Below are 70,592 nucleotides of genomic sequence, written 5' to 3' on the forward strand. Positions count from 1 at the left end.
CTTCAATATAGTTTAATTTCTTTTGCATTATTGATGATTTTTAGAGTCAGCTGGGTAATTTTTACAAAATGACTTTTGGATTTTGGCTTAATTACATTGAATCTGCAGACCCAGATATTGTGGAATATTGTGGTATTAACAAAATCAAACTTTTAGTCATTGAATATTAGCAGTTTTCACATTTTGTTTCCATGATCTTTTTTGCATTTTACTTTTAACTTTACTTTTTACTTTTCAGTGAACAGTTCTTTTGTTAATACTTTCATTTAGATTATTTTTCCTATATTTGTGAATGGATTTTTGCCTCAATTTTAACACTGCTCATTGCTACTGTATATAATTTAAATGATTTAATTTAACCCATGAATTATTGAACTAATTCTTTGGTTTCATTAGCGCATGGAAATTGCTTAGAAACATTATAGAAATAATAGTATCATCTGAAAATGCTATTTGATTTTTGATGGGTAAAATCTGGTTTAATTTTCGCAAACAATATTTAGAAGTCAGAAAATCATGCATTTTTTTTCTTTTTCTAAAAATAAATTGAGAAACACTTCAGTTCACACAATTAAGTATTAAAACAGTTCATAGCTGCCCTTAAGTGGATTGAAAAAAATTGTCCTCCAGTCATAATTGGCCATAGGTTATACAGTAATTTGGTAAGTGATTTGCCAAAAGCTTTGCTCTATCAAAATAATTTTTGGAAACTTTTCATATGACAATGTCACTCTTGGTCATGAAGTCCAATCATTCTTTTTGTTGTTGTTCTAGAGGTTTTGAATATTTTGGTCAACATCTATAAAAAGATGGTCTTCAGTTTCTATTCTCATGCTGTGTTATCTGGTATTTCTGGCCTTACAGAAAGAATTAGTCTATTTTCTTCTTCTACATTTAGACGTGATCATGAATTATTGTTACTGATTTATTATTACATGTTTTGTAAAAATCACCTGTGAGGGCACCTTTTTAAAAAATGATTACTGTTTGGTTTTTTTCAGAGCTGAGTTTTTGCCAGGTTGGCCTCAAATTCCTTAGCCTAATCATCCTCCTGCTTTGGCCTCAAGGTAGTCAATACTAGTGGCATGTGCTCCCATATTAGTTCAACAGCAAGTATTTTTATGAGCAGCTGTAAAGTTAAATGTTGATGTGTAGGTCTATTTTATATTTCTTCACATCTGGGTCTACTAATGTATTCTATTGATTTCTGAAGTAATTTTCAAAGTTGATGATTATCTAGCAATTTATCTATATTTTGTTGTTTTCCAGGCTCAAGACTTTCTTGGCAATTAAGATGGAATAATGAAGAAGCATAATGTGGGAAAATAAGAACCTGGCATTTTGCTAATTGATCTCAAGATGCCCTGTGAAGGATGGAGAGTGTGCACCCATAATTCTGTGGGACAAATGAAGCAGAAAAGCTAAATTATCATTTTATGTAGCCTAATACATGATCTTGAGTAACTTTCATATGTCTTTAAACACTTGTTTAATTTTTAAGGCAGAATCTAAGTATTTTACCATATTTAAAATAGGGTATGAAGGTTTTTTATTAAATTTTGGTGAGTTGTGTAAGTTTCATACATTTTGGGTGTTGAGCTTTTATGAGACATGGGGCTAGAAATGATTTTTTAACCCACAGTCTACTTTTACATTTCATTGATTGATTCCTTTGTTGAATAGAAGCATTTTTAGCTTTATATAGTCTAAGCTGTTTTTTCTTGAACATTTTTAGCATGTTCTATCTAAAACCATTGCCAACACCAATGGCAAAAAAAAAAAAAATCTCATTTTCTTCTGGAATTTTTATGCTTTCAGATTATATCACAATGAGATATAACCACACACTTGTCGGCTCAATCCTCAAAATGTTGGTAGGTAACACATACTGCAGAGGATATGCAGAAAAGGAAACACTTTGGACATCCATGCCAGGAATATAAATTTGAATAGACATTAAAAAAACTAAGGGGGGTTTTCAAAAATTAGAACTAGAGATGGCATATGACCCAGACATTGAGAATATGCCTGTATTTTTAGGGTTCTTAAAAAAAAAAATAGAATACATAAAAAATGTACGTGTTATACAGAGGGGAGCTTATTATATTTACTCACAGAATCATGGGAGGAATAGTCACCAAATGTTTGCCTACAGGACGGCAACACTGGGAAACTGATAACAGCTCAGTCCAAGAAGCTGGAAGCTTCACAATATGAGGAAGTAAAATTTGAAAGCCAGCCTTAGTAGTTTGGTAACATTCTTTCTTAAAACTAAAGAAGAAAATGATTGTGAATCTCTCTCACTGATAAGGCAATCCTGGGTCCAAACCCCAGAATCAAAAGAATATTATCCAATATTACAGACAACCTGGAGGATTTTAGGCTAAGTGAGATGATCCAGATGCAGAAATACATTGCACACTTTATGTTCAGAACCTGGAAGAAAATAGAATGGATGCGTCAGGAGAGCCTGGTGGTTATCAGGGAACCTCATCAATAATATTGCATCCTATACTGGAAATTCCAAAAGACAGCAGGATTCTGTCCTTAGTGCAGAATTTGGTAATCATGAGAGATTATGGGGTTTATCATCACATAGCAATTGCACATACTAATGGGATTCAGTGTGATGTTTATATATATATGCATATACATGTATTCATAATATCCAAATACCCAGTTTTGCCCTTATGCCCCCTCACACACTCCTCAGCCATACTAATCACTATTGTACTTGCACATGATATTATATTAGCTAACATATGAAATGTGACACTTTTGTGTATTTCTTCACTTGGCATGACATCATCCAATTCCATCTATTTTGCTGACCATTAGTGGAGTTTCTACTGATGACTGAGTAATACACCATGGTGAATATATAATATAATTTATGATGGATATGTTCAATTGCTTACCTACATCACTGGCTTTTCTCTATATCTGGATTGTTAAACATACTGTTATTCAACTTGAATTTATGTAACAAAAGAAAGCAACAACTACAAAAGAATGAAGAAACTGGAAGTGGGGGCACATACCTGCAATCGCAGTGGCTTGGGAGGCTGAGGCAGGAAATTCACGAGTTCTAAGACAGCCAAAACAAATTAATAGTGACCTATACAGCTCATTGAGACCCTGTTTCTAAAAAAAAAAAATTAAACATGACTGGGGAACTGGCTTTGAGGTTGAGTGATACTGAGACCAATCACTTGTATACCCACATGCAAAAAAATTAAAAAAAATTAAAAAAAATAAAAAAAATAAACCAGAAAACTATGTTCCTATCCTGATTTTATCAACTGAAAAGAAGCCAAGGCATAAGAAAAATCATATCCTTTAAGTTTGTTAATATAACAATAATAAGCTATCTCTTTGAATTTTTTACAAAGTACAATAATTTGAGAGCATTCAGTAGGTTATATTATACGAAAAATCTGCTCTTGTGCAAATAATAAAATAAAACATTAGCAAGGTGTGTGGGTGCATGACTGTAATCCCAGTGCCTCTGGAGGCTGATAAAGCCATCCTCAACAGTTTAGGAATGGACTAAGGAATTCAGTGAAACCCTGTCTCTAACACAATACAAAAAAAGATCAGGAATATTGCTGAGAGTTTGAGTGCCCCTGAGCTCAATGCACATGACCAAAAACAAAAAGAGAGATGAAAAAGAAATAAGGCACTAGGCTGCTGAACATTATATCTTCAGTGTTCCAAATATTTGGCCCAATACTCCCAAGTTCACTTAATCCATCAATTTATAATTGAAATCTCTTTTGTTTGTGAGAGAAGAGACAGAGATATTCCTGATCTCTGCCATTCCTTTGATAGCTTCTGCCATAAGCTAGGCAAAGATCTGCCCATTGTGATCCACAGGGTACTATGGCTCAGTCCTTTCTCTTCATGCAAGGATGCACCTTGAGGAGTGGAGGTGGCTTCACTGCTAAAGTGGGGAAGAGGTAAAAGGGAAGTAATGTGTGTGGGTGTGTGGGTGGGGTGTGATAATGATGACTTCTGACCAAGTCTGACCCATGATCATCTTTTTAAAATGTAACCAGCAAATGGTTTATTTTCTTATATATCTTCTGTGAACCTACAGATTAATGTGAGGGACCCTATTCTCCATACCCAGCTAGCTTAGCATTGTTTTTCTCAGTCTGCTGCCTCACAATTTGAAATACCTAGTCCCCCTTCCTCAGAGCCTTGACCTCATGTCTCTTTTGCTTATATTTTTTAATATCTGGGAAATCCTCAAATACTAAGTTGCAGGTGAATCTACATTTGTTGTTCCACTTCCAAGGATAAGGATAGACATTTCCTCTTATTGTTGCCTCTATCTTCTACTTGCAAAATGGGGGCATTATACATGTTTGCAAACCTAGGTATTATCTTGAGTCAACCTGTAATATAAAAGTCAAGAATGTAATCCCTGGGGCTGGGGCTCAGGGGTAGAACACCTGCCTAGCACATGTGAGGCACTGAGTTCAATCCTCAGCACCACATAAAAATAAATATATAAAATAAAGGTACTGTGTCCATCTACAACTAAAGAAAACAAAAAAGACTGCAATCCCTGCCAGGGGGATTGTGATGGCACATGCAGGTAACCCCAGCTGCTTTGGAAGCTGAGCATCGAGGGTCACAACTTTGAGTCTAGCCTCACTAACTTGGCAAGACCATATCTCAAAGAAAAATAAAAATGGGATGATGACAGAGCTCACTGGTAGACCATATCTATGTCCTGTCCTCAGGATCACGGGGAAAAGTTTTAAATTCCTATCTTCTTTCTATGAGCTAAAGTCACCAAAAAAATATGGTGGCTTAGGGATAATGTTATATTTTCTAAAAAGAAGCCATGTTAAAAGTTCAAGTGTTTACATTTTTTTTGTAAATATTCCCAAGTATTTTGCTTTTGATATTATGGCCATTAGAACTGTCTTTAATTTTATGTTTGCTACTTATTTTCTTATGCACATAAATAACTGATTATATTAAATTTTGTTACTGTTGCTTCCAACTTGAGACACCTTTGTTGCCATCTTTAGTAAGGGCAACTCCTAGCTTGGGACACAGGGTAGGGCCTAGAAGCAATATCAAAGTACCTATAGTCCCCAAATCTCCCCTATGCCCAGCAGCTTCTAACCCGGTACAGTGTTCCCAGCCACATGGCCGGACCATAGCTTGCAGAGCCTGGCCCTGGTCTGCTCAACATCTCTCCACAACAGGTGTGCAGCCCCCAGAGCACAGCCCACAAAATCTCTGGGGAGAATAGATTCTGATTGAGAAGTAGAAATGGGTGAATAAAAAAGAGTTCAGAGTCTAAATTAGAGGCCAGGAATTGTGAGGTCTCCAGCTTGGCCCTATATGAGATCCTTGGGGTGCAGTCTCCCTTGGGAACAGGCAAGTGCTACACAGTATTTCCAGGAACTCCACCCCCAAGACAAACCCTCCCACCCTAATAACCTTCACCATCCTGATTGTGGAGACGCAGCAAACAACAGACAACATCAACTAGTAGAAGAGAAAAGAAGCAGGAAAGATACTGAACTCCAAGAAAAACAATCCTGTATCTTCCTTTGAGATTTTTTCCCTCTTTTCTCTCTTCTCCTGCCCTCACATCCCCAACATTTGTAAAACCAAGAACTTTTCATAGATTAGTCTACTGAGGTATGGGAGGTCTGAATAGTATATTACAGTTGTGTTGTACTCTTTTATCTCCTATTTCTACATTTTTCATTTCTTAATTATTATGTTTGTGTTTTGTATTCCCTCTACTGACTTCTCACTAACATGTCTCCCCATAAACACTTCCTCTTTCCTCATGCTACTTTTTTTTCATTACTCTTTCACTCTTCCTAAGATCTAATAATTCTATATTCTCACCTCTCCTTTCCTTAACATCTCATTCTATACCTTACTCTTGGTTCTTTGTCCACCACCAGAAACTATAGACTTATTTGTAAACCTATTGTTTATGTTGTAGATAATGATTGAACTCTCCATTTCTGTATATTGTGACAAAGCCAGAAACATCTTAATAGCAGCTATTTGGTTTAAGGCTGCATATTGTTTGTATTTGGATCTTTGAATATTGATCCCCCCTTAAAGGAGAGGTATAGGAGCCCATTAGGGACACTACAAGCCTCCAGGGTAAAAAATGTAACACCTTGAAAACACAAAGCTGGAAAGGAAGATGAACATGAGAAACCAAGGGAAAAAATATGCCCCCCAAAAGATGCTACATTATTGGAATACATGGCCAGAACAGCAGGATAAATGATAGAGAAGGAGTTGAGGAGGTACATAATTAGATATTTTCTTAATTAAAGGATTATATAAGAGAGTAAATACAGGCAGCAAAAGATTTTTTGACAAAGAACTACATAAGAAAATACAGGAAGCAAAAGAGGACTTCAATAAAGAGATAGAAGATCTGGAAAAAACAAACAGAAATCATTGAAATGAAGAAAATGATAAACCAAATTAAAACTCAATAGGAAGCATCTCCAACAGAATAGGCTTCCATCTTGGAAGACTGAACCTCAGACAATGAAGAGAAAATATATAATCCTGAAAATAAAGTTGATCACAGTGAAGATGGTAAGAATCCATGAGCAGAACATTCAAGAATTATGGGATGACATGAAAAGACCAAATTTAACAATTATTGGGATAGAGGAAGGCATAGAGGTACAAACCAAAGGAATGAACAAACTATTCATTGAAATAATATCAGAAAAATTTCCAAAGTTGACCACATTGAAGATGATAAGAAATCATAAGCATAACATTCAAGAATTATGGGAGAACAAAAAAGACCAAACAATCATTGAGATAGAGGAAGGCGTAGAGGTCCAAATCAAAGGAATGAATAAACTATTCATTGAAACGATATCAGAAAAATTTATAAACATTAAGAGTGTTCATAGCAGCACAATTCACAATAGCTAGACTGTGGAACCAACCCAGATGCCCTTCAATAGTTGAATGGATAAAAAAAAATGTGGCATCTATACACAATGGAGTACTATGCAGCAATAAAAAAATGACAAAATCATAGAATTTGCAGGGAAATGGATGGCACTAGAGCAGATTATGCTTAGTGAAGCTAGCCAATCCCTTAAAAACAAATACCAAATGTCTTCTTTGATATAATGAGAGCAACTATGAACAGAGCAGGGAGGAAGAGCAGGAAGAAAAGATTAACATTAAACAGAGACATGAGATGGGAGGGAAAGGGAGAGAAAAGGGAAATTGCGTGGAAATGAAGAGAGACCCTCATTGCTATACAAAATTACATATAAGAGGTTGAGAGGGGAATGGGAAAATAAACAAGGAGAGAAATGAATTACAGTAGATGGGGTAGAGAGAGAAGATGTGAGGGAAGGGGAGAGGGGATAGTAGGGGAAAGGAAAGGTAGCAGAATACAACAATTACTAATAGGGCATTATGTAAAATTGTGGATGTGTAACTGACGTGATTCTGTAATCTGCATTTGGGGTAAAATTGGGAGTTCATAACCCACTTCAGTCTAATGTATGAAATATGATATGTCAAGAGCTTTGTAAGGTTGTGAACAACCAATAAAAAAAAATAAAATTTTTAAAAAAACACCTTTTTTTCTGGGTGTTAATAAAAAAAAGATGAATTGAGAAAAAAAAGAGTCAATTGGCCTCATTGTTACACAAAATTACATATAAGAGATTGTGAGGGGAAAGGGGGAAAAACAACAAGGGAGAGAATCGAATAACAGCAGTAGGGGTAGATAGAGAAGATGGGAGGGGAGGGGAGGGTGGATAGTAGGGGATAGGAAAGATAGCAGAATACAACCGTCACTAATATGGCATTATGTAAAAACGTGGATGTGTAACCGATGTGATTCTGCAATTTGTATTTGGGGGAAAAATGGGAGTTAATAACCCATGTGAATCATATGTATGCAAGATGATATGCCATGAGCTTTGTAATGTTTTGAACAACCAATAAAAAAAAGTCAATTGGACAATTGGAAAATCAAATACAAGGGGCTTACAGAATGCCAAAGGTACAAAATCACAACAGACCCACACCAAGGCACATTATAATGAAAATGCCAAACATACAGAATCAGGAGAGATTTTTAAAAGCCACAGGAAAAAAAAAATCAGATTACATATAGGGGGAAACCAATTAGGATCTCTGCTGATTTCTCAACCCAGACCCTGAAAGGTACAAGATCCTGCAACAACATATACCATGCTCTATAAGAAAATAGATGCCAATCAAGAATCATATCCAGCAAATTAAACTTTAGATTTATTGGTTATTTTTATGACAAAAATAAAAACCTTCCATGGTAATCAAATTTAAAAGAATTTACAGCTAGAAAGCCTGAACAACAGAAAATTCTTGGCAAAATATTCCATGAGGAGGAAATGAAAGACAGCATGTGTCAGAAAAGGGAGATATCACTAAATGAAAAACCTAACAAAGAGAAACCAAGTCAAGTTAACTATCAAAAATAAACAAAAATAACTGGGAATTCAAATCATGTTTCAATAATAATCCTGAATGTTAATTTCCAAAACTCAGAAATCAAAAGGCATAGACTGGCAGATTGGATTAAAAAAGACCGTAAAATACGCTGCCTTCCAGAGACCCATGTTACAGGAAAATACAACCACAGAGTGAAGGTGACAGGTTGGAATAAAACATATCACTCAGGGCCGGGGGTTGTGGCTCAGTGGGAGTGAACTAGACTAGCATGTGCAAGGCCCTGGGTTAGATTCTAAGCACTGAATAAAAATAAGTAAACAAAATAAAGGTAATGTGTCCAACTAAAAAATAAATATTTAAAAAACCATATTGCTTGGGTTGGGGATGGGCCTCAGGGGTAGAACACTTGCCTGGCATGTGTGAAGCCCTGGATTCGATCCTCAGTATCATATAAAAATAAGTAAAAAAGGTATTGTGTCCATGTACAACTAAAAAAAATAAATATTAAAAAATACTACTCACATGGATTGTGGAAGCAAGCAGGGGTTTCCATCCTTATATCAAATAATGTGGACTTCAAGTGAAAATTAATCAGAAGGGACAAACAATAATATTTCATACTGCTCAAGGGAACCATATACCAACAAGAGACAACAATTATAAATATTTATTCCCCAAACAATAAAGCATCTATGTTCATCATAAAAAATCTTTGCAATTTCAAGAGTCAAACAAATCACAACACAATAATTCTGGGTGACTTTAACACATATTTTTTACCCCTGGATAGATCTTCCAAACAAAAGAGAAACAGAAATTATAGAACTCAATAAGACAATCAATGACTTAGATTTAAAATATAAAGAATATTTCATCCTTCAACAAGCGAATACACTTTCTTCTCAGCAGCACATGGATCCTACACAAAAATAGACCATATACTATACCACAGGGCTACTCTTAGCAAATAACAAGGAGTAGAGATGCTACATTGCATTCTATCAGATCATAATGAAATGAAATTAGAAGTCAGTGATAAGATAAAAGCTACTCCAACACCTGGAGACTAAAAAAAATATGCTAGTGAATTAACAGTGGATTGCAGAAGACATCAAGGAGGAGATTTAAAAATTCTTAGAGGTTAGTTAGAACACTGATAGAACATATCAAAATCTCTGGGACACTATGCAGGTGGTACTAAGAGGAAAGTTCATTGCATGGAGTTCATTCCTTAAAAAAAGATAAAGTCAACAGATAAATGACCTAAAATTACATCTCAAAGCCCTAAAAAAGGACAAATGAACACCAAAAGCAGTAAAAGACAGGAAATAATTAAAACCAGAGCTGAAATCAATGAATTTGAAACAAAAGAATCAATTAAAAAGTTGACAAAATGAAAAGTTGGCTCTTTGAAAAATTTTATAAATAAAAATCAATAAACCTTTATGCATGCTAATGTAGAAAAGGAGAGAAAAACTCAAATTACTAAAATCCAAGATAAAAAAGGAAATACCATCATGAACACTACAGAAATACAGAAGACAATTAGAAATTATTTTGAAAATTTGTACTCCAATAAAACAGAAAATGTTGAAGACATCAACAAGTGTCTAGAATCATAAAATTACCCAAACTGAGTCAGGATTATATACACAAGTTACACTGGTCATTTTCAAGCAATGAAATCGAAGACACCATCAAAATCCTACCAACCAAAAAAAATCCCAGGACTGGATGGATACACAGATGAGTTTTACAAGACCATCAAAGAAGAACTAACACCAATACTCCTGAAATCTTTCTATGAAATAAAAAAACGAAGGAATACTTCCAAACTCTGTGAGGCCAAAATCATCCTGATTCTAAAATCAGACAAAGACACATCAAACAAAGAAAGCTTCAGAGCAATATCTTTAATGACCATAGATGCAAAAATTCTGAATAAAGTTTTGGAAAATTGAATACTAAAACATGTTAAAAATATTGTGCACCATGATCAGGTGGAGTTCATACTAGGGATGCAAGTTTGGTTCAACATACAGAGATCAATAAATATAAATCATTACATCAATAGACTGAAAGATAAGAATCATGATCATCTCAATAGATGCAGAAAAAGCATCTGATAAAATACAGCACCGCTTCATGTTCAAAACACTAGAAAAACTAGGGATAACAGGAACATATCAACATCATAAAGGCTATCTACACTAAGCCCCAGGTCAACATAATTCTAAATGGAGAAAAATTAAAGCCATTCCCTCTAAATCTGGGACAAGACAGGATGCCCTCTCTCATCACTTCTATCCAACATAGTTCTTGAAACACTGGCTATAGCAATTAGATGAAATAATTTAAAGGGATACACATAGGAAAAGAAGAATTAGAATTGGCATTATTTGCTGATGATATTATTCTATACCTTGAATATCCAAAAATTCCAACGGAAAACTCCTAGAACTAGTAATTGAATTCCTCAAAGTATCAGCATATAATATCAACACCCATAAATCAAAGGAAATCTGTATATCAATGAGAAGTCCTCTGAAAGGGAAACTAGGAAAACTACCCCATTTACAATAGTCTCAAATAACCCCCACAAAACCAAATACTTAGGAATCAACATAATGAAAGAGGTGAAAGACTTCTACAATGAAAACTACAAAACACTAAAGAGAAATTAAAGAAGACCTTAGAAGATGGAAAGATCTCCATTGTTCCTAGTTAGGCAGAATTAATATCATCAAAATGACCATACTACTGAAAGTAGTATACAGATTTTATGCAATTCCAATCAAAATTAGAATAGCATTCTTCATATAAATAGAAAAAGAAATCATGAAATTAATCCCGAAAAATAAAGAGACCCAGAATAGCCAAAGCAATCCTTAGCAGGAAGACTGAAGCAGGTGGCATCACTATACCAGACCTTAAACTATATTATAGAGCCACAGTAACAAAAACGGCATAGTACTGGCACCAAAATAGAAATGTAGACCTATGGTAGAGAATAGAGGACACAGAGAGTAACCCACATGCTAGGCAAAGGCACCAAGAACATACATTGGAGAAAAGATAGTATCTTCAACAAATGGTGCTGGGAAAACTGAAAAATCATATGCATCAAAATGAAATTAAATCCCTCTCTCTTAGAGTGCACAAAACTCATTCAAAGTGGATCAAGGACCTAGGAATTAAGCCAGAGACCCCGCACCTAAGAGAAATAAAAGCAGGCCAAAATCTTCATCATGTTTGGTGAGGTCCCAACTTCCTTAATAAGACTCCTAGAGCACAAGAATTAAAATCAAGAATCAATAAATGGATGGATTCAAACTGAACAGCTTCTCAGCAAAAGAAATAATCAGTGAGGTGAAGAGACAGTCTACATCCTGGGAGCAAATTCTTACCACACATACATCAGATACATCACTCATTTCTAGGATATTTAAAAAAACTCAATCTTAACACCAAACACACCCTGCCCAAATAAACCAATCAATAAATGGGCCAAGGAACTCAATAAGCACTTCTCAAAATATGTTATACAATCGAGCAACAAATATATATGAAAAAGTTCAACATAACAATTAGCAAAATGCAAATAAAAATTAAGATACCATCTCACTCCAGTCAGAATGGCAGCTATTATGAACACAAACAACAAGTGCTGGCAAGGATATGGGAGAAAAGATTCACCTGCTGTGTATGAGTGTGACTGCAAATTGGTGCAGCCAATATGAAAAGCAGTATGGAGATCCCTTGGAAATCTGGGAATGTAACCACCATGTGAACCAGCTATTACTTTTCTCGGACTTTACCCAAAGTAAAACAGCACACTACAGGGACACAGCCACGTTAATGTTTATAGCAGCACAATTCACAACAGCTAGACTGTGAAGCCAATCTAGATGCCCTTCAATGGATGAATAGATTTTTAAAATGTGACATTTATACACAATGGAATGTTACTCAGCACTAAAAAATAATATCACAGCATTTGCAGGGAAATGGATGGAATTAGAACAGATTATGCTAAGTGAAGTTAGCCAATCAAAAAAAAATCTGAATGTCTTCTCTGATATAAGGGGTTGACACAAAATGGGGTAGAGAGGTAGCGCATGGGAAGAAGATTATCTCAGATAGGGAAGAGGGGTGGGAGGGAAAGGGAAGGAGAAGGGGAATTTGCATGGATGGTGGAAAGAGACCCTCATCATTATACAAAATACATGTGTAAAGATGTGAATTTGGTGTAAACATATCTTGCATACAGAGAGATGATAAATTGTGGTATAATAGTGTATTAAAAATTGTAATTCAAAAATAAATAGATTAATTTTAAAAAGAAAAAATCAAAAATCTAGAAAAAAAATCTAGAAAAACTAGAGATAATAGAAAGACATCTCAATATTTTAAACCTATCTATGCTAAGCCAATGGCCAAAATCATTCTAAAATAAAATTTAAAAAAACTTGAAAACATTCCATCTGAAAACTAGAACAAGACAGGGATGCCCTCTTTCACCACTTCTATTTAATATAGTTCTTGGAATTTTAGCCAGATCAATTAGAGAGACAAAATGAACTAAAACACCACATGGACAGGAAAGGAGAACTGTGACTGGATTTAATTATACTGGTTACAGTGGACAACTAAGTATATATTGGTCCCATGATAAGCATGCTGGCTATCTCGGGGTATCTTTTGAAGAAAAGACAGCATATGGGGGTCTAGATTGGCCAATCGTACTGGACCCTGTGACTCTAAGCAATATGTCTAAACTGTTATTAAAATGGGACTTTCTCATAACAAGCCAGTCATTGCCACAGAACGTCTGCCAATACCTTACTGTCCTAATCATTCTGCAATAGAATTTGGCAACTTTCCTAAATGGATAAACTGTGCAAATGTCTTGCCAGTACAACAAAAAAGTTCTAGAAATAGTGGACATATTCTAGACTGGTCTCCAGGAATTGACAAAAGACAATCACATAAGGATGTCATGATCCCTGGAGGTTTTGTTGGTAATATTCTAACCTTAAGTGAAGGTGGTATCCAGATAGGTGTTCGGAGCTTAATTGCAGACTGAGATTTCCTATATCACACTGACAACCCTATGCCTGGCTTTATAGGCAGGAGTGTAAAGAGGGTTCCTGGTATGGCCTGCAGGCCTGTGTTCAATCTCCTTATGCTTTAATTACTGGAAATGTGAGAGTTAAGAGAAAGGAGGATAAATATCTTGTAGCCTGTAAAAAGTGCAATTTACCAAATTGCATCTCTAGATATGCCATCTGACTACGAAGGTCTGTGTTACTGCAGCCAAATATAAGCCTTCCCAATGGGATTTGGAGAAGGTTAAATCATCTAATGGGCATTTTGCATAGAAAATAATAATAGCCTGGATCTTACGGAGTTACATCACAACATCCAGAATATTCAAAAAGGCAAAATCGATCTATTGGATCCTACTTCTCTAACTGGAAATATTTCAAGAATGGAATGGCTTTAACCCTGGAAACACACTGAAACACTCTGCATGGAATATTATTGGAATGAGGTGCTTGCTACTAGTTCTTTTCTGTATTGTGATAATAGGTGGCTGGCACACCCTTAGAACAAGAATGTGGGAACTAAAAATAATGGCTCATCATTTTCTATTGCATAATAAACAGGGGGAATATTCAGAGTGCCATCCGTGAATTACTTGAGGGTCTTCTCTGGGTATGGAGCCATGGAGATTTAGGTCTAACCTTGAGAACTATCTGCAGCTCCCCAGAGTGCACTAGATTAACCAAGGCACATGACCCTATCTCTGCTCTACCAGGAAGACCCCTCTTCTAGCTCTGAATTTGGGCATAACCCATTGGAACTGCAAAGCCCACCTTCTACCTTATTTGGTAAAGAACATTCCAATGAAAACCTTTGATATTCCCTGATATAAATAAAGCAAATATGGGCTCCATTTTGCTCTTTTGAGTGTGGAAGCTTCATCTCTAAGATCGGCTAGCCCATCCCACCCCCGCTTTTAAAATTACTTTCTGTATCATGTGCATTTTTCCCCTGCTTTCCCTTTCTTAGATTTTATTTTGCAGCCAGACCATTAAACCAAGAGGAACTCTATTTTACCACCTGCAGTTTTGAAATCATGATCCTCTTGCCTCAGCCTCCCAAGTCACTGAACCACTGTGGTAGGCTATTGATTGCTACTTTTATATTTTTATATTTATTTTTATTCTCATCCTGTATTTGTTTTGGAATCTAAAGTGAATCTGATGTAGACAGCAGAATAATTTTGTTGGATTCTAGGTCTTATAACCAAGGGTGTAACACTGAGCTACATCCCCAGCCACTTTTTAATATTATTATGTTTTATTTTCAGATAGTGTTATGCTAAGTTGCTGAAGCCAGCATCTAACTTGTGATACCCTAACCTCAGTCTCACAAGTAGGTTAGTGACAGCATTGCACCACTGTGCCCAGATGATGATGACTTAGAGAGGCTCTCCATAAGTCACTGAATTTGCCCTCCAACTTGCAATCCTCTTACTTCAGCCTCCTGAGTTTCTAGAGTCACAGATGTGTGCTGCATGCCCAACTTGAACAATATATTTTCTAAAATTGGAACAGATTGGATCTATATGCAGTAATAGTAATGAAAAAAAGTAATAGTAATGAAGCAAATGCTTCTTCTATGTTGCCACTTGTTTTCTACCTATATATTTTTGGTTCATCAATTTTCCCATTATGGCCTATTAATGATTAATTTTTCTTCTGTACCATTTTTATTTTATTTTCTCCTTTTGGCACATGTTTTAGTTTTTCCTTAGTGTTTGTTCTGTGAACCTGTCGCGAGCAGCTCCCGAGGCTGGAGGGGCCTTGGTTTTGGAGGTCAACCGCAGGCGGGTCCCCGGCCGTGTCCTACCCGAACCAGAATCCCGGCGACACGAACACACCGACTCTCGGAGATGTCTTTCAATGCCTCGTTTATTCAGGATCCTCACACAGCAGGCAGCAGAGCAGAGACTGGACGGACCATCAGGCGGGCATGGCCTGAATGGTACTGCCTGTCCTCCGGGCCCAATATTTATATCCAATTTACAGCATTACCTCATTCTTTTACTCGTTTACACCCACCGGGGTTTTCCCCTTACATCATCCTTATCCATACCTAACACACTTCGCACTTGTCACTACCTTATCTATATCTAACACACTTGTCACATCAGCCTGTTTACAGCAGCAAAATATGTTTACTTAAAGTTCTAACATCAAAATATATTTGCCTAAAGTACAATACCTAATACTTATTTAACTAATATTCACTCCATACAATACCTAATACTTATTTAACTAATATTCACTCCATACAATACCTAATACTTATTTAAGTAATATTCACTCCATACAGTCCACCCCCTTGACACTGAGGGTGTCAAAGCACCCCAGAGTATCAATTAGGAAGCATACAATGTCTTGACATATCACAACAAAATCCAATCATAGCAAGCTTCAGATAATGATGTATTTCAGTCCAAAGTTCACGCAAACAGGATATGGCACGACAGGAGACACCAGTGAGCAATGTTGCAACCTAAGTTGTACATCACTCGGCAATTCTCTGATGTCCACAACGGCTCCGTGTATGATGACACATTCCACTGGAACAATTGCGGATTGGTACAGGTGTATTCGTATCCTGTCGTCCACTCTGCCAAAAGGGTTTATCTTCATCTCTCCCCAGGACATATTGCCCTAGAAAATGCTAAAGAACATTCCTCTGTTAGAGGTTACTTTAACATTACATCTTGGTAGACGAGGAAGGTGCACATGTTCCATGGTCAGAGTCCATGCATATCTAAACATAGTTTCAACTAATTGTCTTAAAGCAATGTCCTGCAAGGACCTTGGTTGGAACGGCGGTTGGTTTCACAATGCTCGTCTACAAAAGGTTTTCATATATAATCCATGTGGTTTGGATTCTAAAGCAAGAGCTGTGTAAAGATACCATGTCCAGGCATATGTTTCTCTAACATAGTTAGGGTTTTGTGTATGGTTGGCCGAATAATTTGGATAATGTGAGTAATGTGACCGAATTTGATCATGGTTAGTTCTCAAAATTTCAGTGAAAAATCCCAGAAGAACCTTATTATGTTCTGGGTATTTCTGTAATTTGGATACATTGACAGCATGTACAGGCATATAATAAGTATGGTTCCATACGTGATTCAGGAAGCAAATCAAATCAGGTAAAATACAAGGTGCATTAATAGGGACATGCATTGAACAGCTGGGTCCGGCCCAAACCTTCACCAGGTGTCGTAGCATGTAAAAATTGTCAGGTCCCAATGAGTTATATCCCACATAACTCCAAAAGTCTCGCACATGGTACTGCAGACATAGGCGACAGCAGGAGAAATGCTTCTCCTCGGTGGAGTGTCCACGTCTTCGATGTCTACGCCGCCTCATAGTCCTTGTACGCATGGCGCTTAGTTTCTCCTATCACAATCTGTTTTATTGAGGAACTGTGGAGTCTGAAACAGATTTTGATACCTATGAAGAGTAACACAATTATACAAAGATAAAATAGTAATTCCTTAAACCAATGGAAAGGATTCCAACGCATAACACAGGCAAAATCTGCGTGTATAAGTTTCCTAAAGAATCCCACAAAAGAACAATCATACGTATACTTAAAATCTCTCGGTTGCAAATAGCCAGAGTCTACCAACATCTTAATTTTATGCGTTTCGCCCTCAAATTTTTGAATTAACTCCCTAATTTGATTGTGTACATTGTCAATGATTTTACCATGAGTTTCATAGTAAGTTTTTAAAGCATCAGTTGTCTTAAGCATCTGTTCATAAAGCCTGCCCTCAGGGGGCATTTGCACAAAGACATTTAACCCAAAGGTATGGTTACTAATATAAGAAACTTGAGTCATTTTCCTTCTAGAATAGTCCACTTCGTAGAGACTCCTATTTTTACTACTGTATTTATGCCTTAATGTACTCAAATTGTGATGTTCTACCATCATCACATTGGAATGTATATGGCATCCAGCTTCCAAGGTGGCATTGTTACTATATGTTAAATTCTTCCATCGCTGGACCACATACTCCACAGGGTGACAGGTAACAATCCTATAGTTACTAAGTCCATCAATAAGCTCTGAGGGGTAGCAATGGTAATTTCAGAAGTTAATGGTTCATCAGAAAGCATATTATATGCCAGAAAAGTTTGCTTCCCTATCTGCATCACATTGTCTTCAGAAACATAAAATGAAGCGTTATGCCAGGTAAGCCAATAAAATCTTTCATACGGAAAAACCCATTGTCCATCGTCCAACCTCTGCAGGAAAGCTTTAGTTGGATATCCGATGACAGGTTGATCAGTAGAAATTTGCCATAGGTGTAACACACAAGTACCTGAGTCACAATAAGAATCGGCAGAGGGGTCCAGTATAGTTAAGTAGGATGAGGATTCTTTACTCATTCCAGTTTGAAAGAGAAGCTTGATGTTGTCAATTCCAGCTTTTATCATATCTTCCACATGATCACATTCCTGTGTTTTTTGGAGAGATTCCATTTGTTTGGAAAGAAACCTATCTCTTGCTTCATGTAAGACTTCAACAGCTTGGATGTGTTCCTTCAACAAGTTTTGTTCTAATGTTAATCTATCCATTAGCAGACTCGCTGAGTGTAAATTCTTTGATATGCCAGAAATTACATCTTGTTGTCTACCTTGCAATGCCCGCAATGAGGAGATTTCCACCCGAAGTTCTTCGGTCATCGCTCCAGCAATCGCTGCTCCCAGCGTTGCTCCTGCCAAGAACGCTCCTAACGCGGCTAGCTGGAGAGGTCTTCGTCCCGCCACGTTCCTCTGTAACGAGAAGAACATGTCCGGAACTACCGTCTTCCAGCTGCCGGTTCCACATGATGGATTGTCTTGTAACGCATTTCCCTTGCCAACGTCAGTTTCACTGGCTGTATTACAGGCTCTACAAGGAAGCGTCTTGGTTGGGAGACCAGCGGCATGAATCTTCCAGTTGTCCTCGTGACCGGCATCTGTTTTGGAGGTGATAACACCGCACGAGGGTAATGTGCAGTTATCCATCCGCGTGTGGAATTAAATCCTCCTCTATCGATCAGGCAGGGTTGCAAGGATTCTGGCGTCATATAACAGTCTGTCATTGTTAGCTTTCCAGCATAGATGACATGATTACCAGAGTAAGAGTCAAATACATCTGTGGTATTATGAAGCACATCATGGGCTACGAGGTCATAGACTGCCCATTCATCGTCATTCTCCGGCTGTTTCATGAGCATGTAGAAGTAATAAGGTAATTTTCCAATATGTATCCTGTGAGTCCAGCCTTTAAAATCCATACCAGCTGTCTTCCACCAATTCAAAGTCCTATTGTCTGCCTCTTGTACGTGATATCGAATCTTTGCGTCCCAGAGACTGTCTGTCGGGCATCCTTCTTCCTCATTAGTTGTGGAGTCCCACACAACAAATTCAGCCCGTTTGTATTCACCCGATTTGGTGGCAACACTTCCAGAGTAGGTCCTATGGTTGAGGATGCCAACTTCCTCGATCTCCGGGTAAGTCCATTTGAGGCGTGTAACGTTGGGTTTAAGAAAAGTAGTTACTGGTTGATAAGCAAAGGCTGGGTTTGGGGTATAAGTTACCTTCGACACCAGTCCGTCAGAAACTGCATCCAGAGGTACGTCATACACAGAAGTGTCATTGTGCCAGAGATGTCTGTGAAGACCTTGCACCAACCTCATATTATTTGGGTGCCAAGCACAGTTGGAATGGTATAAATCCATCTTAATACCTTTGTTGTCTTTAAATGCAGCTCTGTGACTTGACATTGGAATTGATAGATTATGTAGGCTTGCCCAAATTGTACTATTAGAAATATTGAACACTGGAATGAGCGAGGAAAAGAAATCATCATACCCACGACCTCCAATGTTCCAGTAGGACAATTCATGACCCTTCGCCGCCTGTGCAGATTGATTCATTTCATATACTGGTTGTAGGAAAGTCACATTCCACTTTTGCATCTGTCCCAGTGGGATGACCAAAACTGGTTGAAAAGTTTGATTCTCAAATGAATACCAGGTATTGTTCTTAATCAACCTGATGTGCGTAGCATTCATCCAAACCTGGTGTGGGCCCTGGACACAATTCTTGTCATCAAAATTGTAACACCAAGTCCAGTTCCAAAACATAAAATTTTCCATATTCGACTGTCCAAAAGGTATGTTAGTCTTTTTGTAATAGACATCAGCATGAAATACTGCGCTACAATCTGTCTCTTGGGAATGTTTAAATCTACAGTTAATTTCCTCAAGGTCCCATTCTTTATTGTTGCCTTTTTCCACATGTTTATATATGTATCTGCCTGTAGTGTTATCCTGCAGCATCCATCCTTGATGGTGGAACTGGCGGAAGGCGCTACTCTGTGTATGAGTTTTGATGGCGATAGGCCTATAGGAGAAATTGCCAAAACCATTTGTGGTTTGGTTTTGTTTATCTTGGTAGAAGAATCGATATCTACCATTCACAATTTCGTCTTTTAGCATAGTGAAACAAACACGTCCCACAAAAGCCTTTCCATGTGTCAGGTTGTTCATTTGTCCAAAAATTGCCCTGACACAGAGAACGGCCAGAGGATTTGGAGAACCCTCGGCCCATCTGTAATTATGCTGAGCCTTATTATGGGTGAATGGCTGTGGTAACGGGTCTGTGATCACTACAGGGCTCCGCCACGTCTCAAGTCCCAGAGTGGCCATTTTCCACCAGGCATCAACTGGTGGGTAAGAGGAGTTTGTGATCAACCAGTTCTTACTTGGTGACTGCAGCATCTCAAATTTTCCAAAAATTGGTAGATTGGGAAAATCCATAACACAAGTTACATAATGCGTAAAATTAAGGGTCTTGTTCTGGAGATAATCTAGCCAGATGGTCATGTTTCTATCCTTGGTGCTCATATATTCCAAATAGGTTTCTAGCACCTCTGGGCAAGTATCACCATATGGTGGTTTTAAGTCAGAGGGCCAAGCCGCAGTTGGTCTGGCCCCTTCTAAATAACCTCTTGGTTTCCTATACCAATCATCCATCATAGCCTTAGACTCATTGAATGGAAGTAGCCATAAAGTATCTTTTCCTTGGTAGTCATACGAGTCATATGACTCATACTCATGGTTAATTGACTCATACTCATAGTCAAATCTCATGTATTCCTTCGAGATCTCACGTTGAGCCCATAGCTCAAACTGTAATGTTGGAAGATCTAATTCTGCTGCTTTGCCACATTCAAAGTTGTCACTATCCTCCTCTGATTCTTCATTTATAACATATATGTTGTTAATGTCCTCCTTTAATGAGGCTGCTGTAGCATTGTAACCTTTCACTCTCATAGCAGGTCGTAGTTTTCTCCAATGATACACAAAGTAGGGTTTCTGTGCCCATAAGTCCAAAACTCCTTTTATCAAGTGACATCTCAGAGGGTTTGAGTCATATCTATTAGGTTCTCCTCCCTTTACTGTGGTTCTAAATATTGGTACATAAGTATCTCCAAATAATTCCAAGTACCCAGTACAATTTTCAGGGGTATCCCATCTATAATAGTGGGTACAAAAAGCATAGGTATGCCAATACAAATATCTAATTGCTGACAAATTTTGCCCCAAGCGGTGCGCATGCTTCCAATATCCAGGTATCACTGTCCCAGTTTTGTTCCATTCTTGCATGGTCTGAGGGAACCTTAAATATTCTGATATCCATGTCTTAAGGGGTTTACTGACCAGCTCAGTTAAATTGAAATTTCTTCTAATTTGCTCTATGCGTGATAGGATAGTGGTTGCACTCATAGGTGCGACTGTATTAGCTACAGTATTGTTGCCAATACAGCAAACAGCATAGAACGTAGCAACGCACCACAGTACCTTATAAGATAACATGCTTAGGCTTGCAATTTCTATTCCTACAAAATTTTGTTATACAATTAGACAACTAATACAGATATAGCTAATAATTTGTAGTTGGTGTAGTACTATTTGTTGTACTATCTGTAGCACTATTTGCATTAATCACTCCCAAAAACACACAGTATAATTCAACACATAACACCCAAAAAAGTCTCTCAAACCCTCTGTGAAGTCCCTAATATCGTTAGAATTATGGGTATGGGTACAATTGGAGATTGGTTGTCTCCAATCCTTACAGTGGAAATATCCGCCTATCACAGCACAACCATAAATTATTACTAAAACCCACAGGCACTGTGCAATAACCCAAGCTTTACCTCGGCAGCACATCTTGTACCTTGGTTAGCCTTAATTGTCCTTTCTCTCCCGAGGTCCAGACAGTATTCCCTGGACCGTGTGCAAGCGCATCTCCTTTCTGAACCGACCTGTCTTTCCGATCCCGAATCCAAACCCTGGATTGTCGTGGAGGGTCAATTTCACTGGTGCTCTCCAATCTTTGGGCCTCCCCCGGGAATGTTTCCTCAAAAGGCGACTTTCTGTGCAGTCTTTGCCTAGAATTAAGTTCAAAAACTGCAATTAGTATTGCTTGTGGCAGCGGGGTATCATGTAACATCAATAATTTATTTTTAAGTAATCCATTAAATCTTTCAATATTCCCCGCTGCTGTTGGATTATAGCTCAAGTGGAAATCCCAATTTATGCCCAGAGTGTCAGCCAATCGTCCCACTCTGATGCTAGTAAAATGTGTACCTTGATCGGTACTAATTACCCAGGGGACCCCGTACCTGGAGCACCAGTTCCATATCGCCTCCTCGGTCGTGCGGGCATCCGCTCGTTTAGAAGGGAGGGCCAGTCCTAACCCTGTACAACAATCTACCATGGTACAAATGTACCATTTCTCTCTTACTGGTCCAATGTAATCCATTTGCACACGCTGATTGAATCCTCTAGGTGTCCCTGGAGTGTGTGCATATGTATGGCGGAAACGAGTTCCTGCTTCTGCACATTGTCCACACTGCTGAATAGCAGTTTTACATGCATGCCATGTACCTTTCAGGTTCCTGGCCTGTAGCCATTGATACAGTGCATGTGTTCCAAGATGGCCCAAATACCTATGTAGTGATAATAATTCTGCAGAGCTCAGGCGTGTTTCCAACTCACGCCCCTGAATCTCCCACCTAGGTTTCCTGATAAACCTCATCTTCATATCTTCTCCTGGGATGGCTGTCCACGGGCTCTTATTTATCAATTTCAGGGCATTCACTTGTATCTTACTCATTTTATCTGCCTTTTCATTCCCTTTAGAAATCTCATCCTGTTTACCCGTGTGCGCATCCACATGGCTCACCAGAATGTTAATAGGTGCACTAGCCAAATATTCCCACACGGGTTTACTCCAAACATCTTTGCCATTGATTTGAAAACTTGTCGCTTTCCATTTACCAGACCATATTGCAATCCCATTACATACAGCCCAGGAATCTGACATAATGTGGACATACTTTTGTTTTTCTGAAACCGATCGTTCGACTGCTAACTTTACTGCTTCTAATTCAGCTACTTGTGCTGACTTATCCTTTCCTTCCTTTGTTAAAATTGTTCCATCACTAGGTCTAATAGCAGCCGCCTTCCAGTGTACCACTTTGTCTTTAATGATTGCAGACCCATCCGTATACCACGTATTGCCACTGTCCGCGTGCGCCCCCCATTTACCAATGGGCCTCTGCGCCGCTGGCTTAGGAATCACGGGAACTGGCACCAATGGTTGTGACGCCACATCCTCTGTTAACTTCATAATTTTGGAATTACTAGTTACATGCGCCTCTCGGCACAAGTTGTCCAAATACCATTTCCACTGTAATACTTTTTTCTCAATCGGGAGTCCAGCCAATTTATCATCTCCCATCTTCACCCAGTCCAAAATTGGGACCGGTGTTCTAATTACCACTTCCTTTCCCAGCAGCGCAAAACCCAATGATTGCAGTGCGGTGCAAGCGGTCCAGATCAGTTTCTCAAATAATGAATATCTATTTTCTGCAAACGGGAACTTCTTGGTGTAGAAACCCATTGGTCTTGTTTGTCCCCTCGATTTGATGTACACACCCCATACACCATGGTCATTGATATAGACCATGTCAATCATGATAGTCTCACCCTCCTGGGGAATGTACAACTGGGCATAGGAACTAATATATTCCTTGGACAGCCTTAAACCTTCCTCCTGTTCTTTTGTCCACTGGAAGTCCGCTGCCTTCCTACACACCCTATATATTGGGGCCAGGAGTACCTGTAAGTAAGGGATGTGCATTCTCCAATATCCTAGGATTCCCATCACGTGCTGGGCTTCTTCCTTATTTGCAGGGGTTTTCAAATTCAATATTACATCCAGCACTTTTTCAGGAACTCTAGGTCCAGATGCTGTCCACATTACCCCTAAATATTTTACTGTTTCTTGTGGGCCCTGTACCTTATCCTCATTAATTGTCCATCCTTGATCCCTCAAGGTTTTAACCACCAATTTTGTTGCCAATTTCATATCCTCTTTTTCCTTTCCAGCAATTAAGATATCATCTACGTATGTCCATATCCTAACCCCTGTTGGTAACTGGAGTTTATCCAGTGTCGTTTGGATTGCTTGGTGTGCAATTATAGGACTGTTCTTGTATCCCTGTCGTTTGGATTGCTTGGTGTGCAATTATAGGACTGTTCTTGTATCCCTGGGGCACTCTGGTAAACTGATATTGTATGGCATTCCATGTAAACGCTGTCATTTCCCTACTTTCTTCATGAAGTGGGATAGCGAAAAACATGTCAGATAAATCTATAACTGAAAACAATTTGGGTGCAAAATTTCTTACCTCATTATAAATACTTTCTACGTCCGGTAATGTACCAGGCATCGCCGGAGACATCTTATTCAAATTTCTATAATCTATTGTCAATCTCCACTTTCCATTAGGTTTCCTGACTGGCCAAACTGGGCTATTATATTTAAATGTACTTGTTTTCTCAATGATTCCTCTATCTTCCAATTCCTTAATAGTCTCCGTCACTTCTTCATGTCTGCCCTTTATTGGGTACTGTTTAGTGAATACCGGTGGAACATTAGGTAATTTGACCGGTTCCACCTTCACTTTCGATAACTGTCCAGCCAGGCAATCCTTCACCTTTTTCAAGGGTAGCCGATCACCATAAATTTTTCTTATTTCTTCTATTCCTAATACTGAATGGGGCACACTTCCACACAGAGCACTGACTTCTATCTCCTTCTCATATATACACAACTTAATTTTCAACTTATTCATTCTTAAAGTATGTCCAGTGATTCCTTTAACTTCTACATTGTTCCCTAATTTGTTTTTAATAAAATCATCCCTTACTATGGTTATCTGGCTTCCTGTGTCTACCAGGAAGGAATCACTGTACTTGTTGTCATTTATCCTAAATGTCAATTGTATGAATGGCCTGCATTCCGTCCAAAATTGCGTTGCCCAACATTGATGTTGGTCCTCCTTATGTTTTGCATTGTTTGTCCTTGCCAGGGCTGCCCTGGCCAGACTTTCCTCCAATCCTGGTTCCCTTGCCCCCAATTTCTGGGGTTCTGTCTGGGACTGTTCTGCCATCTGTACTCCCTGTTTCCCTCTTGGTTCGGGCGTCCACCCCCTGGCTGGCCCCTGTTCTGAAACACGAACTTGTTGGGGCCTCCAGGTAGTGGCCTTCCCCTTCCGGGCCGACGTTGGCCAGGCGTCGACCCTGACTCGTTTTTTCCTGCGAAGGACAGGGTTGCAGTGAATGACATCCTATTCTCTACCTGTAGCTCCTGGTGCTGTTTTAAAAATTCAACCACGTCCCACAGGGTGTTTGCTCCCGCTAGTGCAGTAGACAGGATAATTCTATGATTTTCCGGGGCTCCTTTTAAAATGATCCTCCTTAACATAGCTGTCAAGGGGCTGCGGAGCGGAGGTACTGCTCCGTCACTATATATATAACAAATTACTCCTAACTTCCTTACCAGTTTTATACCTTCCGATGGTCCGTTCCATCTTATCTTTCCTTCTAGGAAGCCTAAATCCATGTTGGGAATTCCTTCTCTCCAAGCTCTACTAACCCATTCAAACAGGGTCCTTACCTCTAAGTTATCTACATCCGCAAGTCTGGACAATGCTTCCTGTACTGATGGTTGATCAATCTGGAGGTTTAACTGTTTGACCTCGTCTCCAGACAGCCTTATACTCTCTCCTCCTTTTGACCAGAGCATAAACAGAAAATCTCCGTCTGTCTGACCTTTCTGAGAGAAGTCATTTCTTAGTTGTAATATTTCTGCTCTGTTTAGGCTCCTTGTTTCCATTGACTGCTCCAACCCATCCGGGCATCCCCTTCTGGGTGTGGAGGTTTTTATTATTGAAACTGGGCAGCTTTCTGGGTTCTCCATCTCCTCCATGATGTCTTTGAGGAATGGGTTATTGCTATTCTTTTTTATGGCTTCTGCCACTAGCTTTTTCCCTCGCATTCTATCCTCATCCACATCACTTATTATTTTAAGTAATATTCCCGGGATTTCTTTCTTGTCTGCTCTCTGCACGATTGGTTTTGCTGTGTTAGGGTTGCTCATTGGTATTTCTACAGTGGTTCCTTTTTGGAACTCAGGCATTTTGGCCTGTACTATCCTTTCAAGTGGCCTCCATGGAGACTGGGATTTCAGCTCGCTAATCGACTGCCCCGTGGTTATTTTGGTGCACCTTTTAAAAAATTGCTTCATTTTTGACCTAACGTCCATTTTATGTTCTTTGCGTACGCTTCTAACTTGAGCAACCTAAGGTTCCAACTCAATATACTGTCTCTTTCTATGCCTGACACTAGCTCGTGGAAAAGCTGATCATACCTAACTTCTGCCCAGGCCCCTATTCTTCGCTTCGTCCAGCCCATCCGCTGGGGACCGCCGTCTCTCTTTAAAAGAGTTTCAGCGGGGGCGTTCCCCCTTGGTTACCGCCATCTGCACCAGTGCCAGACGATCACGGTCACTTGGTGCTCGGGACGGGCCAAGTGCTGGATGGCCTTGCAAGGGGAATCTTACCCTTTCCAGCTGTGGAGTCCTGCGGAGTCCTTCAGATGATCCTGCCGACTACGCCAACTGTCGCGAGCAGCTCCCGAGGCTGGAGGGGCCTTGGTTTCGGAGGTCAACCGCAGGCGGGTCCCCGGCCGTGTCCTACCCGAACCAGAATCCCGGCGACATGAACACACCGACTCTCGGAGATGTCTTTCAATGCCTCGTTTATTCAGGATCCTCACACAGCAGGCAGCAGAGCAGAGACTGGACGGACCATCAGGCGGGCATGGCCTGAATGGTACTGCCTGTCCTCCGGGCCCAATATTTATATCCAATTTACAGCATTACCTCATTCTTTTACTCGTTTACACCCACCGGGGTTTTCCCCTTACATCATCCTTATCCATACCTAACACACTTCGCACTTGTCACTACCTTATCTATATCTAACACACTTGTCACATCAGCCTGTTTATAGCAGCAAAATATGTTTACTTAAAGTTCTAACATCAAAATATATTTGCCTAAAGTACAATACCTAATACTTATTTAACTAATATTCACTCCATACAATACCTAATACTTATTTAACTAATATTCACTCCATACAATACCTAAAACTTATTTAATTAATATTCACTCCATACAGAACCCTAACATCTTAAATTTATGACAATCATTTTTATGCATGCCAAATTAATTTCAATAGTATAGACAAATTTTGCTAATCTTACAGATTTGTCCCTTAGTCCTGATTTTTATCTTTCTCATAGACTATAACTTCATGCATTGTGTGTCTTGTATGGCTTGGATATCATTTGTCCCCAAACAAGCTTATGTTTTGGACACTTTGTTCTCATTACAGTAGCACTGAGGCAGGGGAAACTTTCAAATGTACTGTCTACTGGGCATTAATTCAGTCACTGGGGAAGCCACCCTCAGGAGGAATGGATGCTAGTCTCTTGGAATGAGTTTTTGAGAAAATGAGTTGTTATGAAAAATCAAGACTGCCCCTCTCTGATCTGTGGCTCATATGGGTCCATATAATTTTTCCTCTTTCACTTGTCCCCACTCTGATGACAGCCATCATGCTGGAATGGAGCGCAGTGGGTAGTCCCCAGAAGCAAAGTGGATGGCATCCCTTTATCTTGGACTCTCAGACTCAAAAATTCTGACCTAAAGAACTTTTTAATCGCAAACTACTCAGCCTTAGGTATTTCCTGATAGCAATAAAAATGTAGTCTTGTAGTCATTCAGCATCAATGTTTGTTTGGTTCTAAGTGTTATTTATGTGTTCTAAGTGTTATTTTTGCAATCATTTATTTTTCAATTTTATTTTTTAAATACACAACAGTGCAATACATTGAAATTCTTATTACACATATAAAGTACAAGTTTTTACACTTATATTTTTAAAACAAATAGAAAAGAGTTAGAGACTAAATACTCCGTGGCACTGGCTATATTTAGCTATCAAATTGAGCTACTGAGCTACATCTACCATTATTTCTCATTATCTTATGTGGACTCAAGATTCTGTCTTTTCTCATTTCCTTTAACCTTGATGGCTATATTGGCATTTCTGGAAAAGTTGTTACTCACCACAAACATTTCCTCTTACAAATCTTCCTTTATCAATTGACGCACAGTTTAGCAAGGTATAAAATTATTGATGGTTTAAAACAGCCCTCCCACTGTCTTCCAGCTTCTTGGATTTCTAGGGAAAACCACTAATGCTGTCTTGTACCTGATCAACTGTTTCTCTCTGACCACTCAGGAGATTGCCTCTCGGTATTTGTTTTACAGCAATTCGACTCTCATAGTTCCTCTTATCAATGGCTTCACTTTCTGTAAGCTATAGACAATTCCAGAATGAGAAACTCATGAGTTTTAAATTGCAAAGTGTTCTGAGTAGCATGATGCAATCTCACCCCACCACACCCCAGCCCTCCAGGGGCAGGAGCCTCTGCTTTCTCCTGCAGTTTCCCAGTTGATATACTGTTTTTGTAATACTTTCCTTTTAGTTGCTAGTTGCCATGTTTGTTGAGAGACTGACTGTTGGGATAGTGCTCCACTTGTGTAGAAGAGAACATCTCTCCAATTACTCATGCACCACATTCTGTTTGTGCACACATTGCATTGTTAGCACCTTGGAGCTTAAGAATAGAAGACACAACTTGAGCCTCTCCTAATAGAAAACATGATTTCCCATGAGACTATGACCCAAGAATTTGGGATGTGTTTAATAAGTTTATGACGAACCTCTTTCTCAAATAACCTCAAGAAAAAGTACCAGTGACTAGGAAGTCAATTCTACTTCGTTGTAATGCTAAAATGTCCACCAGGAAGGAAGTTGAACCTCGTTTCCATAGTATATGGTTGTATGCCAAAGTATCCTTTAAGAAAGGCTTGTGTGTAAACAAGGCAGTCTGGTGCATGCTTAACTCCCAGGATCAAACCTGGTTTCATCTGACAAAGCAAGGTAACCCACACCCCCAATGCCAGCATGATCTGAGGGATGAGGTATCAGTCCCTGGGCATAATGAGGAGCCACTGGAGGCCCTTGTTCTCTCCAAAAGGAAAATTCTACAGTCGTTATTTATGGAATAATACTACATCAATTGTCAGGCACATAGACAGACCTATTTTGAAAAGCAGACACACATTCAGGAAAGAATGTGAGGGGCCCAGATACAGTAAGGTCGGTTGTGAGCTTGCTTCACATGCACAAGGTCCCAGGCTCAATCCCCAGCACCACAGGAAGAAAGAAAGGAAAACATGTGAGAAACTCTAAAGGGAGAGACAGCAAATTCAAGGTTGGAGGTGTTGCTATTTGGAGAGGGACATTTAACTCAGGATGGACTAGAGATGGGGCCAGAGCAGACTTCTGTAATTTCTCACCCATTTTTTTAAGCTTGCTCATACCATGCTAGTATTTGGGGGTCCAGGAAGCTGGTCTAGGAGAAATGTTGCATTGCAGCTATTTCCTTTTTTTTTAAATAAAAATCTGATCTTTATTTTTAAAAATATTTTTTAGTTGGACAGGATACCTTCATTTTATATATTTCTTTTTAATGTGGTGCTGACGATTGAACCCTATGCCTCACAGGTGCTAGGCAGATACTCTCTCACTGAGCCACAACCCCAGTCCTTTGTTTGTAATTTCACATTTTTTGTAGGCATTCCTGTATTCTGGTGATTTATGACCTTCTCCTTTGAGGTTCAGTGTAACTTTCTTATTGGTATCCCAACATTTCTGCCCAAACCAGACATGTTCCACAGTTCTTTATGGACCTCAAGTGTTACTAGAGGAATGATTAAATGATCATTTAGTTATCAAAGAAAACAGGGCAGTGTTTTCAGGATGGAAGTTTTAAGAGAAGGCTCATTGTTAGATTTCTATTTTTAATTATGTATTTAGCCATGGACTGATATGTTTTTGCAGTCATCCACAAATGTGGTCCACAAACCAGCAGATTTCAGAAATTTTTCATGTTGACAGCTATTTTCAAATGGTTGCATTCTGATTGAGGCCCATTTGAATGAGGATAAACATTAAGATGCTTTTAAAGTGCTTATGAATTTTCCAGGTTAGAATATTACAGAGGGTCTTGCCAGTTTTCTCGCCACTTTTTAAAAAATCTCATTGGTGTTGAAAAACCTCTCAGATACAAGGGATGCACCCTAGAGGCAAGCTCCTGCAGATGGCCACCCACAGACCCCCACACCCACCGATCCTATTCTCCGTCCCCAATTAATTGGGTGTCAGGTGCTGATGGATTGTTAATTATTGGGTAAAACCCAGTGTTTTGCCCCCAAGGAGCCCAAGGTCTAGCTTGTTGGTTACTGGAACCACTGGGTTAGTTATTCACATTTCCTTGCCTCTCAAGACAAATCTGAGCTCCATCCACAGACCTATATCTAGTGGCACTGGTAGCTTAGGAAAATTTCTCATTTTGGTTAAGAAAACTAACAGCAAGAATAATTAATAATTTCCCTCTTGGGAGAATGTAGGGTTCTGGCCCCAAGGTGTCCCGGGCTCTTTCCCTCTTCTCACCCACATACAACTTCTCTTCATCATGGGCAAGACAACTGTGTACTGCTCATCCCTGGAATTCTGGGCATGTGCTTTTATCTTCTCCATCTTCCTTGAAGAGAAATGTTCCCATTTCACAAATGCAGCAAAACTGGTCCCCAAAATACCTGGGCTGCTATTACTGAGAAGCAAAAGTAAAAAAATTTGAGCCCCCTGGAATTCTGGGCATGTGCCTTTATCTTCTCCATCTTCCTTGAAGAGAAATGTTTCCATTTCACAAATGCAGCAAAACTGGTCCCCCAAATACCTGGGATCCTATTACTGAGAAGCAAAAGTAAAAACTTTGAGCCCCCTGAAAATGGGGGCTGGGGCTGGGGCTCAGCCATAGAGCTCTTGCCTAGCACGTGTGAGGCACTGGGTTCCATCCTCAGCACCACAGGAAAATAAATGGACAGAATAAAGGTATTGGGTCCAACTCCAACTAGAAAAAATATTTTTAAAAAATACTGAAAAGGCAACATATTCTAGCAATTAGGGAAATGCAAATTGAAATTGCACTGAGATTCTCTTTCACTCCAGTCAGAATGGCAATTATCAAGAATACAGTAACAATAAATTGGTGAGGATGTGGGGAACAGAGAATGCCCACACATTGTTGGATAAACTGCACATTGGTGTAACCTCTCTGGAATGCAGGATGGAGATTCCTCAAGAAATTAGGACTGGAACCACCCTCTGAGTCAGTTATCCCAATCCTCAGCATAAATACAGAGGATAAAATCAGCATACTACAGGGACACAGCCACATCAGTGTTTATGATAGCACAACTCACAATAGCTAAGCTATGGAGCCAGCCTAAATGCCCATCAACAGATGAATAGATAAAGAAATTTTGGTATGTATACAAGGTGGAATATTACTCAGGTTTAAAAAAAGGATGACTTCATATCATTGCCCAGTAAATGAATGGATCTGGAGCTTCTCATGCTAAAGTAAAATAAGGCAATCCCCCCAAACCAAAGGTCACATGTTTTCCCTGATATGTGTTATCTACATCACAAGGAATGTGGGGGGTAGGAAGAGAATTTCAGTAGGTTAGACAAAGGGGAACAACAGGAAGGGAGAGGAGATAAGAACAGAGAATACCATAGCATGAATGGACCATAATGTTCCTATTCAAATATATGAAAATACCTAAGTGAATCCACCCATCTTGCCCACCCACACGAATGGGGTCCTAAGGAGAATAAGGTATATTTTATGTTTGGGTAATTTTACAAAAATGGACTCTATGGTCATTTATATCTAAGAAGAACCAATAAAACAGAAAAAGTTAAAATTACTAAAAGGACCATGGGACCAAATTGATAACATCTTAGCTGGATGAGGAAATGTCTTTAGGTACATTCCAGAATTTTCTAAACCACTCCCCCATTGGATGCTGCCAAAGGTGTTGGATCCTGTGGGAAGGTGGAGGTTCAGGGTGCTGCAAGGAGAAGATAGGAACCCCCCATTCATCTGCAGGTGCAGGGGTCACAGGGGGCAGGTAATCTTGAGACCTCCATGGTTAACTAAGGCAGAGATGAACAGGGTGCATTCAAGCCTAAGGAGTTATTTAAAATATTAGGAAAACCAGGAATTGTCTTTCCTGGACTCCCAATCAAACGCAAATTGTTTTTCCTTAAAGAGAGAGAGACCCTTGAGGCCCTCTTAACAAGAAGTCTTCTCTGTATTATGTGACTTTTTTCACCACTGAATTGGGGGGACAAGACTCAGAGATCTCTCTGGAAACACATTGACTTTGTTTGCATCTTCTTTCTTGTCAAGTGCAGAGTATTCAGCTGATACAGGATCCAATTGCCTGGGATCCAGGGGACTGGCAGGAACCAGGGAGAGCACCCAGGGTGGCCTTGATCTGTGCCAGGCTGTTATCCTGTGGCCACTGCAGGTACTTCTCTCAAAAAGAAAGAAAAAAAAAAAAGTGGCACACGCCTGTAATTGCAGCCGCTGGGGAAGATGAGGCAGGAGGATGGTGAATTCAAAGGCAGCCTCAGCAAAAGAAAAGTGCTAAGCAACTCAGTGATACCCTGTCTATAAATAAAATTCAAACTAGGGCTGGGGAAGGGGCTTAGAGGTCGAGTCCTCTGAATTCAACCCCCAGTGGCCAAAGAGCTAGGGAGCCCAGTGCAGCTGGGGTTTACCCAGGTCTGTGCTCTGGGGGTCTCTTTTGTGCTGATCTCCTTACTCTGCCTCCAGCCTCAACAAGGGCTGAGATACAGATTCAACTCGCTGGAGGAACATCAGCTTTCATGCTGCCAACCGGGTGCAGCCTCCTCCAGGGAGCCTGCCTGGCCCCCCATGAGCCTCAACCAGCGCAGGCCTTGATGCACTGGACAGTTCCCAAGGGGCGAAAGGGCAGTTCTGCTTGGAGAATTTTGCACAGATAAACAGAGACAAGTCGGCAGCTCAAAGACGCTTTGTGTGGTGAAACTTTCAAGAAATGACTTCAATTTCCTAACATCAAAACCGAACAGAACTTAGAATTCTGGTACCCTAACCCTAACCCAATGCCCAGACTTCAAAAGGAAAAGAAAAAAGCTGCAGCCCAACCCTGCCATTCTGGTCTCCTTCTTCCCCGGAGCGGATATCACCCCCGTGTCACTCAAAAAGAAGGCTGGCTGGGCTCAGGCTGGGGAGAGCGGAGACTGACTGACGCCCTGTCCAATCAGAAGCCCCGGTTGTGAGCGCTGTCCGATCCTGAGCGCTGTCCAATTCTGAGCGCAGCCAGCGAGCAAGGGGCGGGCTTCCGGGATCCGGAAGAGTTTTATTTCTCTGCGGTCTGCGGTTCCCCTCAGATTACTGCAGTTGGACTCCAGGCTTTGCTCCTGCCCAGGACCCCGGGTGACCCTGCCATGCAGGGGCCGCAGCTCCTCAGGGCAGGCTTGGCTGCTGGGAACCAGGAAATCGTGAGTGTGCAGTGGCACCTGGTGCCTGGACAGGGAGGCTTGGGAGGTAGGCCAGGCAGGGAAGCCATCCTGCAGGACCTGCAGTGGCGGGAGCCTGAGCTGGCCCACTCTGACTCTGGGCGTTCTCTTAGGCCGCAGGCCTGAGCCCCTCGGGGACAGTGCCCTTCAGTCCCCCTGGCCAGCCGGGTGGGGAGCGTGACAGTTGCGGAGACCCCTCGCGGCCACCCCATACCTTGGGGGCAGCCTTAGCCCCTGCTCAAGTCTTATGTGGCAGGTGAGCGCGGCTGCCTGGCCTCTTCAGGGGCTGAGGTGATTGACAGGTGGGACCACTAGAAGAATCCAATCTCCTAGCCCAGCGATGGCACACACCTGTCATCCCAGAGGCTGGGAAGGGTGGGGAGAGGCGGATGCAGGAGGATTGCGAGGTCAAGGCCAGCCTTGGCAACTTGGCGAGGCACTTAGAGACTCAGCTAGATGAGACCCTGCCTCTAAATAAAATGAAAAATCCTCCAAACCCCGTTTTCCTGCAGGAGGGGAGCTGCGGTGTACAGGGATCCACTTATTCCTGAGCTAGTTTTGTGGAGTTTGTTTTTTGTTTTGGTAGTTAACAGAAGGGTGCTTTACCACTCAGCTCTGACCCTGGTAGTTTTTAGTTTTTATTCTGAGCGCAGGTGTAGCTAAGTTGCTGAGGGTGGCCTGGTTAGGGTTTGATTGATAATGACTTTTCCATTGCAATTACATGTATGATTTTTACATCCACGTGGGTTCGTGGGTGGACTCTGTTGACGTCATGATTTTTTGATGATAATTGTAACAGTTATACCAAATTATACCAGGAGCCTCCTATTCTGGTATAATTTTGAAACATAATCCTGCTCAACATGTGCTTTTTCAGGGTGCTGGAGTATAATCCAGTACCACGCACATCCTCCACCCAAGCCCTACCAGTGCTCTGCGCCTCCAGTTCCCACACCTCCCTTCATGCTGGGTTGTCTTGTTCACTCACATCAAATCCTCTCCAGGAGATGGTTGCATTTATCTAGGCCTTTTCATTGCACTTCATAATAAAATTGACATTTGCATACATATGGAGTCATCTATGAAATTTCTGCATTTTGAATTGTTTTGGTCTTCAAATTACTGCAATATGATAATTTTATAACATGCATTAGTGCCTGGTAATGTTAGTTCCTGATTTTGCTCTTAGAGTTCAGAATTCTTGGCTAATTTCATTCAATTTAACTTTCCAGGAGACTTTTCAAACTGTTTGCTCTGGTCCCTTCTTCAATGAAAAGGAAATCATGCTGAAAGTTTGATGGGGTGTTATCCTAGATGAACCTGAGGGAAGTGGCCATCTTTATAAGGAGGAATTTTATCATTCAGTCTCTTATGTGCTGATCTGTATTTACATTTTTTCAAATTCTGCAGGTGTCCTTTTAAAAATATGGTGATATGTAAAATGTGACATTTATATGATCGATATAAAACTGATATGTGGTTCATAGTATTTGTCAAACTGTATGCAATATGGCAAAAAACAATGTGGCTTATTGCCAGAAATGGTTATTTCTGGATGGAATTTCCAGGGTGTCCTACTACTGAACTATATCCTCAGCCCCTTTTAAAATTTTACTTAAAAATTTATATTTTTAATTTATTTCTTAATTTAATTTTTAAAAATTACTATTCCATATATATATAATTTTTTTTTAATTTAGGCAGGGTTTCATTCAGTTGCTGGGATCAGCTTCACAATTGTGATCCCCCTGCCTCAGTCTCCAGACCACTGGATATATCAGGTATGTAGCACCACATGCATCCTATCTCACAATTTCTCTCTTTTTAGGATGTTTTTTAGGTCATGATTTAATTTTATATATTGTTTTTATTTTTTTTTAAATACATGATAACAGTGGAATGCATTATGATCCTTATTACACACATAGAGCACAATTTTTCATATCTCTGTATATAAAGTACATTCACGTCATCTTATGCCATTATACATGTACTCATTTCTTCTGCATTACAATTCTTAATACACATGTATAACACAATTTTTCACCTCTCTTTGTATGTAAGGTATGTTGACACCCAATTCAAGTCTTTATGCATGTATTTTGAATAATGATGTCGATCATATCATTGTATAATGATAACCATCACCTTCCACCATCCTTGCTAATCTCCTTCCCCCTCCATTTCCCTCCCACCCTTCTGCCCTATGTAGAATTATTCTAATCCTCCTATGCTCTTCCTCCCTACCCCACTGTGAGTCACCCCCACAAATCAGAGAAAATATTTGGCATTTGTTTTTTTGAGATTGGCTAACTTCACTTAGCATAATATTTTCCAACTTCATCCATTTACTGGCAAATGCCATGTTTTTATTCTCTTTTAGTGCTGAGTAATATTCCATTGTGTATAAATGCCAAATTTGTTTTTATGCATTCATCCACTGAACGGCATCTAGGTTGGCTCCACAGTTTAGCTACTATTAATTGTGCTGCTATAAACATTGATGTGGCTGTGTCCCTGTAGTGTGCTGTTTTTAAGTCCTTTGGGTAAATTCCGAGAAGAGGAATAGCGGGGTCAAATGGTGGTTCCATTGCCAGATTTCCAAGGAATCTCCATAGTGCTTTCCATATTGGCTGCACCAATTTGCAATCCCACCAGCAATGTATGAGTGTACCTTTTTTCCCATATCCTCACCAACACTTATTGTTGTTTGTCTTCATAATAGCTGCCATTCTGACTGGAGTGAGATGATATCTTAGTTTTTATTTGCAATTCTCTGATTGCTAGAGATGATGAGAATTTTTTCATATATTTGTTGATTGATTGTATATACTCTTCTAAGAAGTGTCTGTTCAGGTCCTTGGCCCATTTGTTTTTGTTTTTGTTTTTGTTTTTTTTTTTTTTTTGGTGTTAAGATATTTGAGTTCTTTATATACCCTAGAGATTAGTGCTCTATTGCTGAGAGCCATAGCCAAGTAGGAATGGTGCATGGCATTTTTGGGTTGAAAGGTGACCCTGCTCAGGGATTAGGGTGGCTCTGGGTTTAGGGTGGATTCTGCTGGGAATAGGGCAGCTCCAGGTTTAGGGTGGATCCTGCTTGGAATAGGGCAGCTCCAGGATTAGGCCTTATCCTGCTGCCTCAGGAGCCTGCGCTTTGGAGTTCCTGTTTAGTTCTCCCGGGGTTCTGAGAGAATGGTGGGCAGAGCTGGGTAGAGGCAGTGTGTTCCCAGAATGTGCATGTAGGGTGCCCATGAGAGTTCAGGAATAAAGAGTTGCTGTTTGAATCCACAAGGCTTTGTGGTGGCTCGGTTATTTTGTGCCCAGGCAGACTGCAGCACTCTATCTGATGTGGGAGGGGTCAATATTTGCTCCTGGATGTAGGCTCTCTTGTTTTTTTTTTTTTTTCGTTTTTTTTTTTTTTTATAAAAAACTTTTTAGTTTGAATCCATCCCATTTACTGATTCTTGGTTTTAATTCTTGTGCTATACAAGTCTTATTAAGGAAGTTGTGGCCTAATCCCACATGGTGAAGATTAGGGCCTACTTTTGCTTCTGTAAGATGCAGAGTCTCTGCCTTAATTCCTAGGTCCTTGATCCATTTTGAGTTAACTTTTGTGCATGGTGAGAGATAGGGGTTCATCTTCATTTTGTTGCATATGGATTTCCAGTTCTCCCAGCACCATTTGTTGAAGATGCTATCCTTTCTCCAGTGCATGTTTCTGGCACCTTTGTCTAATATAAGATAGTTGTAATTTTGTCGGTTGGTCTCTGTGTCCTCTATTCTGTACCATTGGTCTACCAGCCTGTTTTGGTGCCAGTAACAGGCTGTTTTTTTTCTATTGCTCCATGGTATAGTTTAAGATCTGGTGTAACGATACCGCCTGCTTCACTATTCCTGCTAAGGATTGCTTTGGCTCTTCTGGGTCTCTTATTTTTCCAGATGAATTTCATGATTGCTTTTTCTATTTCCATGAGGAATGTCATTGGGATTTTGATCAGAATTGCATTAAATCTGTATAGTGCTTTTGGTAGTAAGGTCATATTGATAATATTAGTTCTGCCTATGCAAGAGTAAGGTAGATCTTTCTACCTTCTAAGGTCTTTGATTTCTCTTTAGTGTTCCGTAGTTTTCATCTTATGGATCTTTTACCTCTTTTGTTGATTCCCAGATATCTTTTCCTTGAGGATATTATGAATGGGGATTCCCAGGTATCTTTTCCTTGAGGATGTTATGAATGGGGTAGTTTTGCTCATCTACTTCTCAGAGGATTTGTCACTGATATACAGAAATGCCTTTGATTTATGGGTGTTGATTTTATATCCTGGTACTTTGCTGAATTCTAGTTCTAGAAGTTTCATCATGGAGTTTTTTGGGTCTTGTAGGTACAGAATCATATCATCAGCAAAGAGTCCTAGTTTAAGTTCTTCTTTTCCTCTACTTATTCCTTTAATTTCATTCATCGAATTGCTGTGGCCAGTGTTTCAAGAACTATGTTTAATAGAAGTGGTGAGAGAGAGGGCATCCCTGTCTTGTTCAGATTTTAGAGGGAATGCCTTCAGTTTTTCTCCATTTAGAATGATGTTGGCCTGGGGCTTAGCATAGATAGCCTTTACAATGTTGAGGCAAGTTCCTGTTATCCCTAGTTTTTCTAGTGCTTTAAAAATGAAGGGGTGCTGTATTTTGTCAAATACTTTTCTGCATCTATTGAGAGGATCATATGATTTTTATTGACTTTATTGATTTCCATATGTTGAACCAACCTTGCATCCTGGGGATGAATCCCACTTGATCATGGTTCACAATCTTTTTGATATGTTTTTGTATTTGATTTGCCAGAATTTTATTCAGAATTTTTGCATCTGTTTTTTAGAGATATTGGTCTGAAGTCTTTTTTCTATGATGTGTCTTTGTCTGATTTTAGAATAAGGTGATTTTGGCCTCATAGAATGAGTTTGGAAGTGCTCCCTCGTTTTCTATTTCATGAAATAATTTCATGAGTATTGGTGTTAGTTCTTCTTTAACGGTCTTGTATCCATTGAGTCCTGGGCTTTTTTTTTTCCCCCATTGGTAGGCTTTTGATGGTGTCTTCTATTTCATTGCTTGAAAATGTTCTGTTTAACTTGTGTATATCATCCTCACTCCGTTTGGTTAAATTATATGATTGTAGACATTTATTGATGTCTCCAGTATTTTCTGTTTTATTGGAGTACAAATTTTCAAAATAATTTCTAATTATCTTCTGTATTTCTCTAGTGTTCATGGTGATATTTCCTTTCTCATCATGAATTTTAGTAATTTGAGTTTTTCTCTACATTAGCATGGATAAGGGTTTATCGAGTATATTTATTTTTTTCAAAGAGCCAGCTTTTCATTTCAAAAATTTAAAAATTTTTAATTTATAAAAAGTATATGGCAGCAGAACGTATTACAATTCTTATTACACATGTACAGCACAATTTTTCATATCTCTGTAAAGTAGGTTGACACCAATTCATGTCTTCATACATGTACGATGGATAATGATGTCCATCACATTCCACCATCCTTGCTAATCCGTACCCTCTCCCTTCCCACCCCTCTGCCCTAAGTAGAATTTATCTATTCCTTCCATGCTCCCCCTCCCTACCCCAGTATAGTCATCTTCCTTATATCAGAGAAAATATTTGGCATTTGTTTTTTTGGGATTGGCAAACTTCACTTAGCATTATCTTCTCCAGTGCCATCCTTTTACCTGCAGATGCCATGATTTTATTCTCTTTTATTGCTGAGTAATATTCCATTGTGTACAAATGCCACATTTTCTTTATCCATTCATCTATTGAAGGGCATCTAGGTTGGCTTCACAGTTTAGCTATTGTGAATTGTGCTGCTATGAACATTGATGTGGCTGTGTCCCTGAAGTATGCTCTTTTTAAGTCCTTTGGGTATAGACTGAGGAGTGGGAGAGCTGGGTCAAATGGTGGTTCCATTCCCAGATTTCCAAGGAATCTCCATACTGCTTTCCATATTGGCTGCACCAATTTGCATTCCCATCAGGAGTGTACCAGTGTACCTTTTCCCCACATCCTCGCCAACACTTATTGTGTGTCTTCATGATAGCTGCCATTCTGACTGGAGTGAGATAATATCTTAAAGTACTTCTTATTTGTGTTTCTCTGATTGCTCAAGATGATGAGCCTTTTTCCATATATTTACTGATTGTATATCTTCTGAGAAGTGTCTGTTCAGGTCCTTGGCCCATTTGTTGATTGGGTTATTTGTTTTTTTCATTTACCAGGGTCTTTTAAGTCCTCTGTCCTGGACCACAGCTGCTTCATTTGATTCCTCACATTATGAAGCTTCCAGCATCTTGGACCAAGCTCTTACCAGTTTCCCAGTGTTGCCATCCTGCAGGCAAACATTTGGTGACTATTCCTCCCATGATTATGTGAGTAAATATAAGAAGCTCCCTTCTGTACACACATCCATTTTTATGTATTTTATTCTCATTTTCTGAAGACCCTTGAAAAATACAGGCATATTCTCAACAAAATGTCTGGGTCATATGGCATCTCTAGTTTTAATTTTTTGAAAAATAGCCCTTATAGTTTTTTAAATATCTATTCAAATTTATATTTCTGGCAAGGATGTCAAAGTGTTTCCTTTTCTGCATCTCTTCTGCAGTATGTGTTACCTACCAACATTTTGAGAATAGCCCACAAGCATGTGGTTATAGTTCATTGTGATATAACCTGAAATCATAAAAATTCTAGAAGAAAATGAGAAGAATTTTTTTCATTCACATTGACAATGGTTTTAAATAGAACCTCTTGAGAATGTGCAAGGAAAAATAAAGAGATAGGTGAGACTACATAAAGCTAAAAATGCTTCTGTGCAGCAAAGGAATCAATCAATGAAATGTAAAAGTAGACTGTTGGTGAAAGAAAATCATTGCTAGCCACATGTCTGATAAAAGCTCAACATCCAAAATATATGAAATTTATACAACTCACCAAAAATAAAAAAAAAAAACCTTTAATAACCTAATTTAAATATGGTAAAATACTTAGATTCTGCCCTAAAAATTAAACAAGTGTTTCAAGACATATAAAACCTACTCAAGAATATTAATTAGGCTAACTAAAATTATAATTTACTTTAGCTTCTCTGCTTCATTTATCTTACAGGATTATGTGTGCACACTCTCTGTCCTGCACAGGCATCCTGAGACATTGTTCAATTCACAAAATGCCAGGTTCTCATTTCCCCACATTGTGCTTTCTCATCATTCCACCTTAATTGCCAAGAAAGTCTGAAGCCTGGAAAAAAACAACATATGGATAAATTGCAAGATAATCATCAACTTTGAAAATTACTTCAGGAATCAATAGAATACATTAGTAGACCCAGATATGAAGAAATATAAAGTAGACCTACAAATTAACATTTAACTTAATTGCAGGTATTTTTATGAGCAGCTGAAAAGCTGATCATGGTAGCACACGCCACTAGTCCTGGCAACCTGTGAGGCTACAGTGGGAGGAGGATTTGGGCTAAGGAATGTGAGGCCAACCTGGCAAAAATCCAGCTCCAAAAATCAACCCACCAAAAAAACCAAACAGTAATCACATTTTTTAAAAAGAAGGTGCCTTCACAGGTGATTTCTGGCAATCATGTAATAAGAGATCAGTAAGAATAATTCATGATTTCATCTAAAAATAGAAAAAAAAATGGACTAATTCTTTCTGAAAGGCCAGAAATACCAAATAACACAACAAAAGAATGGAAATTGCAGACCATCTTCCTATAGATGTTGACCCAGATATTCAAACCCCTAGAAAACTGAGAATAACAACAAAAATAAAGATTGGACTTTATGACCAAGAGGGACAATATGTAAGTTTCCAAAAATCATTTTGATAGAGAAAAGCTTTTGGCAGATTACATACTTATGTAATTTATTGTAAATGTATGGCCAGTTAAGACCAGAGGACAATTCTTTTTCAATCCACTAAAGGGCAGCTGTGAACTGTTTTCATATTTAATGGTGAGAACCTAAGTGTTTGACAATTTAGTTTTAGAAAAAGGAAAAAAAATGTATGGTTTCCTTACATCTAAATATTGTTCTGAGAATATTGAACAGCATTTTATACATCAAAAGTCAAATAGCATATGCAGATGATATTCTTATTTCTATAATATTTCTAAGCAATTTCCATGCACTAATGAAACATAAGACCTAAATTAGTTCAATAATGTTATGGGTTAAATGGTCAACATTAAGTCATATAATTTATACACACTACCAATGGGCAGTGTTAAAATTGAGGCATAAATCCATTCACAAATATAGAAAAAATAATTTAAAATGAAAGTAATAACAAAAGAACTGTTCACTGCAAAGTAAAAATAAAGGGGAAAGTAAAATGCAAAAAAAAAAAAAAACGGAAACAAATTGGGAAAACAGTTAATATTCCATGATCAAAAGTTTGATTTTGTTAAAACCACAATATTCCACAGTGGGTCTGCAGATTCAAAATAATGAGGCCAAAATCCAAAAGTCATTTTGTAAAAATTACCCAGCTGACTCTAAAATCATAACAAATGTAAAAGAAATTAAATAACTCAATATTGAAGTAAAAATTGTCTGACTTTTATTGAAAATGTGCATTGCAAAAATACGTTGTGTAGGATATTAAATTTGGTTAAATACCTCTTAAATTGCTGAAGACCAGTATTCCCTATGCATGAAGTGAAGGTCTGTGTTAATGTAGGCAAGAATTAGGCTGGGATTGACATTTGTCATCACAGGTACTACCTGCTGAGCTTGAGAATGTCTATTGCTTTCATAACTTTTTTCTGCTTCTCAGATTTTCTGCACCTTACCTACCATCCATGTTCTGTCTCTTGCATTTCACCCAAATATATCCCAGTGGGTGTCAGGTATTGAAATTCACATATATTCCTGCTCTTCCTGCAGCTGAGAACTAAAAAAACAATGCAGTTCAATGTCTTGGTGAGTGGTTGAAAGGATTTGTCCTTGATCCTCACACAGGCTGAAGAGTGTTTTTTATTTTTATTTTTTGATTTAAAACAATGACAGTGGAATGCATTACAATTCTTATTACATGTATACAGCACAATTTTTCATATCTCTGGTTGTATATAAGGGATTTTGGGACCAATTTGTGTCTTCATACATGTACTTTGGATAATGATGTTATCACATTCCACTATCACTGCTAATCCCGTACCTACTTCCCCTCCCCTTTCACCCCTCTAATAGATGTAGAATTCATCTATTCCTCCCATGCTCCCCCTCCCTACCCCACTATATTCAGCTTCCTTATATAAGAGAAACCATTCAGCATTTGTTTTTTGGGATTGACTAACTTCACTTCTCCAATACCATCCATTTACATGCAATTGCCATGATTTTATTATTGCTGAGTAAAATTCCATTGTGTATATATGCCACATATTTTTTATCCATTCATCCACTGAAGGGCATCTGGGTTGGCTTCACAGTTTGCTATTCTGAATTGTGCTGCTATAAACATTGACATGGCTGTGTCCCTGTAGTATGCCGTTTTCAAGTCCTTTGAGAATAGTCCGAGAAGAGGAATAGCTGGGTCAAATGGTGGTTTCATTTCCAGATTTCCAAGGCATCTCCATACTGCTTTCCATATTGGCTGCACCAACTTGCAATCGCACAAGAAGTGTATGAGTGTACCTTTTCCCCCACATCCTCAGCAACACTTGTTGTTGGTCTTCAAAATAGCTGCTGTTACGATTGGAATGAGATCATATCTTAGAGTGCTTTTGATTTGCATTTCTCTAATTGCAAGAGATGATGAACTATGTCCTTTTCTTAGAAGTGTCTGTTCAGGTCTTTGGCCCATTTCTTGACTGGATTATCTGTTTTTTTTTTTTTTTTTTTTTTTTTTGTGCTTAGCATTCTGTGTTATTTATATACCGTTGACATTAGTTCTCTATCTGATGTATGAGGGATAAAAATTTGCTCCCAGAATGTAGGCTCTCTGTTCACCTCAGATTGTTTTTCTTTTTCTTGCTGAGAAGAAACTTTTTAGTTTCAATCCATCCCATTTGTTGATTCTTGGTTTTAATTCTTGTGCTATAGGCATCTTATTAAGGAAGTTGGGGCCTAGCCCCACATGATGAAGATTAGGGCCTACTTTTTCTTCTATTAGATGCAGAGTCTCTGGTTTAAATCCTAGGTCCTTGATCCACTTTGAGTTGAGTTTTGTGCATGGTGAGAGTTAGGGGTTTAATTTCATTTTTTTTTCAAATGAATTTCCAGTTTTCCCAGCATCATTTGTTGAAGAGGCTATCTTTTCTCCAATGCATGTTCTTGGCACCTTTGTCTCATATAAGATAATTGTGATTTTGTGGGTTAGTCTCTGTGTCCTCTATTGTGTATCATTGGTCAATCTACCAGCTGTTTTGGTGCCAATATCATACCATGCTGCTTTTGTTACTATTTCTCTGTAGTATAGTTTAAGATCTGGTATAGTGAAACTGTCTGCTTCACTCTTCCTGCTTAGAATAGCTTTAGCTATTCTGGGTCTCTTATTTTTCCAGATGATTTTCATGATTGCTTTTACTTTTTCTATGAGAAATATCATTGGGATTTTGATCAGAATTGCATTAAATCTGTATAGTGCTTTTGGTAACGTGGTCATTTTGATAATATTGCGTATGCAAGAGTAAGGTAGATCTTTCCATCTTCTAAGGTCGTCTTTGATTTCTTTTTTTAGGGTTCTGTAGGTTTCATTGTTTTGATATTTCACCTCTTTTGTTGATTCCCAAGTATCTTATTTTTTCTTTTTTTAAAGTTACTGTAAATGGGGTAGTTTTTCTCATTTCCTTCTCGAGGCTTTCTAACTGATATACAGAAATGCCTTTGTTTAATGGGTGTTCATTTTATATCCTGCTGCCTTGCTGAATTTATTTTTTAGTTCTAGAAGTTTTCTAGTGGTGCTTTTGGGGTCTTCTAGTTATAGAATCGTATTGTCAGCAAATAGTGCTAATTTAAGTTCTTTTCCTGTAGTTACTCCTTTAACTTCTTTTGTCTAATTGCTCTGGCCACTGTTTCAAGAAGTATGTTGAATAGAAATGGTGAAAGAGGGCATACCTGTCTTGTTCCAGTTTTTAGAGGGAATGCCTTTAATTTTTCTCATTTAGAATGATGTTGGCCTGAGGCTTAGTGTAGATAGCCTTCATGATGTTGAGATATGTTCCTGTTATCTCTAGTTTTTCTAATGTTTTGAACATGAAAGGGTGCTGTATTTTGTCAAATGGCTTTTCTGTGTCTCTTGAGATGATCATATGATTCTTATTTTTAAGTCTATTGATGTGATGAATTACCTTTATTGATTTCCATATGTTGAACCAACCCTGTATCCCTGGGACAAACCCCACTTGATCTTGGTGTACAACCTTTTTAATGTGTTTTTGTATTCAATTTGCCAGAATTTTATTCAGAATTTTTGCATCAATGTTCATTAGAGATATTGGCCTGAAGTTTTCTTTCTTTCCTTTGTCCCGGCCTGGTTTGGGGATCAGGGTGATATTGGCCTCATAGAAGGAGTTTGGAAGTGCTGCTTCTTTCTCTATTTCCTGAAATAAATTGAAGAGCATTGGTGTTTTTTTAGTTCTTCTTTAAAGGTCTTGTTGAACTTGGCTGTGTATCCATCTGGTTCTGGGCTTTCCTTGGTTGGTGAGCTTCTGATGGCATCTTTTATTTCATCATTTAATATTAATATTAGTCTGATTCAATCTGGGAATATCATATGACTTAAGAAATTTGTTGGTGCCTTCAATGTCTTCTATTTTATTGGGTTATACATTTTCAAGATAATTTCTAATTATCCTCTGTATTTCTGTAGTGTCTGTTGTGATATTGCCTTTTTCATCATGTATGCTGGTAATTTGAATTTTCTCTCTCCTTTTTTTCAAGGTTTAATTGTTTCTTTTAATGCAATTTCAGTTCTGATTTTAATTATTTCTTACCTTCTACTGATTTTGCTGTTGATTTGTTCTTCTAGGGCTTTGAGGTGAAGTATGAGATCAATTATTGACTTTTCCTTCTTTTAAGGAATGAACTCCATGCTATGAAGTTTCCCCTTAGTACTGCTTTCATAATGTCCAAGAGATTTTGATATGTTGTGTCTATGTTCTTGTTTACCTCTAAGAATTTTTTAATCTCCTCGTTGAAGTCTTCTATAACCGATCGTTCATTCTTTTGTACTAAATTGATTCACTCGTTGAACTGCTTATAGAACTTGAAATATTTCAAGTTTGTCTTTTCACGAGGTGGAAGTGTCACTTTACATGTCTCTAAACATTAATATTTTATGAATATTTTACAAATTGGGAATGTGTCATGGATGATACTTGAAACTAATTGTATTGGGGAGCTCAATCTATCTCATGGATACAAAGCAGAGAGAATAGCAACCAGACTGTTTTCAAAAGCTTTTTTACCACTCTTTTTGTCTCCCTTGGGCACAATTACCTTATGAGAATATCTTTGACAAGTCTGATTTGCATCTGGAATGTCTGCCAAATTTCACATTCACTGATGGCAGAAGAGTTAGGAGTTGGACTTTTATTCAGTGCTTGGATTATGGTATATATCTTTCACTTCACTCTGATATGGAGTATATATACTGTTTTTGGACTTATGTATTTTTCTCTTAATTAGATAATGTAAAGTATCTTATTACATAATTAAAGTCACTCTCCTACATGACAGGCAATTCTACTAACTCTTATTTAAAATTAAAAACTGAATAATGGTTTGGTCCAAGTTCTATTGATGTAACAATTTTTATTTCAGGAGCCATTGACATTCGGGGATGTGGCCATTGATTTCTCTGAGGAGGAATGGGAATGCCTGGATCTTGCTCAGCAGAATTTATATAGAGAAGTGATGTTGGAGACCTACAGCAACCTGGTCTTTGTGGGTGAGCATAACTTTCCTTCAAAATTCCTATTTATCATTATTTAATTTTCTTCCCTTGAAGTATATCTTTTGGGAACTTCACCATAAGAAAGAGATTCAGATTCATGCTTTCCGTAAAAAAGATGGGGAAGTTCTTGGTGCTGACAAGAAAATGTTAATGATGTTTCTTTTCACCCTTAATGTTTACCTTTGTTGGCATGATATACATCCTTCACTTGACATATGGTTGACTTAGAGGAATGCTGTGATGTCAAATCCTGTGGCCCACATATAGCTTTGAGGACATAGTGGAAGTAGAGGAGGAAGCCTAAATTCAAAAAGGTTGATTGAGAAGTTATCCAGAAGAAAAGATTTTTGAGAAGCTTTGATTTCTTTCTGTTGTTATCATAGAAGAATCTGTCCTGTGTTTTGTGCTTCAAAATTATCTAGTCTCCGGCTTTTCCTCTAGTAATGTCTCCGTACATGCAAATTAACAACAAAACACTCCCCTTGCCTTGTGAGTGTCAATATTATCTGACGGCTCTTCCATAATTTTTAAAAATATTTTTTAGTTGTTAATGAATTTCCCATTTATTCATATGTGGTGCTGAGGATCAAACCCAGGGCCTTACATGTGCTAGGCAAGTGCTCTACCACTAGTCTACAACTCCAGCCTCTCTTCCATTATTTACAGGAAATTTTTGCACATTTCTGGAGACCTGTAGGTCAACCCATTGTAATACATTACTATCATAAGTCAGTTTCTCTGATCTTATTTGTACATTTTTTTTCACTAAAATTTCCTTATCAGAGTTTTTTCTGAATATGTGTAATGGATTTTCTGTGAAATTATCTGCCATGGAATGAATGTCAAGATAGCAAAGACTGCTCTTTTGAGAGATGGTGTAAGTTGTAGTTGAATAAGAGGATTTGTAAAATAATACATCTGTGGATATTTACAATTTGGATGGTTAATTTTTTTCTTTATTTTTTCATTGTGTCCAGTAGGTTCCGTGTTACAGACTGAGTTTCCTCATATCAGTTAATTGCTCCACAAATTACGATATGCATGACCCTGGTTGATATTGCCAATAATGTTATATGTGCTTTTGCTTGTATAAATATTAAACCCCTTTTGTCTATGACTTTTGTATTTTATCTTGATTGGGTTTTCATTCTGCCCATGTATGTAGAAATTGAAGTTGTCTATATGTAAGTGTAATGGGGATTGATGGCAGTGATACTCTAAAGCTGAACTACACCCCAAGCTCCTTTTCATTCGTAGTTGGAGAGAGGTTCTCACTACATTATTGAGGATGTCTTGAAATTGTAATTCTCCTGCCTCAGACTTCCTAGTAGCTGAGATTACATGCATGCCCATCATTTGTATATTGATGAATTTGTTCTTATTTATAGGATGAAGACCACATTATTTTAAATGTAGCTTGAGAAATGTTGCAAATCTCTTTATCTTTTAATTTTTATTGTAATCAAAACTACATAATAAAACTTGCTGTCTCCAAAATTTTAAATATACAGTTCAGTAACATTAATTCAAATTGTTATGCTATGTAACTCTAAAAACTTTACATCTCAAAAAAATATCAGTTCCTAAGAAGCAAGGGCTCATTTCTGTCTCCCCATCACAAAACCATTATCTTTTGTTCAGAAAGCTTCTTTTTTAGTTTAAAGATGTCATATTCATAGAATTCTGCAATATTCTTTCTGTGACATAGTTCAGTTAACCTACTGTACATACATTTTGTAAAATATATAATTAGAATAAATCTTTGACTTCAAAGTTCTATAGTTTCTATATTCCAGATTGTCTCATCCATTCTTTTCAAGGAATATTTGGTTTGCATCCCCCATGATGGCTCTGTTATATAACAGGGTAACAACACTGGTGTGCAATGTTTTTAATTTGCTATTGATGTGAGGGCTTATTACCATACTCACTCAGAACTGCATATACCTAACACCATGCCTGCATTTACAATTGAATGCTGTAACTTTTAGTATATTTTTTAGCAGGGAAATATTCTTCTAATTATATTTGTATTTTGTGGGATATTCATACAATTTAAAGGATAGATTTCTCTGCAAAAAAAAAAAAATTAACAACAGGAGTTTGACAAATATTACGTGGAGCCTGTTGTTAACTTTAAGTAGTATAAGCATTTTTTAATTTTAACATTCAATTTTTGAACAACAGCATGCCCGAGAGTGTTCAATCAACTGACACACATTTAGGGACTTTTGAACATCCTTATCACTTTTCACTTTAAATTTTTATTCCATGTTTGTTACAAAATAACTATCACTTAAGTATTTATTTACCTTTGTATTAATACATAAAATTGGTCTATCCAACATAATATCCCACTTGCGATTAAAAACAGGTATTCTATTAGTCTACAATAGTTTCAAAATATTTTCAAAGTCTCATGCTTTTCAATGACCATTTTGCTTCACTGTATTTCCCTTTCAGTAAGTGGGGATTGATGTCTCCTAGGATGACAGTGATTCTTTGTTTTCATTCAACTCTCTCAATGTTTTCTTTGTGTGTTTGGGAAGTAGGATGTACATTGCCAAGGTATTTACTCTTAATCCTAGGAAAAGGTTCCTTCTCTCAATTTTTTCCTCTTTTCAAAGATTTTTTTTTAAATTTAAAAGGTCTTCTGTGTCCTGTAACTGTCTTAAAATATGTTTTGTATACTATCATTTAGACAGCCCAGGTTTTGTTCAGTCACTTTTGTATGTGTCATTCTTATATTCTTTTTCTTTCAGTATGTGTGTGTCCTTAGACTTAGAGTATCCTGTGGACTACCTTCAGTTGTAATTTTTATATTAATTCAGATAGCCAAGGTTTGTTTTGATCAGATTTTGTATTCTTGCATTTGCCAACAAAAAAAATCTAAAAATGAAGAATCTCCTACTCATGAGTAGGAGATTTGTATGAGTATCAACTTGACTTCACTTTATTAAAAACTGAATATATTTATGTGTCCTTTGAAAATTATATTATTGATGCAGGTATATATGCCTATTAACAGTTTTGTTTTTATGCTTTTGTCTTTCATATTCTATTGCAAAATTACATATTTTGAGACCCATCATTACAATAAAATAGAATTGTTTGTGCCAAGAAATGTTTAGAATTTCATATGACTTTTGTTGCTGTGCACACTTACATTTTAGTATGAAGGATTACCTTTAGTACTTTGTGGAGAACAGATCTAATGTTGATGAATAGTCTGTTCATTTGTACGTCTTTAAAGTCTTTATTTCCCTTTCTTTTGAAAGATAGCAGTTGTGAATATAATGTCTTCATTGATAATTTTATTCTTTCATGCCTTGAAAATAGCCCTATTGTGAAGTTTTGACTAAGGATTTCAAAATTATATAGTTACCTATTTCTAGGTGACCCATCTTTTTCTCTTGGATGCTCTCAATATTCTGAGTTTTAAAACTTGGATTAAAAACCTGCTTTGAGTCTTTACAACTTGGAGATAATTGAGCTGCTTGGATGTTTTATTTTTCCTATTTTATGAGATGTTTTTATTAGTACTGGAAAGAGAACTTAAGGGCACTTTACCACTTTGCATTTTTTACTTTGACTGCCTTGAAATTTTGATCCTCTGGCTCAACCTCCTATGTTGCTATGTAAAACCACCCCTGACTCTTTCAGACATTTTCTAAACAAAGTCTTTAAACACACATTTTCTGCTTATTAACAATTCTTTACTAAATTTTATTCTGTTTTTTTGTGTGTTGGTTTAGTACAGTAAACTTCTTTTAAATGATAATTTAATATTCCCCTGAGTAATTCATAACTTTTACTTTTCTTACAGTTGATTTTGCCATTTTTTTTCTGTTGGTAAGCAGGAACCCCTTTTTGAACAATCTCCAAATATTCATGTTTCTTATTTTTTTTAATAAAACAGAAGAAATATATTGTGAAGGAAGAAAGGCTTATAACACAAATTGTCGTCTTCTACAATATAACTCTCCATAGTAAGGTACTCATCTTGGATACTATGAACACTAAGATGATTTGGAAAGTTTTCAAAGTAATTTTCTGTGTACATTTTTATTTGATTTATATATTTCTGCAGTAACGATGGACTTGGATTTAATAATCCACTCCCCTGCTGATGTTCCTTTATTGCTGTAAATTCCTATGTTTGCAAAATATAATCAGCCCAGTACAGCAAGTCAACATGATTGTTATTTTTATTTATTTCAGCCATGACTTCTCATCGTCCTCAAGAAATTTCACCAGAGCAAAGAATAAAAGAGGGAAAGGGAAGATACGGAAAGTCGGCCCTAGATTATTTACCACTAAGAAAACAATGGGAAAATATAGGTGAGAGTAAAGTTCAAAAATTGTATTATAATGGACAAAACCAATTAGTAGTCCCAATTTATGTTTGCAAGACACCAGAAACAATATCTGAAAAAAATTCAATCTATTCCACTTAATTTTGAGAAGCTGTGTATGTCTTTAAGAATATATCCACAGCCATTTTCCAAGAGGAAATGTGGAAACTTTGAAAAGAAATCTGGTCCATGCATAAGTTTTTATCTTAGCCAATTATAAATGTAGCACTGAGTTAAACTTCCAGTCAAATATTTGCACAGAAAAGATATTTCAAACTGAAAGACACATCTCTAAAAGTGATACTTTTGAGAGTTTCTTTACAAAATGTCCATTTTTCTGCAACAAAACAGTAATTTCTCCTTGTTCACAAATGGACAATGTTAAGAATTGTAGAAAGGTTTCTACTTCCCCACTATTGCTCAATGACAATTATGATAGATTTCTGGAAAGTGCTATAAGTAACACCATTAGCCATGTATGTACCCTGAGTTATTACCAGTATATTTACATTGGTGATAAAAATTATGAATATAGAGAAACTCCTAGTCATTTTCTAAAGGAAATTTACCATGATGAAAAATGTGGGAAAGTCTTGCTGCAGTGCTCAAAAACTATTACTCATCCAAATATTCATAGTCAAGACAAAACTTGCAAGTGTAAGGCATGTGAAAGGGCTCTTAATCACAGTGCAGAGCTTGCTCAATACAAGAGAATTTATAGAGAAAGGGAGCCCTATAAGTTTAAAGAATATATCAAAGCATTGGCTTGCTCAACAAATTCTAAACACAGTAGATATGATGACAGTGACAAACCAAATTTAAAGAATGCAGAAAACCTTTTAGTGAAATTCGGTTACAATTTGTTAAGCATCAGAGCATTTTTACTGAAGAAAAGGCCTGTAAATGTAAAAAGTGTTGCAAAGCATTAAAAAATTTTTCAACTCTTACTCAACATCAAAAAATTTATTCTGCAGAGAAGACCTACCAATGTGAAGAATGCAACACACTCAAGAACTTTACTCAACATCACAGTGTTCATACAGGACATACACCATGCAAATGCAAAGAATGTGACAAAACTAATAAAAGCTCCAATCTTATTTGTCACCAGTGCACATACCCTCTAGAGATGCCCCACATATGTAAACAAATTTGTGAAGCTTTTAGTCAAAATCCAAGCCTTAAAAATCACCAGAGAATTCATACTGGAAAGAAGATCTACAAATGTAAAGTGTGTGGCAAGAGTTTTAATCATAAATCATCATTTACTGAGCACCAGCGAATCCACACTGGAGAGAAACCCTACACCTGTAATGTATGTGGCAAAGCTTTTAGAAGAAAGTCACATCTTGAGGGTCACAACAGGATTCATACTGGAGAAAAGCCCTACAACTGTAAAGGATGTGGCAAAGCTTTTAAAAGAAAGTCACATCTTCATCGCCACAACAGGATTCATACTGGAGAGAAGCCCTACAAATGTAGAGAGTGTGGCAAGAGTTTTAATCAAAAATCATCACTTACTCAGCACCAGCGACTCCACACTGGAGAGAAGCCCTACAACTGTAACATATGTGGCAAAAGTTTTCATCAAAAACCATCACTTAATCGGCACCAGAGAATCCACACTGGAGAGAAGCCCTACAATTGTCAAGTGTGTGGCAAAAGTTTTACTACTACAAACACACATCTTGATTGCCACAACAGGATTCATACTGCAGAGAAGCCCTACAAATGTTAACTGTGTGGCAAGAGTTTTACTAGAAACACACAGCTTGTTCGCCACAGCAGGATTCATACTGGAGAGAAGCCCTATAAATGTAAAGGATGTGGCAAAGCTTTTAAAAGAAAGTCATATCTTGATGGCCACAATAGGATTCATACTGGAGAAAATCCCTACAAATGTAGAGAATGTGGCAAAGATTTTAATCAACAATCATCACTTACTTGACACTAGAGAACCCATACTAGAGAGAAGTCTTAAAATGTGAAGAACGGCAAAGCTTTTAAAATTGAAGATCACATATTACTAAACATTATAGATTTTATTCTGGAGAGAAGTTTTACAAGTGAAAAACATTGCATCAGTGTCTTTAAGGATGAATAAACCCTTATTTCACAGTAGTTCAACACTATTTCAAGCCAGACATATGATAGCACAGAAATTATACAAGTGTAAAATAGATGTCACAGTCTCCAACAGTTGTTCACACCCTACTCAGGACCTGAGAATTTATATGAGTGAGAGGAAATGTGGAAAAAATGTTTGCAAAGCTTTTGGCCATTGATCAAACATTTTTAAAACACTAGAGGTTTTATAGCATATAGAAACCCAAAGATTGTGTTCAAGACTGTATTCAGTTTCACACATTTTTCAGTTTCTGACCTCATACCTCTAGCAAATGTGGAATAGCATTTGTCCAAAGTATGTACCTTAGATAACAGCAAAATAATTACAAAATACCTTGACAAATATAACAATTGTAATTTTCTTATCTATAGCCCATCCCTAGGAGGGAAAGAATCATTTAAATGTAGAAAATGGGCAATTAATTTTGATATTTGCTGAAAATTTTCTTGACATCTTGAGCTGATATTGTAGAAATAAGGAAATACAAATATAGAATAGTGCATGCCACAAAGGATATAATTTTACTATAAATCAATAATTACTAAATATTCTCATTTCTCACAACTGGAGAAAACAAAATTCTCATAGTTGATTATTTCAGAAATGTCTTAGATTTATATGAAGTTTTAAATTTTAAATTTTTAGATTTGAACTTAGGGGCATTTAATCAGTAAACTACATCCCCCGATTTTTTTTTTCATCATTTTTATTTAGAGATATGGTCTGCTAAGTTGGTTAGGGCCTCAGTAAGTTACGGTGAAGGTGGTATCCAAAAAGATGTTTGGTGCTTAATTGCAGTCTCTGATTTCCTGTATTATACTGACAACCCTATGCCTGACTTTGTAGTCAGGGGATGTAAAGAGGGTTCCTGGTACGGCCTTCAGGCCTGTATTCAATCTCCTTATGCTTTAATTGCTTTAATTACTGGAAATGTGAGAGTTAAGAGAAAGGATGATAAATATCTTGTAGCCAATAAAAAGTGCAATTTGCCTAATTGCATCAGTAGATATAACAGAGGGAAGGGAAGATTAATCCTTCACCAGTCTTCCTTTGTCTTACTACCAGCCAAAATTTCAGAGCCATGGTATACTGATGCGAGTGTTCAAGTTTTACAAGAGACGCATGTTCAGGTGACCAGACTTAAGCAAGCTTTTGGACTCATAATTCTTGGTTATAGTTTTTTATTTAATCTCATTCATCACTCCACAGTTATCGTCTCAGTGGCTATATCTCAGAACATTCAACATGCAGATTTTCTTAATAATTTGACTCAAAATACATCCAAGGCCTTCAATGATCATAAATATTGATGAAAGTATTGAAGCTAAGTTGAATGCCTTAGAAACTTCTGTCATAAATATCAGTAATGAGCTTTCTACTCTCAAGTTTAAGGAAAGGCTTAAATGCCATCTGACTATGAAGGTCTGTGTTACTGCAGCCAAATATAAACCTTACCAATGGGATTTGGAGAAGGTGAAATTATCTAATGGGCATTTGGCATAGAAAATAATAATATCCTGGATCTTATGGGGTTACATCACTACATTCAGGATATTCAAAAAAGCAAAATCAATCCTTTGGATCCTACTTCTCTAACTGGAAATACTGGAAAGAATGGAATGGCTTTAACACTGAAAACACATTGAAACACTCTGCATGGTATATTATTGGAATGAGATGTCTGCTACTAGTTCTTTTTTGTATTGTGATATAGGTTATCACACCCTCAGACAAGAATCCAGGAACTTAAAATAATGGCTCATCATTTTCTATTGCAAAGTAAAAAGAGGAATATTCAGGGTGCCACCCGTGAATTACTTGAGGGTCTTCTCTGAGTATGGAGCCATGGAGATTTAGATCTAACCTGGGGAACTATCCACTGCTCCCCAGAGTGCACTGGATTGCCCAAGACACATGACCCTAAATCTGCTCTACTAGGAAGACCCCTCTTGTAACTCCAGAGTTTGGCATAACCCATTGGTAACAGCAAAGCCCACCTTCTACCTTATTTGTCAAAGAATATTCCATGGAAAACCTTTGATATTCCCTGATATAAATAAAGCAAACATGGGCTCCATTTTGCTCTTTTGAGTGTGGAAGCTTCATCCACAGATGAAGATTGGCTAGCCTATCCCACCCCCACTTTTAAAATTACTTTCTGTATCCTGTGGAGTTTTTTCTGCTTTGCCTTTCTTAGCTTTTATTTTGCAGCCAGACCATTCCACCAAGAGGAACTCTATTTTTACCACCTGCAGTTTTGAACTCATGATCTTCTTTCCTCAGCTTCTCAAGTCACTGTGATTACAGGCCTGCACTACTATGCTGAGCTCTTGATTGCTATTTTTATTTAGCACTTTTTATTCTCATCCTATCTGTGTTTTGGAATATAAAGTGAATCTTATGTAGACAGTAGAACAATTTTGTTTGGTTCTAGGTTTTATTCCCAATGGTGCCTTAACACTGGGCTACATCCCCAGCCACTTTTTAATATTATTGTATTTTATTTTCAGACAGTGTTATGCTACGTTTCTGATGACAGCATCAAACTTGTGATACCCTAGCCTCAGTCTTACAAGTAGCTTGTAACAGCATTGTTCCACTGTGCTCAGATGATGATGACTTAGACTGGCTCTACATAAGTCACCAAATTTGCCCTCCAACTTGCAATCCTCTTACCTCAGCCTCCTGAGTTTCTAGAGTCACAGAGGTGTGCTGCATGCCCAACTTGATCAATATATATTCTAAAATTGGAACAAATTGGATCTATATGCATTAATAATAATGAAAAAAAGTAATAGTAATGAACAAAATGCTTCTTCTATGTTGCCACTTTTTTTCTACCTATATGTTTTTGGTTCATCAATTTTCCCATTATTGCCTATTAACGATTCTTTTTTCTTCTGTACCATTTTTATTTTATTTTTTCTTTAGGCACATGTTTTAGTTTTTCCTTAGTGACTGTTCCGGGAACTCTAACATCTTACATTTATGACAATCAGTTTTTATTAATGCCAAATTAGTTTCAATAATATAGAAAAATTTTGCTGATCTTACAGATTTGTCCCTCAGTCCTATTTTTATCTTTGTCATAGAATATAACTTCATGCATTTTATGTCTCCTATGGCTTGATAGCATTTTTCCCCAAACAAGCTTATGTTTTGGACACTTGTTCCTTATTATGGTAGCACTTTGGCAGGGGAACCTTTCAAATGTGCTGTCTGTTTGGTGTTAATTTAGTCATTGGGGACACCACCCTCAGGAGGAATGGACGCTAGTCTCTTGGAATGACTTTTTGAGAGAATGAGTTGTTATGAAAAATCAAGACTGCCCCTCTCTGCTCTATGGCTCATATTGGTCCATATGATTTTTTCGTCTTCCACTTGTCCCCAATCTGATGACAGTCACCATGCTGGAATAGAGCAAAGTGGGTACTCCCCCAAAGCCAAGTGGATGGCATCCCTTTATCTTGGACTCCCAGACTCTAAAATTCTGACCTAAATGACTTTCTAATCACAAACTACTCAGCCTTAAGTATTTTCTTATAGCAATGGAAAATGGAGTCTCATAGTCATTCAGCATCAATGTTTGTTTGGTCCTACTGTTATGTTATTTTTGTGTTCTAAGTGTTACTTTTGCACTCATTTGTCTTTAAAAAAATTAATTTTATATTTTAAAATACACCACAATGGAATGCATTTTAATTCTTATTACACATATAGAGTACAATTTTTTACACTTATATTTTTAAAACAACGAGTAAAGAGTTAGAAACTACATCCTCCATGGCACTGGCTATAGTAAGCTATCATATTGAGCTACTGAGCTATATCTACCACTTTTTCTCATTATTTCACGTGGGCTCAAGGTTCTGTCTTTTTTCATTTCCTTTAACCTTGATGGCTCTATTGGCATTTCTTGAAGAGTTGTTTACTCACCACAAACCTTTCCTTGTACAAATCTCCCCTTTTGAAGCACAGTTTTGCAAGGTATAAAATTATTGATTGTTAAAAAGAAACAAGTTCCATTATGTCCTCCCATTGCCTTCCAGCTTCTTGGATTCTCTAGAGAAACCCACTAATTCTGTCTTGTTCCTGATCAATTGTTTCTCTCTGACCACTCATGGAATTGCCTCTTGCTATTTGTTTTACAGCAGGTTGACTACTATAGTTTCTCGCATCTGTGGTTTCCCTTTCTGTAAGCTATAGAAAATTCCAGAATGAGAAACTCATGAGTTTTAAATTGCAAGGTGTTCTGAGTAGCATGATGCAGTCTCATCCCACCTCACCCCTCCAGGGCATGGGCCTCTGCCTTCTCCAGCAGTTTCCCAGTTGATATACTGTTTTTGTAATACCTTTCTGTTAGTTTGAGTTGCCATCTTTGTTGAGAGACTGACTGTCATGATAGTGCTCCACTTGTGTAGGAGAGAACATCTCTCCAATTACTCATGCACCAAATTCTGTTTGTGCCCATGTTGCATTGTTAGCACCTTGGAGCCTAAGAATAGAAGACACACCTTCACCCTCTCCTAATGGAAAACATGATTTCCCATGAGACTATGACCCAAGAAGTTGATGTGTTTAATAAGTTTAAGATGAACCTGTTTCACAAATAATCTCAAGAGAAAGTAACAGTGACTAGGAAGTCAATTCTACTTCATTTTAATTCTAAAATGTCCAATCAGGAAGGAAGTTTAACCATGTTTCTATAGTATATGGTTGTATGCCAAAGTATCCTTAACAATGGCTCCTATGTAACCAATGCAGTGTGTTGCATGCCTAACTCCCAGGATTGAACCTGATTTCATCTGACAATGCAAGGTATCCCTCCACCCCCGCCACAATGCCACCATGATCTGAGGGATGAGGTATCAGTCCCTGGACATAATGAGGAGCCAGTGGAGGCCCTTGTTCTCTCCAAAAGGAAAATGCTATAGTCGTCAGCCATGAAAGAATTTAAGCCTCATTCTCATACCATGTAATACATTCAGAAGTACATATTTCTCGTAATCCTGGGCTAACATTTTGCAACGTCTACTGATTACTAGACTGAGAGTTTGAAAGCTTCTTAGAAGGAATTTCAGTGGTCAATTCTGCTCATTATTTATTTATTTGTATTTGGCACCGGGGATTGAACCCAGGGCTGCTTAACCACTGAGCCACATCTCCAGGCAGGCCCCCCTTTTTAAATATATGCTTTATTTGGACACAGGGGTATCACTTGGTTACTTAGTTCTAAGTTTCTGAGGCTATGTTTGAACTCTGGATCCTCCTTCCTTAGCCTCCCAAGTTGCTGGGATCATGGGCATGCACCATTCTGCATGGCTCAGTTAATTTTCCTTAATGATAAAAATAATGATTGTTTTGATGATAAGGGTTGAAGTCAAGAAGTCAGAGAGAAGTTGTTTTTGATTTATTTTTAGTCTCCAACAGTTTAAGCAAGAGCCAGTAAGTGTTTGTACCAGTGCTGGATGAGAAGAAAGTTATAGAAAAACTTCCATATGAAGTTGATTGCAAGTAATAGAATGGATATCTGGCCAAGGACAAGGAGTCAAAGGCCACTTCAAATGTCTTGGTGACAAAATGTGAAAACCCAGATAAAAATAAGTTTGTGGGAGGAGAAAAGTGAAGACCAAGTCCAGCAGTGGAGATGTCTTGCAGTTTTCATTCACCATAGGTGGGTGATTTGTTCCAGGCCAGCAATCCCCAAAGGATTGCAAAGTGCATGAATTTATGTATACAGTTTGCAGACAGCCTGCTCACATCCTCCTGTAAGTTAAATAATCTCTGGGTCACTAATAGAATTTGATACAGGGCTTGGGCTGGGGCTCGGTTGCAGAGTGCTCACCTAGCACTTGTGAGGCACTGGATTTGATCCTTAGCACCACATGAAAATAAATAAATAGAAAATAGGTATTGTATCCATCTACAACTAAGAATATCTTAAAAAAAAAACTGGTACAAAGTAACCACTATGTAAGTAGCCATTATACCATTGTCATTACATGGGAGAAAGTCTATGCATTTACTTGGTACATGAGCAAATCATGTTCAGATCCTTCCCATACACCAGGGTTTGAGACCTTGGGGGCAGAATCCAGGCATGTGGCCACAGGTATTTCCAATCCCTGGAGAACACCCAGGGCAGGTTGTTTAGAAAAGGCTTAGAAATATGTTGTAGGAATTCCAATAACATCTGGCCCAGAGAGAGAGGAAGTAGAGGGTCAGAGATGGCACCCGGGAAAGCAGGGGGTGACAAGCAGAGCCTTGAGTTTTGGGGTGGCAAAGAGGACAGGCAGAACCTCTGGGGACACAGGGACGGTGGACAGGTATTGTGATGGGGAAACACTGAATTCTTGAGGAAGCAGACGGAGAGAAAAGATGTCACTGTTTATAAAATTAAAAATGGGGACAGAATTGATTTAGAAGCTCAGGAAGTCTTGACATTCAAACTCCTCCTCCATTCCAGAAGATTGCATTTCCCTTTCTGAGCAGAACACACAGTGGGTTTTTTTGTTTTGTTTTGTTTTATTTTTGTTGTTCACTGGTTTTGAAAGATGATTTATGGCCCATAATTAAGGTTTTCTCTAGTTTCTGGTCACACAGTACTGGTCTCTTCTTTTTTCCATTTTTTCATGAATATCTAACACCTGGCCTAATAGTGGATAGTAAATTTATAAGCCAGTGATTGTATTTTTAAAATGCAAAATTATTATGGAACTCTATAGGGTGATACATAATTGGTTCTCAAAGATGCAGCTCATCCCTGCTTTAGTTTATCTATCTACCTATTTTTAGTGCTGGTGGTGGCTCTACCACTCAGCTACATACTGAGGCTGATGGATGTGTAACATGCAGACATGATTGATGGGATCATGCAGGTCAAGGAGTCATTTTATAAACCTGGCCCTCTTTACAGACCCCCAATTTTCTTTTAGAAGAGTAATTTACCTAGAGCCCTGCCTGGGCCAAGTCAATGTCCAATCTTCCATTCCTCAGCCAACAACCTGTGATTTCTGTTAGAAGTGATTTCTACTCTGCTTGAGAACACAAGTTACCCTGGAGGGAATAAGTTCTGGGACACTTTCACAGACCAGACTCCAGAACTCAAGGAGATAGGATGATTGCACCTAAGCATCAAGTATGTAAGAACCATTCCAGACCAGCGTGAGCCAAAGTGACCTAGTTGTCCTGGATCTTTGGCATGTCAACTTCCTGTTCCTGTAACTAATGTGCATCTGCTAACTACTATTTCAGACACATCCCTCTATCAGGTATTAGCTTATTTAAAGACATAGGGAAGGGAAAGAGATACACTCTCAAGTGGGAATGTCCTCTCCAATAGTATGTTGTGCCCCTATTTTCCTACTGGTCCCAGAAAAATTCCAATGAAAACTGGTCAGTGCAGACCAAGGTGTCTTAAGGGTTGCATTTATATATGTAGAATATCATCTTCAACTTTTTTTTTATATAAGGTTTTCTGTTTTTTTTAAACTAAATGACAACAGAATGCATTACAATTCTTTATTACACATATAAAACAGTTTTTCATTGCTTATTTATATATAAAGTATGTTGACACCAATTTGTGTCTTCATACATGTACTTTGGATTATGATGTCCATCACATTCCACCATTCTTGCTAACCCCCTGCCCCCTCCCTTTACGTTCCTCCCCTATTTCCTATCTAGAATTCATCTATTCCTCCCATGCTCCCCCTCCCTACCCCACTATGAATCAGCCTTCTCATATCAGAGAAAACATTCCACATTAGGTTTTTTTTGGATTGGCTAACTTCACTTAGCATTATCTTCTACAACGCCATTCATTTACCTGCAAATGCCATGATTTTATTCTCTTTTTTTCCCAAATAAAATTCCATTATGTATATATAACGCATATATTTTTTTAATCCATGCATCCTCTAAAAGGCATCTAGGTTGGCTCCACAGTTTAGCTATTGTGAATTGTGCTGCTATAAACATTGATGTGGCTGTGTCCCTGTAGTATGCTGTTTTTAAGTCCTTTGGGTTTAGACTGAGGAGTGGAATAGCTGGGTCAAATGGTGGATCCATTCCCAGATTTCCAAGGAATCTCCATACTGCTTTCCATATTGGCTGCGCCAATTTTCAGTACCACAAGCAATGTATGAGTGTATCGTTTCCCCACATCCTCACCAACATTTATTGTCATTTGTCTTCATAATAGCTGCCAAAATAAAAGTTTTTAAAACAGTAAATTCACACACACACACACTTGGGTTTAGCTTTGGTGTCTCTGGACAAGACCCTGTGGAGTAGGAACCTACAAAAACAATGTAATCCTACTGCCAGTTATGAACTAGGAATTTGTCCATGGGCAGGCCTCTGGAATCACACACAGCATCTCCCATAAAGTTGAGGATCCAATCGGGTGTGAGGCCTAGAGATGTCAGAGAAGCCACACTGTTTCCTCCCTTTCTTTTGATATGATTTCTGGGCCAATAAAATTTCCTCTACTTTGACTATATTTTATGTATTATCTAAAATCCTTTATTTTTATTTTTAAAAATAGTTTTTAGTTGGACAGGGTATCTTTATTTTATATGTTTCTTTGCAATGTGGTGCTGAGGATCGAATCCAGTGCCTCACAGGTGCTAGGCAGTTGCTCTGTCACTGAGCCACTACCCCAGTCCCTTGTTTATAATTTCAAAGTTTTGTGGGCATTCCTGCATTCTGGTGATTTATGAACCTTCTCCTTTAAGGTTCATTGTAACTTTCTTCTTGGCATCCCAGCATTTCTGTCCCAACCCGACATGTTCCACAGTTATTTGTGGACCTCAAGTGTAACTAGAGGAATGATTAAATGATCATTTAGTTTTCAAAGCAAATAGGGCAGTGTTTTCAGGATGGAAGTCTTAAGAGAATGCTCATTATTAGATTTCTATTTTTACTTATGTATTTAGCCATGGACTCTCTTGGTTTTTGCAGTGATCCACAAACCTGGTCCACAAACCGGCAGATTTCAGAAAGTTTTCACGTTGACAGCTATTTTAAAATAGTTGCATTCTGATCGAGGCACATTTTACCAAGGGGAAATATTAAGATGCTTTTAAAGTGCTCATGAATTTTCCTGGCTAGAATATTGCAGAGGGTTTTGCCAGTTTTCTTGCCACATTGTTTATCTCATTTGTGCTGAAAAACCTGTCAGATGCAAGGAATGCACCCCAGAAGCAAGCTCCTGCAGCTGACCACCCACAGACCCACACACCAACTGATCCAATTCTCCATTCCCCATTAATTGGGTGTCAGGTGCTGTTGGATTGTTAATTACTGGGTAAAACCCAGTGTTTTGCCCCCAAGGAGCCAAAGGTCTAGCTTGTTGGTTTTTTTAACCACTGAGTTGGTTATTCACTTTTCCTTGCCTCTCATGACAAATCTGAGCTCCATACATGGTCCTATATCTAGTGGCACTGCAGCTTAGGAAAATAATTTTGGTTAAGAAAACCAACAGCAATAATAATATCCCTCTTGGTCGAAGGTGGGGTTCTGGCCCCAAGGTGTCCTTGGCTTTTTCCCTCTTCTCACCCACATAATCTTCTCATCCTGGGCAAGACAACCCTGTACTGCAAATCTCTGGAATCCTGGGCATGTGCCTTCACCTTATCTGTCTTCCTTTGAGAGAAATATTCCCATTTCACAAATGCAGCAAAACTGGTCCCCCAAATACCTGGGATGCTGTTAGAAACAAAAGTAAAAAATAGTAAAAATGGGGGCTGGGGCTGGGGCTGAGCCATAGAGCTCTCGCCTAGCACTTGAGAGTCACTGGGTTCCATCTTCAGCACCACAGAAAAATAAATGGATAGAATAAAGGTATTGGGTCCAACTCCAATTAGAAAAAAATATTTTAAAATATAAATACTGAAAAGGCATGTATCTAGCAATTAGGGAAATGCAAATTGAAACTGCATTGAGCTTCCCTTTCACTCCAGTCAGAATGGCAATTATCAAGAATACAGTAACAAATTGATGAGGATGTGGGGAACAGGGAATACCCACACCTTGTTGGAGAAACTGCACATTGGTGTAACCTCTCTGGAATGCAGAATGGAGATTCCTCAAGAAAGGAGCACTGGGGCTGGGGATGTGGCTCAAGCGGTGGCGCGCTTGCCTGGCATGTATGCGGCCCGGGTTCGATCCTCAGCGCCACATACCAACAAGGATGTTGTGTCTGCCGAGAACTAAAAAATATTAAAAAATTCTCTCTCTCTCTCTTAAAAAAAAAAAAAGAAAAGAAACGAGCACTGGAACACCCTCTGACTCACTTATCCCACTCCTCAGTATATATATCCAGAGGATTTAAAATCAGCCTACTACAGGGACACAGCCACGTCAATGTTTATGATAGCACAATTCACACTAGCTAACCTATGGAGCCACCCTAAATGCCCGTCAACAGATGAATAGATAAATTTTGGTATATATACATGGTGGAATATTACTCAGCTTTAAAAAAGGATGACTTCATAACACTGGCCAGTAACTGGAGATTATCATGCTAAAGTAAAATAAGATTCCCCAAAACCCAAAGGTCACATGTTTTCCCTGATATGTGTTATCTAAATCACAAGGAAGGTGGGAGGCAAGAAGAGAAGTTCAGTAGATGAGATAAAGGCCAGGGAAAACAGGAAGGGAAGGGAGATAAGAACAGGAAAGACAGCATGAATGGACCATAATGTTCCTATTTAAATATATGAAAAGACCTAAGTGAATCGGCCCATCATGCCACCCACATGAATGGGGTCCTAAGGAGAATAAGTTATATTTTATGTTTGGATAATTTTACCAAAATGGACTCTATGGTCATTTATATCTAAGAAGAACCAATAAAACAGAAGAAGATAAAACGTACTGAAAAGGTCCATGGGACCAAATTGATAACATCATAGCCAGATTAGGAAATGTCTTTAGGTACATTCCAGAATTTTCTAAACTGCTCCCCCATTGGATGCTGCCAAAGGTGTTGGAGCCTGTGGGAAGGTGGAGGTTCAGGGCGCTGCATGGAGAAGAAAGGACCCCCCCCCTCATTCATCTGCAGGTGCAGGCCTCCCAGGGGGCAGGTAACCTCGAGGCCTCCACAGTTAACTAAGGCAGAGTGGAGGGGGGTGTGTTGACTCTATAGAGATATTTACCAGATTAGGAAAACCTGGAATTGGCTTTCCTGGACTCCCAATCAAACCCAAATTGTTTTTCCTTAAAGAGACAGACCCTTGAGCCCCTCTTAAAGAGAAGTCATCTCTGTATTATGTGACTTTTTGCATCCCTGATTTGGGGGTGACAATACTGGGGCTCTCTTTGGAAACACATTGGCTTTGTTTGCATCAAGACAAGCAGGTAGGGTCTGTCTTTTTTTTCTATTTCTTTTTTCTTGTCAAGTGCAGATTCAGCTGATACTAAAAATGCACACCTGGGAAGGGGGTCTCTGGTTTTAGGAGGCAGGATCCCATTGCCTGGGATCCAGGGGACTGGCAGGAACCAGGGAGAGCACCCAGGGTGGCCTTGATCTGTGCAAGGCTGTTATCTTGTGGCCACCACAGGTAATTCTCTCAAAAAGAAAAAAAAAAAGTGGCACATGCCTGTCATTGCAGTTGCTGGGGAGGATCAGGCAGGAGGATGGGGAATTCAAAGCCAGCCTCACAAAAACAAAGTGCTAAGCAACTCAGTGAGACCCTGTCTCTAAACTTCAAGCTAGGGCTGGGGAAGGGGCTCAGAGGTCGAGTCCTCTGAATTCAACCCCCAGTGTCCAGAGAGCAAGGGAGCCCAGTGCAGCTGGGGTTTACCCAGGTCTGTGTTCTCCTGGTCTCTTCTGTGCTTATCTAATTACTCTGCCTCCAGCCTCAACGTGGGATGGAGATACAGATTCAACTCAGGTGGAGGAAAATCAGCTCTAATGCTGCCAACCTGGTCGGAGCCTCCTCCAGGGCACCTGCCAAACCCAGTCCAGAGGCTCCACCACTGGGCAATTCCCAAGGGGTGAAAGGCCAGTTTTGCTTGGAGAATTTTGCAGATAAACAGAGGACAAGCCAGCACCCCTGGGTGGTGTTATTATAGGAGGAGGCCCAGCTGATGAAACTGTCAAGAAATGACTTCAGTTTCCTAACTTCAAAACCCAACAGAACTTAGAATTCTGGTCACCCTAACTCTGACCCAATGCCGAAACCTCAAAAGGAAAAGAAAAAAGCTGCATCCAAACCCTGCCATTGTTGTTTCCTCCTTGACTGGAGCAGATATCACCCCGCCCCGCCGGTCAGTCAAAAAGAAGGCTCCCTGGGCTCAGGCTGTGGAGAGCTGAGACTGACTGATTCCCTGTCCAATCAGAAACCTCCGTGCTGAGCGCTGTCCAATCCTGAGTATAGCCAGCGAGCAGGAGGCGGGCCTCCGCTCTTGGAGTGAGGTTTATATCTCCATGGTCTGTGGTTCCACTCAGATTCCTGCAGTTGGACTCCAGGCTTCGCTGGTGCCCACGATCCGGGTGGCCCTGCCATGCAGGGGCTGAAGCTCCCCAGTCCAGGCTTGCCTGCTGGGCACCAGAAAATGGTGAGTGTGCAGTGGCACCTGATTCCTGGACAGGGAGGTTCAGGAGGGAGGTTCTGCAGGGAGGGCCTCTGGTGGAACTGGCTGTGGCGGGAACCCGAGCTGTCCGACCCCGATTCCGGGCGCTCTCTGAGACCATAGGCCTGAACCCATTGGGGACAGCGCCCATCAGTCCCCCTGGCCAGCCGGGTTAGGAGCGTGACAGTGGCGGAGACCCCTCGCAGCCTCCCCATCCCCAGTTGCAGCCTCAGCCCTTGCTGAGTCCTATCTATCTGACAGGTGAGCAGGGCTGCCTGGTGTCTTCCTGGGCTGTGGTGATTGACAGGTTGATCACTGGAAGACTCCAATCTCTGAGCCTGGCGATGGCGCACACCTGTCATCCCAGTGGCTGGGGGTGGGGGCTGATGCAGAAGGACTGCGAGGTCAAGGCCAGCCTCTGCAGCTTGGCGAGGCACTTGGAGACTCAGCGAGACCCTGCCTGGAAATAAAATGCAAAATAGGCTGGGGATGGGGCTCAGTGGTAGAGTGCCCCTGAGTTCAATGCCAGGTACCCCCCCACACCAAAAAAAATAAAATCAAATCTTCAAACCCCGTTTTCCTGCAGGAAGGGAGCTGCAGTGAACAGGGATCTCGCTTATTCCTGAGCTAGTTTTGTGGAGTTTATCTGTTTATTTTTATTTGTTTGTTTTATTTTGTTTTGGTTGTTAACAGAAGGGTGCTTTACCACTCAGCTCTGTCCCTGGTAGTTTTTACTTTTTATTCTGAAGGCGGATCTAGCTAAGTTGCTGAGGGTGGCCTGGTTAGGGTTTGATTGATAATGAATTTTCCATTGCAATTAAGTGTATGATTTTTACATCCACGTGGATTCGTGGGTGGACTTTGTTTACGTTGTGATTCCTCGATGTCAATTGTGACAGTACAGCTTCCCAATGCATATGTTAGGTAATGACTTCTTCTTCTTTTTTTTTTTTTTTTTTTTTTTTGCTCTTATAATTTTTTGCTGTTATAATTCAAATTTTCTTGGTTAAGTTTACATATATTTAACCGTGGATGAATTTTAGGACTGGATGCTTCCATTAAGAGTAAAGCATGCTGGATTGTTTATTAGTGCATCATAGTTATATTTAATACCACATGCATATGGCACCCGTGTAAAACTTACCCATGGTATTTTATACTATTTTTAAGCTGAATGTACAATGACTATTAATGTATTATCCTGGTCATATGAACTGATTTGAGTACGTCTACTTCAGTGGGGGACTATCAAGTGTCTTTAATGGCCAAACAGTTTCCACAAATAGTTAAGAAGCACTTAAACTCCTTAAGTTTATTAGAATTCTTTTGTTTCCTATCTTCATTGATACTATTTAATTTCTCTGATAGGGTTTTATTTTACATTTCTCAGATTTCTAAAGATGTTGGATTCTTTTTATTCTCATTATGGAACACATGGGTATCTCCTGGACAAATTGGCAGCTCAAGTCTCCTCCCTGAATTTCTTCTGTGGTGGATTTCAGAGTGTGGTGACTCTGAGAATCACCACTCCGTGGACCCTTTTCCTACCCAAGGGGGCTGGGATCTGCAGAGTTCTCAGTTTTTCCCCCTGAGTTTTGCTTTCTTTTTGGGGGGGTTGCGGTGCATAGTGGATTGAACACAGAGCTCCTTTACCACAGAGCTAGATCCCTCCTACTTTTTATTATTCATCTTGAGACAGACGCTGAGTCTGGCCTAGAACTTGTGCCTCAGCCACCCCAGTGGCTGGGATTACAGGTGTGGCCCTCCTGCCTGGGTCCCCCTGAATGTTCTAAATGTGAGGGAAGCAAAAGTTCAGATGCAGAACCCCATCTCCCAGACGTAACCTGTACATATGTAACAATGAATTCCTCAAATTCAAGTCCCCTGTCCCCATTTCCAGTAAAAATATGTGTGTGCATGTGTGTGTGAATGTGCATTCTCCATTTCTCTCCCAGGCTAGACCCATGGTCAGAATGTCTTTGGGCTGAGTGTCCCCCCTATGGACTGCATGTCCCAGGGGGTCTCATGTCCTCTGTGATATTTTCCTGGACCTGTTTTGGCTCTGCCTGACATGAGCATCCCACACTTGGCTCATCTGAGGTCTCTTGAGCACCTGGAAAATATCAGTCACCTGTTGACCTATGAGCAGGTGCATTTTGGGGAAGTAGTTTCTCAGGGGAGTAGGTGACTGCCCTGCAGCTGGGAGGAGTCTCCTTATCTAGAAGCCACTTCAGTTCTTCCTTCGTCCTGGCTCCTGTGTATTCTGGAACAGCGATGGGCATGCAGCCATTTATTAACACACTGGTTCAAGTTCCTTTGGAAATGTGTCCAGAGTGGTTGTTACTCTGTTAGGTTTTAAAGAACTCGATGTTATTTTTTTTAAAAGGCTGCACTAAGCTTATATTCTAGCCCTGTGTGAGCGGGTCTTTCTCCAGATCCATGTCATTGGAAGACTAGTTCCTTCACCTGTTTTGTAGGAGCCTTTCCCACAACTGGGCTCAGGCTGCAGAAGGTCTCCTACTTGGCTGATGACTGAATTCCTGATGCAATTCTTTAGAACCCAGGCTTCCTGTGCTCTCTGCAAGAAGGTGGTGTGAGCCTATTCTAGAAAGAAACGGGGAGCTTTGGTATTAATCCTTTTTCTTCAATCCTGGTGTGTGTGTGTGAGGGGGGAGATCATACTCCATGGAAGTGCTTGCAGCCAATGTGAAGCCCTTCCTTTGGGATCCAGGGAGATTTGCACATGCACAGTTGCCATTGCTCCCAAAGCTTGGTGGGTTAGGACGGAGTCCATGGGATGGGGAAAAATGTTGGGACTCTGAGTGCTTGGACATACTCCTTCCAGAAAGAACTGGTCAGGCCTGGAGTTATTACTGAGGTAGGGGGGAGAGGGCTCAGGCAGGGCTGCTAGTGGACTGCATTTGTCCTGTCTACCTTCAGGGACTGGCTAGAGAGGAGCTGGACTTTTAGCAATCACAGTTTGCAGATCACACTGGCAAATCCCTTCTAGGGATAAACTGGGACCCTTGATCTTACTCCCCTCTGCCCTGCTGGCATGGATAAAGCTCATGACCCACCACAGCCATAGAAAACCACCCCTTTTCTCTCGTCCTGATACTCGTGTATATCCAGCTCTTTCTTCTATGAGCACCAGACAAATTGTGTTTCCAGCTACAAATCATTTAGTGTCCACTGTGCTCCATTTGTGACCCCAAGCAGTCTTCCTCTACCCTGGGTGATACTGGATTGGGGTATTCTGTCCCAATTATATGGCACATTGCTCAAGGCAGGACTAATGCCCAAGTGTCCCCCAACTTTGCCTGCCCTTTGGATGGTAGAGATTTTCTCAGTGGTCCAATGCATAGGTCTCTCAATCCAGGTATAACTTTATTTAAGAGGGACTCAAAACAGAAGTATTTATTTGGTATATCCATGTGTGGAGAGAATCCAGGAGCCTCCTATTCTGGTATAATTTTGAAACATAATCCTACACACTACGTGCTTTTTCAGGGTGCGGGAGTATAATCCAGTACCACACACGTCCTGCACCCAAGCCCTACCAGTGCTCTGTGCCTCCAGTTCCCACACCTCCCTTCACGTTGGGTTGTCTTGTTCATTCACATCAAGTCCTCTGCTGGAGATGGTTGCATTTATGTAGGACTTTTCATTGCACTTAATAATAAAAATGACATTTACATACATGTGGAGTCATCTATAAAATTTCTGCATTGTGATTTTTTTGGTCCTCAAATTACTGCAATATGATAATTTTATAACATGCATTAGTGCCTGATAATGATAGCTCCAGCTTCTGCTCTTCGAGTTCAAAATTCTTGGCTAATTTCATATCGATTTAACCTTCCAGGAGAATTTTCAAACTGTTTGCTTTGGTCCATTCTTCAATGAAAAGGAAATCATGGTAAAATTTTGATGGTGTGTTATCCTAGATGAACCTGAGGGATGCGGCCATCTTTATAAGGAGGGATTTTATCATTCAGTCTCTTATGTGCTGATCTGTATTTGCATTTCTTCAAATTCTGCAGATGTACTATTTATGTACGCTTATATGTGAAATGTGATATGTATATAACATCGATATAAAACTGACATTGTTCCATAGTATTTGTCAAACTGTATGCAATATGGCAAAGAAAATGTGACTGATTGTCAGAAATGGTTATTTTCCTTAGTTTCTTATTTATCTATTCCCAATGGACGTTCTCTGTCACCAGGCCCTGGGTCTCAGCTCTGGAGGAGCATGCTGTGTCCCCATATGAACAGGTGCTGTAGTGTCCACATCTGTTTCTGTGGACCTTCATTATAATCCCACATGTTCTTCAACACTGTCTCAATTTGTGTGTACAATGTGACATTATTGTACAATCCCTCCTTTCTAAAGACGTTGATTGCTTTGTGATGATGGGACATTTAGATACCTGCTATTTGAAGGGTCTGTTCACAGCTCTTGCCTGCATTTCTCTCCCAGTCTCTGTACTAATTTCTTAGAAGAGTTTGGTTAAAGGTGAGGCAATTGTTTTCTTTCATCTGTCACTTATCCTTGTACTCTTTAGTGGCATCATTTGAGGAATAGAGTTTTTATTTTCAATACAATTTATGAATTTAAAACTATTCTTTCCCCCTGTAACTTTGGAAAAAAAATGACTTTTTTTTTTCTGTTCTTGTTTTTCTTTTGTAAAAAGGGCGGTTGGAACCAGGGTGTCCTTTACTGAACTATACCCTCAGCCCTTTTAAAATTTTTATTTAAAAAATTTGAATTTTTAAATTTTGTCTTAATTTTTTAAAATTACTACTACCTATTTTTTTTTAATTTAGGCAGGATTTCACTCGGGTGCTGGGGTCAGCTTCACAATTGTGATCCCCCCGCCTCAGCTTTCAGACCACTGGATATATTAGGTATGTAGCACCACATGCATTCTGTCTCACAATTTCTTTCTTTCTTTCTTTCTTTCTTTCTTTCTTTCTTTCTTTCTCTCTCTCTCTCTCTCTCTC

The 70,592-nt window shown here is 38.9% G+C and overlaps 1 protein-coding gene across 1 annotated transcript; it reads left to right on the forward strand.

Moving 5' to 3' along the window:
* Positions 1 to 24,929: 24,929 nt before the first annotated feature.
* Positions 24,930 to 55,071, forward strand: LOC308633169 (uncharacterized protein; the record flags this gene model as incomplete). Its single annotated transcript, XM_081265725.1, has 10 exons — positions 24,930 to 24,971; positions 25,178 to 25,251; positions 26,367 to 26,796; positions 28,222 to 28,366; positions 33,338 to 33,519; positions 35,238 to 35,318; positions 39,815 to 39,964; positions 46,379 to 46,505; positions 50,733 to 50,852; positions 51,841 to 55,071. The coding sequence occupies 10 exons, from the start codon at positions 24,930 to 24,932 to the stop codon at positions 52,602 to 52,604; spliced, it is 2,115 nt and encodes a 704-aa protein (XP_081121851.1). The 3' UTR covers positions 52,605 to 55,071.
* Positions 55,072 to 70,592: the final 15,521 nt, after the last annotated feature.

The sequence above is a fragment of the Spermophilus citellus genome (genome assembly GCF_964194105.1).
Source record: "Spermophilus citellus genome assembly, chromosome: 14".
NCBI classification, from domain to species: Eukaryota; Metazoa; Chordata; class Mammalia; order Rodentia; family Sciuridae; genus Spermophilus; species Spermophilus citellus.